Genomic DNA, 72,089 nt, shown 5'->3' on the forward strand with positions numbered 1-72,089 from the left:
ATCCTCCTCAAACTTCAATGGGACCTATTGCTATTAAATTTTACACCAACTTCTCCCTTACTTACAGCCTCGAGAAGATGTTAATGTAATACAAACTACTTAGGTTTAGCATTGAACATTGGAGGTAAGAAATTTTCCATATAGATGTCTTAAAAATTACCATGAACCCAAAATCATCTCATAAGCTGTTCAGAAAGCATACGAACGAGAAACATTAAAGAACTACATAAAAGTCAAAGCATCCAAAGAAACAATGTTAGTAGGAATCTCAAACTTTAAACATAATGTAAATCTGCATGTTCTTGGGCTTCATAGGACAATCAAAACAAGTTATGTTAGCCATAATTGCTTTCTTTTTGCATGAAAGGGAGAAAAAAATGTAGAGGAAATTCTCCTCAACCAGCTAAAACTTTAGGTCAAGGAGATTCATCTTTGAGAAACTCACCTCATGTTCACATATTTCTCAAAACTTTAAACAACGGTTTAGCATTGTATCTAACAAGACTACAATTGTAGCTTGAAGTTTATCGGTTTTTCCAGCTAAATCTTCTAGCTCATACTCCCTCCGTATTTTAATATGAGTCACATATGGCCGGACACGGGTATTAAGGAACAATAGTTGAATGAAATAAAATAATAAAGCAAGTGGGGTTGAGGTAAATATTTTAATCAAGAAAAACAAGTGGGGACCAATAAATTTCGGAGGGGTGGGGGGGAGGGAATTCTGAAATTAATTGTTTAATGTGGTGGTGGGCCATAGGGTAAGATATATTATTTAATAAGATGGTGGGGTTGAAAAGTTACTAAAAATGTAAGTATGACTCCTAATAAATACGACCGGAAATATTAATTATGACCCCTAATAAAATATGGAGGGAGTATACATCTAGAGACATTTACGGTAGAAGTTTCAAGCTTGCAATTTTCAGCATGTTAAATTTGAATATATTGTTTTATAAATCAAAAATGGGAAAAAAAAAAAAAAAAAAAAAAAAAAAAGGAGTTGGTTTAGGATGCTTAGCCCTGGGCATAGAACACCCAATACTCCAATAGAACAACCACTAAAACAGGCTTAATGATTACCAAGTTTGACTGATAAAAGATGTAACACCAACACTGTCAATAGGATCTATACTTCTTCAGTAGGAAACAATCGCAACCTCTTTCCACTACAACAATGTGGAGACAGTCGAATCTACACGAATCGCAAATAAAGAATGATGACGAAAAATACATTTTGAATGTAGATAACCGTATCATAGTAGATAAATTATCCAAAATGTTTGAAAAGTTATTGTGCAAGACAATTGAGCCTACTTGACTTTGCCATACAATACGATTCATACTTTTGCTACCAATCATACTTTTCTATTTCCTATGTTCTCTTGGGCCAAGTAAATAACCTGATACATATAGTGATAAAGGTGTAGCACCAACCTGATCAGCTCATTAATCAGCAATGGCCCGAAAATTGCTAGGAAAATTGTTACTGCAATGAATTATATCTAACACACACTCGAGGCATGTATTCAAGCTTACTGATTTTGCTTATTCTGCTAAACCAGAGCTTTTATCAATTATGCACCAACAATGTAGTGAAGTGGAAAACAAATATCAACCAAGAAGCAGATATTTAATCATTTTACTCGTACATGAATCTATCAAGCACAGGGCCACCGAAAATTAAAGGGCCCATTTTTTTTGAGCCCAATTTAAGTATTAAAAAAAAAAAAAAACTATAGACGTTGTTGCTTCAATCACGTACGGTTCAATTCATCTCCCCTATCAACGCAGTAAACGCAATCAATGTTCAAAGCCTCGTAATCTTCTCCAATTACCAATTACTTTCTTGTTTCCAAAATATGTGGATTTCAATAATCTTCCATCCTTCCATATTCTATTCAAACTTTCCATTAAACAATCTCTTCTTCTCAATCAATTAACATTATTTTCTGTTCAATGTATCAATGGTTGAATTTAATCTGTTTCTACCCAATTAATCCCCTAGTCTTATCTATTTATTCCCTTCTCTACTAATTTATCAAGGAATGCGTTTTCAAATTTCATTTCAAGAAGAAAAAAATCAGATTATAGATCTCCTCAATTCAATATTTGCTGGGAATTGGGAAGGGGTGGGATTTGGGGATTTTTTGAAGATCGAAGAATAAATCAACAAACTTGATGAAATTATAGATGAAATTATGAAGGTAATATACTATAGATGAAATTATAAAGTTTGTTCTTATTTTTTCGTTTTTTATTCAGAATTTATTGATGTAATTTTGTGTTCTTTATTCTGATTTGAGATGAAACTATTGCAATTATAGATGAAACTATTGCAATTTTATTTTGATTTGAGTTTATTTTGCCTAATTAAACTTTTGGTTGCGATTTTAGTCTGATTTAGTGCTCCCTCTGTTTGTTGCGATTTTAGTATTTTAGTCTGAGTTTATTGATGAAATTATAATTTGTTCTTATTTCTACTTATTTTGTTAACTTCAAAGATTGTAGGATGCCATAATTGCCAAGAAAATTTGAGTTTTAATGGTTTATCCCTAATGTATTACACTTAATTAATGTAATTGCGGCAGTGACTTGAAAAGTTTTTGGTTGGATAAAAGCGTAGTACTCGTAAAATTAATCCTAGTAGTATTCCAGTTATCGCATAATTCTTTTTGTATATAGGGCCCATTTTTTAGATTAAGACTCGATTAGAACAGGGCCTCCAAAATATTCAAGACGGCCCTGGAATCTATAGATACCTCATTCAAGTAAGCGGAAAGAGCAGCAGTACTTTGTTAACCCCATGAGATAACTCCTCCTAGTTCCTCAGTGTACCGAAGGGTCCTCCAATCTTTGACATACAATCAAATGTACATTTAGAGTGCCATCTATGCAACAAACAAATCAATCATCAAACAAATTTCGTTGCTAAATAAAACCTCAGTTCCAACTGAAAATTCGAACAAGTTAACTTACGAAAGATGAAAGATAAAATCCTTGCACTTTCTTCTAGACTTTCCATTAGATTATATTTCTGGTTGTCCTCATTAACAGTTGGGTAGGTCTTTCCCATTGATTAAAAGTCTTGAGACAATAATTTTTCCCATGTGATACTAATATATCTCGGCAAGAGATGACAAATACATGTCCACACAATTTTCTTAAATGTCAGTATCCCATATCCCATATCCAAGTTGTATACTTGGATTTGATATTAATCATTATGAAGTAGTTGTTGAGAAAATACCTAGATTATCACATAATTGTATATCTACTACTGAGATTTGAGAATTTGTACTTATGCTAGTTATCTTTGTCATTTTTCTATTTCCGATATATATAGAGTAATAAAAAATAGTTGGTGCCCAGGATGGTCAAGATGGTACCCGTCCTGATTCCTCGAACTTTTTTGTCAAATCCTGTAGGCACGTCATACAAAAAGCACAAAATCACACCCTCTTATAATTCCAGCAAACCCCGTACCCAACGGAAATTAATGTAAAAGTGTTGTCTCACACTTTTGAATGGACACCACATATGGCTTAGGCAAGGAAGCACCTTTATGAAAATGGCTTTTAATGAATCCAACAACTACAATCAACTCTACAGAGATCATTCCAAGTAGAACTGATCAAATGTCTAATATTAGAACTTTCTTCAATACTATTAAAAACTTTAAGATTATCATCATCAACTAACTCAATATCAACATCAATAACATAAATGTCAACTACTGGTTCCTTTGGCTTGTTACTCATACAATAAGTAGTCTAAAACCCCGTCAAAAACAGTTAATGAAAAATGACATACAATAGTTCTTTTATTACACCACTAACATTCAAAGAAAAAACTCAATTATAATAGGAAATTAGTCTAGAATTAAACCTTGCTCCTAGCAGTGTATATATACATCCCACAGTAGGAACCTTCTTCATCATGAGGCACCGACTTCTCCTGTTATAATTCATCTCTATCACTTCCACTACTTTAGGTTGTGTGGTCAACACTTCCCTCTTCGTGGGTGACTTTGGTACCACACTTCCTTTCCCACCACTCCCTGAGCAGCCTGCAACATCAAAAAACAATTTCAATATCTTCCAGCAAAAACATTAATCCAACAGAAACACTATAACAATCAGCCCAAGTCAATTTAAGAGTTAATTATAGACCTTCTTGATCTTGTTATCTCATGCAACACATGCGTTAGCTAGTAATTTGGCCCCAAAACTCCTGTAAACATGAAACAAAATTCAGGGTTAGAAAAAATGCGAAAAATATTGAAAAAATTGCATAAAAATTCAATTAATTTGGGGAAAATCTTGTAGTGGGTCTTTGTGGTTTACAATCGAAAACTCTATATTATCAGAAAAATAAAACAATGTTAAATCAAGCATACTCCAATTAAGGTGTATTAAGAAATTATGTCATGGGCAAATATACAAGACTGCAACTTTAAAGTTTACCACAATTATTAAACCAAGCTGAAGAAATTAAACCCTGACTCAATTCCCAGATCTATTATAAAAAATCCCTAGAAAAACTGATGTAACAATTCAAGCAATTGTTGTAAAAAAAACAGTTCAAGCAAGCTACTAATAATAGTTCAGGAACAATCCAAGAGAAAACCCAAACCCATTCAAAGAAAGAAAACCCAATCTTGCAAAAACAAATCGCTACAAATCACATTAAACAAACACAGAGAAAACTTCCGATCTTTGAGTATTCTCACCATTTCTATTGGAAAGATCGTACTCCGTCACTTCTTGAAATCAAACCAACCCTTTTTTTCCGAGGAACAGCAGGAGCTCCCCCCCCCCCTCCCCCCGCAACAACAACAACTACAACAACAACTACAACAACAAAACCTCAGGTTAGGTCAAAATAAGGGGGAAAGAATCGGAATCCGATAAAATATTGGAAATCGAGCATAAGTTAAGTCTGAAAAATGTGAGGACGATGGTTTTGATTGGGGCGAGACAAACCCTAAAGTGAGTTTCACAATTCACTTTGTCATTCCAGTGACCCTTGCTAAACAGAAAGGAAAAGCAAGGAGATAGAAAGCACCAGGGTAGTAGGAGAATTAGGGGGGAAAAGGGAGGGAGGAAGAGCCGAAGAGGCCGGTAAAGAACTGAAAAAGTGAGGAGAGAGAAAGCAGCAAGGAGAGGAAAGAAGATCGGGAATAAAACAAAAGATAACCGAATGAGGTGGGCAACGAAAGAAGCATGGTAAACAATAAAAGGGTAAATCAGATATTTAACTATTGCTAAGGAAAAGACAAAAGAAAAACATGAAGGAATTGGAGGGCAAATTGGACAATCTACTTGTGGCTTTATATGTGTTATGATTGAAGGCAGCAAAATAGCTGCATTCCAAAGCACATTGTTCTTGACATAATAGTTTATGATTACATCTTTTATCTATCCAAATTATCATGAAGTAATAAATTAAATATCAAACTCATCCCCTCTAATTCCAAGTGGGACAAATATAAAATCTACTACTTCGTGTAACACTCAAGAAATATATTACTAAGAGCAAAATATAGATCATTTCAAGTTAGCTCATGGTATAGAATGCATTGCAAAAAAAAAACTATTGGTATAGGTTGATGCACGACTTTTTTTTAAAACCAAAATGTTAATTTTTGAAAGATAATCATCACTATTACTCGACCCTGACCCCAAAGATGGCGAATTCAGCTCCAAGAAAGATTGAGAAAGATCATTCAAGCTTAGAAAAGGTTCTGATGGTGTTTGGTTTACCCAGTGAGACTCAACAGTGGTATCACGGTTGGCATAACCCTCAATCCCAAAACTATCATCCCAAATCCTACCCAAAACAACATTTGGGTTCTCTAGACTTGGATCCAAATATGATGCAGGATTAGCAGAAGGTGAGTATTCTAAAGCATCATATAAAGATTTCTCAGTGGCTTGGAGAGCCCTGTAATCTTGTACAGTAGAAGGGACTTCATCCAAATTCTCTTCCAACAGAATATCACTTAAAAACTTGAGGCAAGCATCAGAGATATCAGGTACATCAGAGGTTATGCAACTCTCACTAAAGTCAATCATGGTTTTCAAATATTTCACCTTCAAACTATATTGATAAATTCAATCAAAACTCAAATTTATTCGGAAACACCCTTAACAGACAGCATGGACATACCTTGCTACTGTCGACTTAGCCACCCTCGTCATTATTCCTAATCAGATCGCCGTCCTCCTATTCATCTTCACCTTTAGCCTACAATTTTTCCAATCAACAAAATTCAGATCGACGGAATATTACATTAAAAAAAACAATTCACTCTCATAGTCTATCTCATAGTCTAATTCACTCAAAAACAAAAATTAAAACAAGAAAAAAAGGTTGATAAAAAATAATTAAATAAATCAAAATTCAAATGGATTCAAAACAGTAGGGAGTACCAAAATAAATTCAATTTTGCCACCTTCGAGAAATATTTAATCAAATTTCCATAGTGGTAGAACGTGATCCAACAAACCTGGAGTTTTAATTACCCAAAGCCGCCAATGAAGTTGTTCAAGAGCTGCAGTAATCCGATCTTCTTATCTGAAAATCAAAAATCCATAATAAATAGCAGCATTTCGTTCGAGAAACAGAGAAAACTAATAAGAATTTGAACAAAAAAAATAGAAGTATTGCAGTAAATCGAATCATTAACTTCTCGGTTCCTCCCTAGTTTTTCCAATATAGAGAAAGGGAAAATATAACTATAGAGAAAGCCTAGGAAACAACAATGATCAGAGTCATAAATTGGTAACTGGAAAGCATGATTTTAAAATTGGAAAGCGAGAAGAAAGAATAGAAACGACGCCAAGAAAAGTGAAGGAAGGTAGGCAGTTTGGGCGGGAAAATATTGAAGGAGGAGGTGACACGTGTACAGTTTGGGGGGAAGAATGATATCAGTGACACGTGTACAACAAATTAGGTTTTGGTCGCTCACTCTCAGGCAGTAGATGAAGTCTGAAGACTTCTGTTAAACAATCTTTGGCAACTTCAAGGCCTTCAAGATCAACACCAGGGGCAGGTTCAACTGTCAAAGGATTAAAAAGATTATTTATTAAGATAAGTACATGAAATCAATATCAAGACAAGCTGAAGGGTTTTTGCTATAAAATCAATTCAAGGATAATCCGTTAAACACAAGTCATATATGATGTTTGATAATATTCTTCTGCAGCTGGAACTTTTCTATTAAGCTTGTTCATGACCCAACTCACAAAAAGTAAGAAGATTAAAAAGAAATATGTATGAACATAATGTATGACTATGTAGGAAAGAAACGTATCACCAACTCCTATGAAGCATAGTTGTTTAAGGAAGAGAAAAAGATATTATGACAAGCTATTAAGCCAATAAGTAAACAAAAACATTAAATTTGTTTCAGCCAGAAAGTACATATGAAGAGAGCTACTCCCCCCCCCCCCCCCCCCTTACAAAGTAAGATAGTATGTCTATGAGCAAACTCTGTAAAGATAAGGCTGAACAACAAACAAAATTCAATATCTATGCTCCCAAATCACCACCAAATTCACGAGAATCCCTCGCGTGCATTGCATCAAATACTAAGACCGAGAGGGATAACACTATATATCCTTCCAAGTATCAATAATTTTACATTCCTACTTCCTAGTACAAGTATTCAGCTTGCAATAACTGAGTAATGGTCAAACAATAAAGCCCATAGTTTGTCCCCTTTGAATGATGCAACTTAGGTAGAAAGAGAGAAAATGAAAAAAAAGAATAATCAACATGCCATTCTCTTACAAGTTATAACTGCCTCCCTAATTTATAATTCCTAATTCCAACCAACTTGCTCTCACATTCACTGAATTTCACCAACTTCTTGCCCAAGGCAGTCTCTAACTGACATTTTGCCCACTCATGTATGCTGCATTTCCCAAATTGTCTTTCCTTGTACGTCTGACAAACTTCATCCTAACATGGCGGATAGGTGGGGAAGCTAATGCACTACAATCACCCCAACTATGTTAAGCACATAACCCCCCCTCCCCCCTCAAATGACCAGCTTAATTCAGATCATGAAGGAATATACAAAGTAAGCTATTAACACAATAGATTAACAAAAACAAGATCGAATCAATTTCCAGGTAGAATACCTCACAATGATATTCATTGATTGGACCATTGACAGAAGGCTCTCCTTAGATGCGCCTTAGAGCCACATTCTCTACTACCATGACGATAGGATATCTGATCACCAGATACACCACCATGCCAATTGAACCAGATATTAAGACTTCTGAAACACCTGTTCATCAAAGAAGATGAACTTCTGTTACTCCAAATGTCTGGTATTCATTTTTTCTTATTCTTTGTTTTTGAAAGTTATATTTGGGAAATATTAAGATTTTTTGGGTTTTTTTTTTGTTTTCCCTTGTTTTCTTACTTTTCTTCGTTATGAAAATAACAATTCAGAATTGAAGACAAATCTTATTTGCTTTTTGATCTTGTAAAAGTAGATTTTAAGTTTCTAGAGGAATGAACAACATAGTAAACCTTTTAGTAAATCATGGTTACATCATAAAAAGCAAACAAACAAGACTTAGCTAACATCATTCTTTCACCACAAGTGTTACTCCAGTTCACAAAATCAACTAACTTTCAAGCTCTAAAAATTGAGCTAAAACAGCAAAATCAACAACAAAACCACTGAAATGAACCAATTGTGTTGAATTAGCATGATAAAATTAGATAAAATAACGATAAAAATATCAAAAAAAAAAGTGTAAAATTTTCACCTTGCGATACTCAGACTCCTCAAAATCCTCGAATGTGCCCTTCGATCGTCATAAACCGATGGAATCCTTATTTGCTTTGTATTTGCAGACTTGATTTGTTATTTCTCCCGACCGATGCAGACTTGTTTACATCAAAATAGGAAAACCCAGATTTCTAAAATCAACAAGGTTGCATAAAGAATTTTGAATTTAAGAAATGAAGACAAAATTACAATTAAAAAATAAACCTGATTGTTGATGCATTGAATGGGTGTGAATTATGAGGAGATGGAACAACAACCACCGTAGATACTTCAAATCCGGCATCCTTTCGTCGCCATTTGATGTGCTTCACCAAAGTCGATGAATTTTGTTGCGAGGGGGCGGAGGAGAGAGAGGAAAGAAGCTAGGGTTAAAAACTGAAATGGGGAAAACATTCCCAGTAAACGGATCATGAGAGAGCAAAATCAGAAGAGAGAAAGACACAGGTGCAAAATGGGATGAGATCATGTATAAGTACGTGGCAGTATCTGGAGGAAGGGCACACTCCGTAAAATCGAAGGATAACAAAGGGCAAAATGGGCAACTCACTGTTACATGAATAGTAATGAGAGTTCAAGCCTTTATATGTGTTAGGATATATATATATATATATATATATATATATATATATATATATATATATATTTCGAATAAATTTAATTAAATTCGAAAAGAAAAAAAACGTACTTAATTCACATAAACGAAAAGTTTCAAATAAATAAGTTAATTTAGAACTTAAATAAGAAATATTAATATGCTTTCAAACAAAATAAAATGAATTTGGTTCCCCAAAAAAAAGTACGCATTTTTTTAATGATATTATAAGTAGGAGTTCAATTCTAGGAAATTCGTTTTAGGAAAATAGCTAGTTTAGGCGCCTAAAAATTATTTAAATAAAATCATAAGCTTCTAGATACCACTTTGTAACACCCCGACCATTCTTCTCTTTCTAAAATAACCCTTTTTATAAATATAACTATAGAGAATTATCAAAGTATTATCGCCCGTGTGAAAACGTAACGGCTTATTCAGAATTTCGCAGCGGAAAACATAAAACTAACTTTTAGGTTTATAAATAATCGATTACAGATTTAATCCAAAAACCAATTAACGAAAATAAGGAGATGTAAATAGTACGACAAGTTTAAAGTTCAAATTAACAAACCCAAGTCACTTAGCAAAACAAAATAAATACAAGCTCTCTAATTCCGATCCCAATGATGCATCATCTTCAAACCTGTAGATGGACAACGCTTATTGATCTTTAGAGACTGCTCACCAAAATGGGTCATCACAAGATCAATAAGGCGTAGCCATGATCAACACACACAAACAAGGCACGTAATCAGCAAAGATGAGTACTACATACTAAAACAATAATAATCATAACATGATTCTATTAAACGAACAATCCTAACATGATGCTAATAAAACATAAGTAAGGGCAAACAAAACATATTAATTCGAAGACCACACTTGACTAGACTGGGCTAGACTGGACTATACTTTTATAACAATAACATTATTTTAATTGAAATAGTCAATGGACCGAGTTGCTACTAGAAGCCTTCACTAAAGAAGACGAGGTACGGGTGCGACTCCGTAACCCCAATGACCTACGATATCGAGGAACTTTTGACTGAAATAGAACCGGTGATTAATCCGTCCCCGGGAAAAAGCCATAGGCGACCTATGACCCCAACTCCTGATTGTCCGTCACTTCAGACGTGCACAGTCTAGAGCTATTGCTACTCAGTTTTACTTTACATGATTTACAGATTAATACTTTGTTATGACTCAACAATCACATAAGTCATACAATCAACCATTAATCACAACTGTTTTTATCTTGTAATTAAGTAAGTGATCACAAAGGTATCAATCAAGACTTATTCCAATTAATTCAACCTTTCCTTTAATACTAATCAACCCCTCTATATGGGTATAAGATTTCAACTTACTAAACAAGGTCCTCGGCCCTCATAAAGTAGTGAAAAGCTAAAAGGGAACAACGATCAATCAACCCGAATCAATATATGTATAAAATAATCTAGTATTCCCAACCAACATGTTTGCATCAATCATCCATACTAACATGTTATAATTCTCATAACGAAATATATGTTCAACATGTCCATCCAACAATATTAAACATGTAATTTCAACATAACCAAGCTCATCAACAATTTCAACATGGTTTCAACAAATATCACACATTTCCAAGCACACGGGTATGTACCTACCTTGTGTAAACAAATTTATAGGCTACTATAACAATCTCAAGGGACTACAAAGAATTCTCCACCTAAAAACAACCAGTAAGGATTCCCAATCAACTTCTAATCATTCACAATAATAACAGAGCATTCTAAATACATCCTAAACATATTTAGAACCTTGCCCAATATCAAAAATCGAGTATTTGATTTCCTAGCATAATAATTATTGAATCAATGATTGAAATTCGTGGAAAACTCTTCGCAAACATCATACTTTAAATTTTCAGCAATATAAATTCGTTTAAAACTTTTCCAAGGACAATTTAACATGCCTAGAACGTTGAAACAATAATTTTAATAATCCACAACCATCCTACCATGATTTAAAATCATTAAAACCTTAAAATTCATACTTTAAATAATTCAAACTCTTATTTCAATCAAATTATGTAATCTGAAAATCAATAATTTAATTATGCAAAACATATAAATATGAAATTCATAATTAAATCATAATACTATAAATTTAATTCAAGAAAACATGAATTAAATTAATAAACATAATTAAAGCCCTAACTTAATTAAACATGATTAACAAATCTGAAAAGAAATTAGTTTATAATATCAACATATAACTTGAATAAATATAAATTATCAAAACTACTAATTTAAATCATGAAAACTTTAATTAACTTATTAAAACATAAATACTAATTTAAATAAATTGAAGGGGAAGAAATAACCAAAATTAAGGAGGAGAGAAGTAGCTAGGCTGGGCGGCGGTGCACGGCGCGGCAGCGACATACGGTTGGGCTGGCGAAGGTGGTGCTATGCGGGTGGCGAGGAGACTCGTGAAGGCTGTGCAAAACAGAAATAGGAGTGAGGGAAGCAAGCACGAAACAAAAGATAGGAGAGGACGAAAGAGAGAAAGAACCACGGGGAGGGGAGAGTGTGTTACAGGCGGAGGAGACAGGTGTCGGGTGGTGGTTTGGTCACCAGCAGGAAACAATTGTGGCAACTGTGAGAACCGAAACAGGTGAGGAGGAGAATGACAAGAAATTCGAAACAAGAAAGAAGAAGGAACAAATAGAGGGGAGAGGGGAGTTACCGTCGACGGCGGTGAGAGCAAGGCGGCGCGGCAAGGGAACGACGCGGCAACCGCGAGTAGGTGGTGGTGGTGCGCTGCTGGTGGTGGCTGAGCAAAGAGAGGAGCAATATTTAGGTTTCCTGGTTCACGTGAGGGAGAAGGAGTAAGGAGAGAAGAGGGTTTTGTGTTTTTATTTTTTTGCTTTTTACGTGCAATTGAAAGAGGGAGTAAAGAGTTTTGGGTTTATAATATTGGGCATTACCCAATTGGGCTAGAATTAGGATTTAGTTTTCGGATTTCAACCCAAAATTGATTAGGATCGTTTTCTAAATTCAATCGGTTTTCGTAATTCGAATTCTTTTCAACGTGAGATTCTAAAATTATTTTGATTTCGTAAATCGTTAAAAATATTCAAAATGTAATTAACTAAAATAAATATACGTTAATTATATATTTACTATTAAAATTCGTAAATTCTATTAAAATATAAATAACTATACGTTAAAATATATTAATAAAATTTATAAATTTACGGGGGATTTCACCTACGCTTAGGTATTCAAGGTACGTACAAGTCTAGGGTGACCACACTTATTTGTCAAGGGACATTACATGATTGTTATTGATGTGAATTATATTTATGTGGACTTGGTGGATTCATATTTGTTTTGGTCAACGATCATGTGGATTATTATATTGGAAGTATTGATTTATTGGTTGAGCAAGCATGTTGGGATTATTATGAGTATGGATTTCATTGTCAATCAGGTTGTTCAATGTCTATGCATGTATGGTTTGTTTCACATGCAAGGGATGAATTATTTATTTTTATGCTATTGCACGGGATGTCTAGCATACTTTTGAGCCAATTATTCGTACCACGTTGTACTATTTATTTTACCACATGTGAAGGGTTAGCTCACGTAAGCCACCGCACATGTAGGGTTCAGTTGGGAATATTTTATATGAAATGAATTAGGATTTGTCGTGCAAGGGCACAACCCTCATGTTAATAGGCATGATGTGGAATCTCACCTTTTGTGAGAAGGAACTTGGTAGTAATTTCACTACGTCTTGATTGATTGATCACAAGTCTTAAAGGATTAAAATGAGATTGGTTTGGTTGTCGTTTATTAATGTATGTATGTATGTATGTAAGTTCGTTGAGTCTCGAGTTCGCCTTTAATAAAATATTAATAAATGTAAAGTGCAACCAGAACAAGCTTCAAAACTCTTGGAACGTATATACCTTGAGTATGAACAATGGGGGGAGACTTGCCGGAAAGCTTGAATCTCCTACTAATGATACAAGACATTGTTTCATTCAATTTATGCGCTGGAATTCCGTCAGTATGGCCGACACTCGGTATGGTCCGTTATTTATTATTTACTATGGTGTTTGGTGGGCTCCCAACACCATTCCTTTATGGAACATCCTTTTGGCCCGTTCGAAGCTTATTCTAATTAAATTGTGAGTCAAGAGTCGAGTCTTGTATTCAAGATTTACGTGTTGATTATTAAATGGCTTTTGCATGTTGATTAGTACTTAGTGAGTGATGCATGTTTATAGTTTTATTTCACTCTAGCCTTGTAAGTACTCAGCTTTTGCTGACTACGTGCTTTGTGTCTTTTTGTCATGGCCTTTGCCTTAATGACCCTATGATGATCCATCATTTGCACTTGCATTGTTGGGGAGTAGAATAATATAGCAGGTTGGTAGATCGAAGTACGATCGAAATCATGTGGCTTGGGATGATTGAGAGAGTTGCATTCTTTCGTACTTTAAAACTATTTTAAATACTTTCATCATGTTTTGGGTTGTTGAATTTTAATACTTTGGTTTTAGGGCCGTTATGGTTCCAACTTGTAGGAGGCCTCAATAACTATTATTTATGTTGTTTGAAAGTTAGTTGACATTAATTTCCGCTGCGTAATTCTGCTACTAGCCTTAACAGTTATTACGGTGGCGGTAATACTTTAGTAATTCCTTTATTTTAAGTTGGAAAATGGTTTTATAAAAGCAAGGAATTATTAGGGTGTTACAAAGTGGTATATTAGAGCTTAGTTTCATTCCTTCTTTGTAGTAAGCAATACTACAAAGTGGTAATCGGAGACTAATGCTTCTTTGTAGTAATTCATACTACAAAGTGGTAGTTGCGGAACTTTAGGATTTTTTAAAATATTATTTTCCTAAAGTCAAAACGTATTATTTTGAGTACTCAATATTTTAAAGGTCAAATATCAATTATTTTGGGTCGTTTGAAATAAGTTGAAAAGTTTGGATTATTATTTAAATTAATTAATTTTTTCCGAAATTTTTAATTATTTGAAATTTTCGAAATAAATTCGAATTTATTTCTTTTAATTTTTCGGATTTTCTTTTAAATGTCCGAATTTATTTATTTATTCTAATTTATTTTCGAACTTAAAAAAACAAAAAAAAAATCAGATTTTCTTTTAGTTAATATCCGAATTTAATTCATTTAAATTAATAATTCTTTTTAATTTTCGATTTTAATTTTAATAATTTCAACTAAGGTAGGAGTTATTTCTTAATTAATTTCGAAATTTAATATTACTTTCAAGTGAGGAATGGGTAGATTAAGAAGGGCATATTAGTTTAAGTATGCATTTTATGTGATTATGTGATTTAATAATTGCCATGCATGTATGTGTTTAGACCATGTTTTATTTTGCCTTGTATGATTTTTTGCATCATAATTCATGTTGAGCATATACTTGTGCATTGAAATTGTATGGCTCCACGAACTAATTATTGTATCCTTTTTGGGTTGGAATTTCTTTGGGAACGCGTTAGTAATACTTTTTAGTTGTGAATTTTCAGGGTTTAAGATGCTACCTTCTAAGTTCTCAAGTCTAGGATACGTAGAGAAGCTGGATAACGAGACTCCTCATATGTATGTTCAAAAGATCGTGTTTCCTTGCTACTAATTTGCTTCAACCAAGGATATGCCACATCTTAGGCAAAATGATATGATGGCTAGTATGGTTATTCATTGTTTGCCCCATAAGAACCCTTACATAGACCTTAAGAACAAGTTCAGTGACATGCACTATAATGATGGTACCCCTAATTGGTACAAATATGGGACTGGAGATGGTAGGTGGAAGTATGATACTGAGGTTCTCACTACTATCTTAGAGGTTGCGGAGAATAGCTATGAGGATGGGAAATACTCTGCGGGTCTAGGTATGGGCTATGGAGGAGAAGAAAGTGATGGTGAAGATGGTGCGATGCATGATGAGCAAGCTAATGATATTGAGGAGGATGATGATGATGTAGTTAAGATTGAGAATCCTAATCCTGTAGTTCCTGAACCAACAATTGAGATATCTAGTGGATCTGAGGATGAGCTTAAAGAGAACAATGTGGTTGATAGTGAGCCACAACAGGATGATGAGGCTATGGATGAAGACTTTGATCCGGAAGAAGACTCAGATGATCCTAATGATCAAGACTTTACTCCAGAGCAATACAAAGAAAGGAATGATCGTCGTGATAACATTAGTCTTTAGAGAAATGTAATCCTTATTTATTTCGTTGAATAATAAAGTGGCAAAGCTACTACTTATGATTATTAGTTCAATTACAGTTTGGAGAAATAAAAGTTATATCAATAATGGATGTAAGACTTATCATTGAAGTATTAATAAAAGCATTGAATTTCCTTTTCGGTATCTCTTAAGTTCAAATTTCAATTCTAGGTTTCGTGGGTATCGCAAAGGGATTAATTGTTATTTCTTCAATGAAATTTTATGTGCAAGATGGTCAATTTAGCAACCATCTAAAATTACATGCATTGAATAGGTGGGAGAGAAGGCCCAAAGTTGGCGCCAACTTCCCCTAGGACGCGTGTCATTTGTGTTCTTGTTGTGAGTGGGTTCGTTGTCGAACTAGTGCCTTAGTAATGTCGTGTCCAACAAATATTAAAGTTAGTCTTTGAAGGAAATAAGTCCTTCACCCAAGGTGCATTAAGTCTAATACCAAGGTTCAGATTAATTGCGAACAATTAATTCAGTGAGATCAAGTGATCGGAACAGCTAGCTGGAGCAATGCTTCCGATCATTGAGTTCTAATGAATATTAAGCTCACAGCTTACTCTTGACTGAACCTACAAGGTCACACCAATGACACGTAACAGATCACCGGATTAAATGAATCGGAAATTCATTTAATAGCTTTTCGGGAATTAGTTGGAAAACGTATTATACGACACGACCTTGCATCGGAATCGTATATCGTATCGCGAATATTCGTAAGCTAGGCGAAACGAATAAATCGTATCGTACGATGGTGATTCGTCGTATACGAAACGATAAATAATATATCGGAAATATATTAAATCGCGAATACGAAGAGCGGCCCACGAGCCGAGTGCACGAAGCACTCAAGGCCCATGGGCGCACTGGGCATGCAAGCAAGGCCGCAACAACACGGTAGCGATGGCCCATGGTCGAGCGAGCTGCGCGTGTGTGCGCGCGGGCCGAAGCAGCGACACAGCAACAGCAAGCGCGGCCCACGGCCCAGCGTGCTGTGCTCGTGTGCTCTTGCGCGGGCTTGCTGGCCGGCCTTGCCCTTGTGGCTCGGTCGGTTAGTAAGGTTATGTTAATAACCTTCTAACCCTTTTTCCAACACATACAATTCAGTCACACAAAAACCCTAGAGTCACAGAGAACCCTAATTCTCTATGTGCCTCCAAAGTGTGTTCATCCCAAAAGGCAAAAACTCTTGATCGATTGTCTAAGCTACGATAATCAAGACGGATCTGATGGTGTCGGTGAACCAAGTAGAGGACCGACAAGTGGAGTTCTAAGTTCGTGTTCGTTGACAATTTGTGGAAAACACGCTTCAAACGTAAGTCTGCTTAATATGTGCTTTACAAGTGTCTTACTAAGGTGCTGTGTGGAAGGCTTAGACAGATTCTACCAGATCTTATCTTAGAAAACCAAGGGGGCTTTGTGCATGGTAGGTTCATTGTTCATAATATAATGGTTGTTCAGGATTTGGTGAGACAGTATGGAAGGAAGGGTGTGAAGCCTAGTTGTCTCATGAAGATAGATTTACAAAAAGCTTATGATACTGTGGATTGGCAATTTCTTCAGGAAATGTTAGAGCAGTTAGAGTTTCCACAGCATTTTGTAAACTTGGTGATGCAATGTGTTTCCACTCCCATGTTCTCTCTGATGTTCAATGGTTCCATGCATGGGTTTTTTAAATCCAAGAGGGGTTTGAGGCAGGATGATCCCATTTCACCACTCTTATTTGTCATATGCATGGAGTATCTGTCAAGACTCTTACATAAGATGAGTGATATGCCTTTGTTTGATTTCCATCCAAGGTGTAGAGAGATCAAGCTCACCCATCTGTGCTTTGCTGATGATTTGATCTTATGTTGTAAGGGTGAGTATCCTTCTATTCTTTTGCTGCTCAAGACTTTTAAACTTTTCTCTGTTTCTTCTGGCCTCAAAGCTAATCAACAGAAGTCATCTATTTACTGTCATGGCATGTCAGATACTGAAGTTCAGAGGGTGGTAGATGTTTCTGGTTTTACCAGAAGCAATCTTCCTTTCAAATATTTGGGGGTCCCAATTTGCTCTAAAAAGATCTCTGTAGCTCAATGTAGTCATTTGGTGGATAAAATTGTTGCTAGAATCAAAATTTGGAGCTCCAAAAATCTGTCTTATTCTGCAAGAGTGCAGTTGATCAATTCTGTTTTGATGAGTCTGCATATCTAATAGGCTCAAATTTATGTGTTGCCAAAGAGTGTGTTGCATGACATTGGGAGGATCTGTAGGGCCTTTTTGTGGAGTGGACAAGCATACAGTCAGAAACCTAGAAATGTTGCTTGGGATAATACTTGTTGTGGCAAGCAATTTGGTGGTTTGGGTTTTAGGGATATAATTCTGTGGAACACAGCAGCAATGGGCAAATATGTTTGGGCTCTGACTATTAAGCAGGATAATGTGTGGATCAAGTGGATCTCTTCAGTGTATCTCAAAGATGGGGATTGGTGGGAGTATAAACCTCCAGTTGCTGCAAGTTGGTATTGGAAGCAAATCTGTAAAACAAAAGAACACCTGAAGCAGTTCTTCACTCAGTCTAACTTCAGAGGTATGACAACTTATTCTGTGAAGCAGGTTTATGAAACCATAATTGGCAATAAACCTAGAGTACATTGGGACAAAGTAGTTTGGAATAGATTGAATAACCCCAAACATAGATTTATTGGCTGGCTAGCTATGCAGCCAGAATTGGAGTTAGTCAGTCAGCTATGTGTTTGATCTGTGGGCAAGGAGATGAAACTCATCAGCATCTGTTTTTTCAGTGTGTTTATAGTTGTGATTGCATCAGAGCTGTTAAATCCTGGTTGGGTATGTCCACTAATAGTAACAACCTCACCAGGTTGATTAATCAAATTGGTCATAGCAGGTGGTCTAAATTTAAGAAGCAGGTATATTATGCAGTTTTGATGGCTGCAGTGTATCTGATTTGGAATTGTAGGAATACTAGTTTCTGGGATAACTATGTTCCTACTGTGAATCATACTGTGAACAAGGTAAAGCAAGTGGTGAGAGGTAGAATTCATGCTGTCATGCCTAAGAGTGTTAGCAAAAGAGACAGTGAGTGGTTCATGAGTTTGTAATGTTGTAGCTTGTTGTTTTTGCAGCTTTGTATAGCTGGTTGTTGCTGACTCCTTGTGATTAGGGTCCAACCTAGTTGGTTCGTAATGCTTGGAGTTATCTTAGGTTGTATTTTTGTTTGACATTAATATATCTCTCACTTGCTTAGCAAAAAAAAAATCTGTGCTTTATACATGCTTCCTGGCTTTGGGGATTGTTTCCGCACATGTTATTATGTTTAACTGTATTCCCATAGATTGGTATCATGAGCCTTATGTATTCAAAGCATATTTTAGCATGATTTATTTGTTTTTGCATCTGTCGAAAATTTGGGATTTTTTGTTGAATTTTCGGAATTATTATGAATTATTGGATGAATTGCGATAAGCTGTTCCGAAATCAAAAAGATTCTTTTTTCGATTTTTAAAACCCTAATCTGATGGAAAACGATTTTCTAAGATCAACTCATGGGAACGGATTTGCAAAAACAGGCCTCGAAGCGTCGTTTTTTGGGCGTTTGTGTTAATATTTTAATAAAAATTAAAAGTGTCGGACAGTAATTCAATTAAAAGGTCGACCTAAACTACTAGGAATTGCTTGAAATTTTGAGACAATGTTTCTGGGTATATTCTCGATCTATGGTAATAATTTCAGATTTTTCCGATAAGTATAAACCCTAATTTTTCCTTTCCCCAATTCGTAAAATTTAGAACCCTAATTATTTTTTAAATAATTTAGGTTTAATAATTCGGTTAATTAGGAAAGGGAATATAATTTCATGGGTCAGTGGCTAATTTTAAAAATTATTGGATTAAAATTTTGAATGATTTCGTTAATTTTAATCGCACTTAAACCTAATATTAAAATCTGAAATTTAAATGTTAAAAAACGATTTAAAGTTTTGGATTTTATTATTTAAAAGTTCAAAATTTTCAAGTTGATTCGTTCGTTCTTAAAAATTTGAATAATGTTAGCCGTGATTTAATAATTAAACGAAATTGGATTGTCGTTAAAGTTTATTAAATCGTTAAAAATCGTTGTTTTTCGAAAATAAAAATTGGAACCTTTTTTTGAAAAATAATATTAATGCAAGTTCGTGAAATTAAATTTATTTTGAATTGAGTTGGTCCGTAGGCACGAACCAAAGGCACGAACACGATGTGTGGTGGACGTATGGCTCGACGAGCCATGCGGGCTGCTGTACGAGTGCCGAGCCGCAGCGACACGGGCAGCAGCAAGCGAGTTGCGTGCCTCGTGCGCGCTGGGCGAGGAAAGGGCAAGCAAGGTTGTGCCTTGGCTTGCGAGTGCTGCGACGAAGCAAGGCGCAAGGCCTGCGACGTGCAGCACAACGATGGGCACAACGACGAGCGCGCAGGGGCAGCTAGCGCTGTGGGCACGCATGCTCGGCTGCGGGGTGTCGAGCGTTGCTCGTATGCCTCGTAGGCCACACACAAGGGGCAATGGGCTGGGCGCAAGTCTAGCCCAACAATGCACTTGGACTTTTTCGTTGAAAATTGTTTATTTCGTTGGGTTTCGCATATTTGCATTAATTTGGGCTAACGGGGTATTTAATTTAATATTTTATTTGCTTGGGCCGGGCCGCGAGTTTTAATTTAATATTTCATAATTAATTATCCGGAATAATTATTGGTTTGAGTGGGAGCCACTAAATTAAATTAAAATGAAATAATTAATTTTAATTATTTTCGTAGGTCGCATTATTTTAATCAAATTCGATTTTAATTAGAATAAAGTCTAAGGATTAATAATTTGGAAATTGATTAGTCTTTTAGGACGCGTTTATGTGAACGTGAATTTTAATTAATTCACGTAAATACTTGCATATTTATATGGGCCATTCGTTTTAGCATACGAATGGATGAATGCATAAAATATATATATTTATGTAATGCAGGTACTCCAAGTGACTAGTATGGCCATTTAGGATAGTGAAATACGGTATGCGTACCGTTCTATCTTTGAATGTAAAGTTTTAAATATGGTCTGCGTACCATGGAAATTTTGATGTAATTTATGATTTTCAAGTATTTCTAAGTTTGGAACTTTAAGTTAGCAATTGAACGAAGATTCAAGACGATGCCAAGCTAACAAGGAGGTGATGTAGATTGGATGCTTCAAAACAAGATGTTTTGGGTCATACTAGATCACCATTTATTTATGCAATTTGATATATATATATATATATATATATATATATATATATATATATATATATATATATATATATATATATATATATATGTATATATATATATGTATATATATATATATATATATATACATATATATATATATATATATATATATATATATATATATATTATGCGTGAATGTATGAATGTATGTATGCTTTGCATGAATAGGTTGTTTCATATGACTCGATTAGATTAAGTTCACTAAATAATCGAACCAACATAGAAAAAACTAGGTCCAAAGTAATATTGAGTTTAAAATTGCCTTCCAAATCAAGCACTTACAAAAATCTAAGGATCTAAGGTAGTAGGTTTACGCTAAAGCGAGGTGCTATTTTAGTTGACTTAGGTGGTAAGGCGTCCTAAAGGAGCACGTTGATTGTGGTTTCAACTCAAACAACTATGGCATTATGTTGTGGCAATGGGATAAATTATGGTATTACTTTATTAACCAAGAGTAATTTGGAGATTACTAGCAATAGGTTTTGCTTACCTAAAATCTTAAACTAGCAGTAGGTTTTGCTTACCTAAAATCAAACAAACTCAAGAATAGATATATGTTTCTTTATGAGCGACTCATAGAAACAAAAGGTATTGATTCTACCACAAATCTGAGAACATATGGTTGTTTCTTAAGATAATGTCTTTTAGGAAACCATCATATTTCCAAAAAGGCAAGTGGGAGAAAAATGACCTCGAATGAACTTCGAGTCAAGCAACAAAAAAATGTAGGATACTTAGGAGTCTTTGGAAAAGCTCCGTACTTAGAAGTCTTTGGAAGAGCTTCAGGAAGACTTTAGAAGTGCTTCAAGAGAATCCTAATACTCAAAGGACTTGAGTAATGTCTTTATAGACACTAACGTTTGATGTTCAATACCTAGGTAAATCGTATAAGGAATAGAATTTAACCAAGATAGATACGTAGTTATCTTGAGGAATGAAAACTATGAAGACTTTGGAAAGTGCTTCAAAAACATACGACTTACAGGTTAGCTACGACGAATTAAAAATTCTCAAGTATGGTTTGAGGCCATCAGAAACATAAGTATGGTTCGAGGCCATACAAAATGGTTTGAGGCCATTTCATCCAAAGTACATTCATCTTAAAGAATCAAATCTATGATTGGTTGATTTGCATAAAGGGTTCACTCCCATTAGTTGCAAACATGTTTTCTAAACATACAACGTTGATTTGCATTAAGGGTTTACTCCCATTGGTTGCAAACATGTTTTCAAAACATACAGAGATGATATTGTATACACATACAAAAGAGAAGCTAGATTGGTGGTTAAATATTGTAAACAACTTCACGGAGTTGATAATGTTGAAATCCTTTTCACCAAGTCGGAATGCTTGAACTATTTTGGATAAATCTAGCAATCATTGCATATGGCAATATGGCAATTGGAAAACGAAACACCTTACTCAATTGGACTTGTAGAAAGGAATTGTGTACATCACACAATGTAAAAGTTTTGGATGCTAGATAAAAGAGCAAGGTTAAGAAATCTATTCGTAGATTAAAGCATGCAAGTGGGAATTGGACCATATTTGTCTAAAAGGCCATTGAGCAATCATAGCTTTATGAAAATATGGATCATCTCATAGATGAGGAGTTTAGTGGAAGCTAAGTCAGGTTTATTGGTTCTATATATGAGATACAAATCTCTCTATTGAAAATGACATTCAAATTCTAAATGGTTAGATTTGAAAGTATTTGTCGATATTAGAACCATGGCGAAACTTAGAACATACTGGGTCAAAGATCTATTGGATAGGATCCAAAGCGTTGTTTGGATTCTGTAAAAGTAATTACTAAATCAAACACAATGGAGAGACTCAAAAAAGACTCTCAACCCATATGAGTAAGTCTAAGTTATGAATGCTTTAACTAAGTATAAAGCTAGGCTGTTATCACTAGAATTAAGCATGAAGAACCTTGAAGAGGTGTCTTCACCTTATATCACATGGCAATGCCAAGATTTTAGCAAGATTCAGTGTCTCTTGAAACAGGATGAAGCTAAAAGTTACATGGATGGATTTTGAAATGCGAATGGTTTTTGCATTACAATCAATCATGTGTGATGTGATATATAGATTGCCAAGAAAACTCGTGAACATTGGATAGTGACGAGTTTATACCAATCTCTATTGATCTGGATCAAAGATCATTAGGAACAGTATCAAGAACATCCAACACATTTGGATATGTAGGATGAGCACTTGATAAGAGGAAGTGAAGATAACTAAAGTTTTGATGCTACATGCATTTTCCTAAGCAAAAGTTGAATCTTGTTGTTAGGCAAACCACAAACAAACACGGGCAATTAGGCATCGTGATTAAAAGGTGGTTACATAGGTTCTAAACCATATGTGATGCATGGGGAACTGAATCAATGATTAGTTTCTAAGTTCTCAGTTAAAAGATGTATCTCCCACATCTATGTGAACTGGTTGGAGCATTCTAAAAGGGAAGCATCATTTGAAATTCTACATAATCGAAATGAATTCATTGTTGCCTAATAAGCAATAAAAGGGAATTGTTTTTAGTGGGAGTTCTTCAATGAACTCAGGTTGATCACAAGTCTGCTACCTGGATGGTTTTCTATTTTAGATATGATTATCATTCTAAACAGCGACGAAAGACTAGATCATTCTAGAAACATATTTAAAGATCTTTTCATCTTACATCAAAAGGCTTTCGATAGAAAAGATGCTAAGGATAGCAAAGTATGATAAACTAAACCTCTGCATTGAATGATACACAACATTCATATACAGATATGGAATCAAGTTTTAGTTTCATGAATGTTTTAAGTCTTGGGTGAAAGGCCTATATCTGTAAAACATTGAATGCTTGATTTTGGGGTTAGAGGCCCACAAATTGGTAAGCATTTGGTTTAAACATTTATTATTTTTGAAATTATATTTCATAGTTCATTAAATCTTGGTTTAGTATTAAATGATAAGTCCATGTGATTCAAATCGTTCAAATGGGATGTCAAGATGGATTCTTCGACAAAGAAACACCCATAAGTGAACTTGAATATTGAAGTCACAAAGGATCCCTAATCCAGGTCATTGAAAGGTGGACGACCAATGACTAATGTAGATTAGATTGCAAGTAGATTACTTAGTTCTGTTTCTTGAACTAGAGTGACTGGATGTCAGAATCTTTTGCATAGATACTTATTGGATCTTGTATCGGATTGACCATGAGAACACTTTAAGAGATTAAAGTCATGTCATAGGTAGTTCTCATTAATGGTGATTAGAAACCGTTCCTCAGAACATGAGCGATTATGTCTGCTCGTTTGAGAATTAGTTCTCTTTGATACTAGCTAAACATCGCACCGTAAAAGGAGGCTATAAAAGAAGTTATTGGGCGTACTATGAATCAAAGTGAGTGTTCATAGATTGCAAGAATGGATTGTCCTCCTATCTTTGATAGGATATGGTGTTGTTGTGTAACAAGGCCTCTCGGAGAGTTAGATACTGTGAAAATGCATGGCCGTGCTCAGAATGGTTAAGGCTTAACCTTCTGCAAAAGTTTAACAGTTGAGCTCTGTAATCCGAGAAACACTTCTGGACCTAATAAGGATGGCTTGGATCTTACCTTATGTTCAGCAAGTAACACTAAGCGACAAAGGAATGTGAATGCACACTTGTCTGAATGACAAGTGGGAGACTGAAGGAAATATGTCCTTCACCCAAGGTGCATTAAGTCTAATACCAAGGTTCAGAGTAATTGCGAACAATTAATTCAGTGAGATCAAGTGATCGGAACAGCTAGCTGGAGCAATGCTTCCGATCATTGAGTTCTAATGACTATTAAGCTCACAGCTTACTCTTGACTGAACCTACAAGGTCACACCAATGACACATAACAGATCACCGGATTAAATGAATCGGAAATTCATTTAATAGCTTTTCGGGAATTAGTTGGAAAACGTATTATACGACGCGACCTTGCATCGGAATCGTATATCGTATCGCGAATATTCGTAAGCTAGGCGAAACGAATAAATCGTATCGTACGATGGTGATTCATCGTATGCGAAACGATAAATAATATATCGGAAATATATTAAATTGCGAATACGAAGAGCGGCCCACGAGCTGAGTGCACGAAGCACTCAAGGCCCATGGGCGTGCTGGGCATGCAAGCAAGGCCGCAACAACATGGCAGCGCTGGTCCATGGCCGAGCGAGCTGCGCGTGTGTGCGCGCGGGCCGAAGCAGCGACACAACAACAACAAGCGCGGCCCACGGCCCAGCGCGCTGTGCTCGTGTGCTCTTACGCGGGCTTGCTGGCCGGCCTTGCCCTTTTGGCTTGGTCGGTTAGTAAGGTTATGTTAATAACCTTCTAACCCTTTTTCCAACACATACAATTCAGTCACACAAAAACCCTAGAGTCACAGAGAACCCTAATTCTCTCTGTGCCTCCAAAGTGTGTTCATCCTAAAAGGCAAAAACTCTTGATCGATTGTCTAAGCTACGATAATCAAGACGGATCTGATTGTGTCGGTGAACTAAGTAGAGGAACGACAAGTGGAGTTGTAAGTTCGTGTTCGTTGAAAATTTGTGGAAAACACGCTTCAAACGTAAGTCTGCTTAATCTGTGCTTTACATGCTTCCTGGCTTTGGGGATTGTTTCCGCACATGTTATTATGTTTAACTGTATTCCCCTACAGTCTTTTATTCTATTTAGGAGAAGGGATATGGCTAACCAAGAGATTTCTGACGTGGTTAGACAACTAGCTGAGGTAGTTCGAGACCTAGCTCAAACTAGAGCCAACCCAGTGCATGATCCGGCTGGGGAAATGTTTAAGAAAATAGCTCAAAGCAAGCCTCCACTGTATAGCGGAGAGATTGAACCAAGTGTGCTTGAAAACTGGTTGAGAGAATTTGATTAGCTTATCCTAGCGGTGAATTGCCCCGAAAATCTTAGGGTAAACAGTGCTGTGTATAACCTTAGAGGTGAAGCTGATTTATGGTGGCAACGATGTCAGAATACCCTTAGAGCCACACCTAACTTTGGGTGGGAAGCATTTAAAACCGCATTGAGAAACAAGTTTTACCCACCTTACCTGAAGAAGCAAAAGGCGCAGGAGTTCATCGAACTCAAAATAGAGGGTTTGTCTGTAACGGAGTACTATTCTAAGTTTATAGAGCTGTCTAGGTTTGCACGTGAAGTGGTGGCAACGGAAGAGCTTAGAGCTCAAAGGTTTGAGAATGGATTGACCATGGACTTACAGTTGTTGCTGTCTGGAGAGACCTTTACCTCATTAGACACCCTATACGGAAAAGCTGCTCACCTGTATGGGTTACAACAAAGGAAGAATGGAAGTGCTGAGAAACGAAAGGATGTTGGGAACTCAAATCAGAGGAGTAACCAACATAATCAAGGGAATTATAAGAAGCACAAGGGGAATGGGAATTTCCAGTTTAGAGCTAACAATGGTGGAAATCGCAACCACCAAGGTGGTGGAAATCAGTCTGGAAGGAATGGAGTAAGGACCTACGACTGTAGGCGCTGTAACATGAATCACCCTGGAAAGGATTGTGACGGAAACTTAGTGACCTGTAGATTCTATCAGAAGTTAGGCCATGGGGAGTACGAATGCTATTCTAAGAATGGAAAGCCTAACCAAGGTAACCACCAGATCAATAACCGGAATAATCAGAACTGAAATGGAGGTGGAAACCAAAGGAATTACCAAGGTGGTAACAATAGTAATAGCAATGGCAATCACCAGAACCATGGAAAGCCTGGAGGAAACCAACAGTAGAATGGGAACCGAAACAACAATGGGAACACCAATGGAGGTGGCTATAACAAAGGAGTTGCCCAAGGGAAGCTGAATGTGATATCTAGGCAAGAAGCGGAGACTTCCTCTGACGTCATAGCGGGTACTTTCTCTATTAACTCCGTTTTAGTTAAAGTACTATTTGATTCTGGTGCAACATATTCTTTTATCTCAATAGACGTTTTGGGAAAATTAGGTTTGAAAGAGCCTGAAATAATTGAAGTACCTATAGTCATACCTACTGGTAGCATAGTGAAGTGTACCAAAATCCATAGAGATGTGCCTTTGACCATAGCCAAGACCGTATTCTTATCTAACCTAATCGAGTTTGAATTAGGAGAGCTAGATGTGATTCTAGGTATGGATTGGTTGGCCATGTTCAAAGCCAAAATAGATTGTGAGAAGCAGAAGGTTCACTTGAGGTCTAGCTTAGGCAAAGTAGTGTCGTATCATCGTTTTGGTAAACCTAAGAACATAGGGATTATCACGGCAATGGAACTCGTGAAGCTAGTCAGTAAAGGGAACCCAGTCTTCTTATGCAATGAGAGAAACCTAGAGCATATGACCAAAAATCAACCCGAGGACATTGCGGTAGTAAATGAGTTCCTCGATGTGTTTCCGGAAGAGATCCCGGGAATGCCTCCCAATCAACCTATTGACTTTACCATAGACTTAGTGCCTGGAACCGCGCCTATCTCGAAAGCACCATATCGAATGGCTCCAGCAGAAATGAATGAGTTGAAAGGCCAATTGGAGGATCTGTTAGAGAAAGGTTACATTAGGCCAAGTGCATCGCCTTGGGGAGCACCAGCCTTGTTCGTGAAGAAGAAGGATGGAAGTATGAGGCTTTGTATAGACTACAGGGAGTTCAATAAGGTCACGATCAAGAATAAGTATCCTTTACCTAGGATAGAGGACCTATTTGACCAACTGAAAGGAGCAGGAATCTTTTCAAAGATCGATTTCAGGTTATCATCAATTGAGAATCGCTAATCACGATATACCAAAGACCGCATTCAGGATTAGATACGGACATTATGAGTTCACCATTATGCCTTTTGGGTTAACCAATGCACCTGCAATATTTATGGACTTAATGAACCGTGTGTTCCATGCCTATTTGGACAAGTTTGTTGTGGTTTTCATAGATGACATCCTGGTGTATTCGAAGAGTGAAGAGGATCACGCTGAACACTTGAGATCTGTGTTGAGTACACTGAGAGATAACCAGTTGTATGCCAAGTTCTCGAAGTGTGAATTTTGGTTGGAAAGGGTTGCATTTTTGGGACATTTTGTGTCTAAAGAAGGAGTGGCAGTAGACCCTGCTAAGATCAAAGTTGTTAGTGAATGGCCTACACCCAAGAGTGTGACTAACATTCGAAGTTTTCTAGGATTAGCTGGCTACTATAGACGCTTTTTGCAAGACTTCTCTAGAATAGTCAAGCCAATGACAACCTTGATGAAGAAGGAAGCAAAGTTTAAATGGAATGACTAGTGTGAGGAGGCGTTCCAAGAATTGAAGACGCGATTGAAAACCGCGCCGGTGTTAACCTTGCCAGATGAGAGTGGTACCTATGATGCCTCTAAGAATGGTTTAGGGTGTGTATTGATGCAGAACGGAAAGGTTATTGCGTATGCATCGAGGCAGTTGAAGCCATATGAATCCAATTACCCTACCCATGATTTAGAGCTAGCCGCCATAGTGTTCGCATTGAAGATATGGAGACACTGTCTGTATGGTGTGAAATGTAGGATATTCACGGATCATAAGAGTTTAAAGTAAATTTTCACACAGAAGGACTTGAATATGCGCCAACGAAGGTGGTTGGAGTTAATCAAGGACTATGATTTGGATATTCAGTACCATGAAGGAAAATCCAACATAGTTGCGGATGTCTTGAGTAGGAAATCAAGTCATAGTGTTAATGCGTTAATAGTTGCTAACGAGCTGTGTAAGGACATGCAGAGTTTGAACCTTGAAATAGTGAGTTGTGAAAGTCTTGAGGGAATTATGAATGCCTTAACTATCCAGCCATTAATATTTGATGAGATTAAGGAGAATCAGGCTGGTGATGTAAACTTGGAGCGAATCAAGGAAAAGATTTCGCAAGGAAAGGAATTAGATTTCAAGATCCATTATGATGGAAGTTTGAGGTACAAAGGCAGGTGGTGTGTGTCTCAAAAGTGTGGTAAATTGAAGGAGAAATTGATGAGAGAAGGGCACAATACGCCATATTCTGTGCACCCAGGTGGTGACAAGTTGTATAAGGATTTGAAAAAGATCTATTGGTGGCCAAGAATGAAGAACGAAGTGGCTGAATTTGTGGCTAGATGCCTGACTTGTCAGAAAGTTAAGATAGAACATAGGAGACCTCAAGGAAAGGTCCAACCTTTAGAGATTCCAAGCTGGAAATGGGACTGTATTTCAATGGACTTTGTCACTTGTTTGCCTAAGTCGAAAATCGGAAATGATACAATTTGGGTCGTGGTAGATAGGTTGACCAAGTCGGCAGTGTTCATACCAACGAAGGAAACCTGGAAAATGGAACAACTTGCTAAAGCTTACATTAAGAATGTTGTGAGGTTACATGGAGTTCCTAAGGATATCGTATCAGATAGAGATTCAAGGTTTCTTTCGAATTTCTGGAAAAGTGTGCAGAAGAGCTTTGGTACGACATTGAAAATGAGTACAGCCTTCCACCCAGCCACAGATGGATAAACTGAGAGAACCATCCAAACCCTTGAGGACATGCTTCGAGCATGCGTCATCGATTTCCAAGGAAGTTAGGAAGATAGCCTGGATTTGATTGAGTTTTCCTACAACAATAGCTATCATGCTAGTATAGGAATGGCACCATTTGAGGCCCTGTATGGACGGAAGTGTAGAAGTCCACTTTGTTGGAATGACATTAGTGAAACCGTAGTGTTGGGACCTCAAATGATAGAGGACACCATGAACCAAATCCGAACCATCGAATCAAAAATTCAAGCGGCGCAGGATCGCCAAAAGAGTTATGCAGACTTGAAACGTAGGGATGAAGAGTTCAACATAGGTGATAAGGTGTTTCTCAAAGTGTCACCAATGATAGGTGTCATGATATTTGGGAAGAAAGGGAAGTTAAGCCCTAAGTACATAGGCCCATATGAAATCTTAGAACGAATTGGAAAGGTAGCCTATAGACTAGCCTTGCCTATGGACTTTCATATAGTGCATAATGTGTTCCACATATCTCAGTTGAGGAAGTATGTTCCGGATAAGTCGCATGTGTTGCAACTGGAGACCATAGAATTACACCAAAGTTTAACTTTCGAGGAAAGACCTGTCAAAATCCTGGATAGTAAAGTGCGTAGTACACGTACTAAGGATGTGAAAATTGTCAAAGTATTGTGGGTCTAACCAAGAATCTGAGGAAGCAACTTGGGAAGCGGAGGACGAAATGAGAAAGAAATATCCCGAGCTTTTTTCAGAGGTTAGTTGAGTTACGGGGTCGTAACTCGTGTCTTCTAAGGGGGGTAGAGTGCGGTAGAATTTCGCGCTTTTTACCTTGTTTTACCCTATATTATGCTCAATTTAGTGCTTTCTATTGAATTTGCACTTATTATTGTCCTGTTTAATCATGTAAAGAGTACATCAACTGAAAATTTTTGCAAGTGAACGCATTAAAGTCTCACAAAGTCTCAAGTTTTGAGTTTGAATTTTATTTTCCGAACCCAAGTTTCGGGACGAAACTTCTTTTAAGTAGGGTAGACTGTAATACCTCGTATTTTTATAATAATTATAAATATATTTTATTATATTTATAAAGCATTTTACGATTTTTAGAATTTATTTCGCATTTAAATATTATTTAAATGTTTTAATTAATTAGAATATTTATTATTTTAATTAATTACGAAACGAATTTAATTTTCTAGTCGGGAATTTTAATAGGTCGCAAGTAATTTTAAAGGTTTGGGTTTTAAATGAAAAGTCCAACTCGTTTTATTAATCGAGCCCAATCAAAAGAATTTAATTCTAAGCTTAAGGCTAGCCCAATCATTTAAATGCTAAGCCCAATGTCAAACTTCCAAGCCTAGCCCACTAGGGATATGAGAGCCTATAAATAGGACTCTCCTCATTTAATGAACCCTTTTTTTTCATTAAGTCTTTCCTCTCTTGTTTACCCCTCACTCTTCCTCTCTCCTCTCTTGCTCGGCTCACCCGCACGCACAAGCACGAGCACTCGTGCCCTCGTGTGCTGCCATGCCCTCGTCCCTAGCCTTCATGTGCCGTTGTGCTCAGCGCACACCCCTTGCTCGCCCTCGCCCTCGCGTCAACGCCCAGCACTCCCTCACTCGCCCTCGCGCCCAGCGCCCAGCACTCCCTCACCCTCACACCCTCTCTCGCGCCCAGCGCCCTCGCCCATTCATCTCGCGCGCCCAGCGCGCTGCTGTGCCTGCTCCTCGTCCCGCTCGCGCGCGCACACGCACAAGGTGTGTGTGTGTGTGTGTTGCTTTGTTCCGTTCGTTCAATTCTTTCGCCCAATCACAATTTTTGTGGTTGTTCCGTGCTATAGGCCGGATTGGTATAATTCTCTTCTTCTTTACCTATTCTATTTCAATTCCGTAGTTTAAATTATATAATTATTATTGTTTTGAATAATTAAAATGATGGGAATCGGTTGTGAACACCGTATTTTGAGGATTTATATGTTTTGATTCATGAGGCGTATTTTAATTATTAAAGTATGAATTTTCAGATTTGTTTAGTGAATAAAGAATTGATTTTTGTGATGAATTGGTTTTATTGGGAAATTCAAGTTAGGGTTTTAACCTAGACCTAATGTGTCAATTGATTAGCATAATTAGGTGATTAATTTTATTATGATAATCGATTATGTTTTCAGATTTATAAAAAGGTCTAAAGTGTTGATTTTTATTGATTTTAAGGGTGGAAAAAGTATGTTTTCATACTAGTGATTAGTTTTACGAATTGAGACGATTATTTTATTAAAGAACGATTGAATTCTAATTATTTAACAAGGTTTTATATTTTATAAAGTTGCTGGAAATTTAATGAACATGGAAATAATTAAAGTTTCATTATTTTGATGATAGGAGGTGATTTCTAAGTAAGTGATCGTTTTGCAAAGTGGCCCCTACGCTTAGGTATTCAAGGTACGTACAAGTCTAGGGCGACCACACTTATTTGTCAAGGGACATTACATGATTGTTATTGATGTGAATTATATTTATGTGGACTTGGTGGATTCATATTTGTTTTGGTGAACGATCATGTGGATTATTATATTGGAAGTATTGATTTATTGGTTGAACAAGCATGTTGGGATTATTATGAGTATGGATTCCATTGTCAATCATGTTGTTCAATATCTATGCATGTATGGTTTGTTTCACATGCAAGGGATGAATTATTTATTGTTATGCTATTGTACGGGATGTCTAGCATACTTTTGAGCCAATTATTCGTACCACGTTGTACTATTTATTTTACCACATGTGAAGGGTTAGCTCACGTAAGCCACCGCACATGTAGGGTTCAGTTGGGAATATTTTATATGAAATGAATTAGGATTTGTCGTGCAAGGGCACAACCCTCATTTTAATAGGCATGATGTCGAATCTCACCTTTTGTGAGAAAGAACTTGGTAGTAATTTCACTACGTCTTGATTGATTGATCACAAGTCCTAAAGGATTAAAATGAGATTGTTTTGGTTGTCGTTTATTAATGTATGTATGTATGTATGTAAGTTCGTTGAGTCTCGAGTTCGCCTTTAATAAAATATTAATAAACGTAAAGTGCAACCAGAACAAGCTTCAAAACTCTTGGAACGTATATACCTTGAGTATGAACAATGGGGGGAGACTTGCCGGAAAGCTTGAATCTCCTACTAATGATACAAGGCGTTGTTTCATTCAATTTATGCGCTGGAATTCCGTCGGTGTGGCCGACACTCGGTATGGTCCGTTATTTATTATTTACTATGGTGTTTGGTGGGCTCCCAACACCCTTCCTTTATGGAACATCCTTTTGTCATGTTCGAAGCTTATTCTAATTAAATTGTGAGTCAAGAGTCGAGTCAAGAGTCGAGTCTTGTATTCATGATTTACGTGTTGATTAAAATGGCTTTTGCATGTTGATTAGTACTTAGTGAGTGATGCATGTTTATAGTTTTATTTCACTCTAGCCTTGTAAGTACTCAGCTTTTGCTGACTACGTGCTTTGTGTCTTTTGGTCATGGCCTTTGCCTTAATGACCCTATGATGATCCATCATTTGCACTTGCATTGTTAGGGAGTAGAATAATATAGCAGGTTTGTAGATCGAAGTACGATCGAAATCATGTGGCTTGGGATGATTGAGAGAGTTGCATTCTTTCGTACTTTAAAACTATTTTAAATACATTAATCATGTTTTGGGTTGTTGAATTTTAATACTTTGGTTTTTGGGCCGTTATGGTTCCAACTTGTAGGAGGCCTCAATAACTATTATTTATGTTGTTTGAAAGTTAGTTGACATTAATTTCCGCTGCGTAATTCTGGTACTAGCCTTAACCGTTATCACGGTGGCGGTAATACTTTAGTAATTCCTTTATTTTAAGTTGGAAAATGGTTTTATAAAAGCAAGGAATTATTAGGGTGTTACATTCTAAGCTAACGAAATCAAGGTAGATCTGAACATGTCGGTAGACAATTATAGAGGAACTACACATGGAGTTCTTGTTCGTGTTCGTGAGGCAAGTGGGCGTACGCGTATCGAATGTATGTTTTCATTTAGTTCGTGCTTTATTATAATTATAAAACTCATTTCCAGAAACCCTAAATTAATGATTTTTACGATCGAAAATAAATTAGATTAATTGGTTACATCTAAAAATTTGCTTAGGCGAGTAGGAGAATATGATTTCATGGTTATATGGCTCATTTAAAAATTCAAGGATTAAAATTTTGATTGAATTCGTTAATTTTAATCGCTCACCTAAACAAAATTTGATAATAAAAATATTAAATTCAATTTTTTGGAATATTTTATATTGTCGGATTGGTTTATCTAATGTATTCAAAAAAATATTGATTGGAATCGCTCGTTACTTTTGAAAAAAAGTTAGCCTAGATTTATAATTTTCATAAATTGGATTGTTGAAAAATTTAATTAATCACCCACTTTAATTATATTTCGTAATTTAAACAATTGGATTTGTTAATTTTATGAAATTTGAATCGTGCAAATAACGCCTAGGAAAAAAAATTGGATTGTTGTTTGGATTCGACTAGCAACCAATCGCATTTGTGTGAGGGATGTTGTCAACATGCGTGTGCGCCGTTCACGGCATGGCCTTGCCCCATGGCTTTGTGTGCGCACGTGCGAGGAGACGAGGCACGCATACAAGGCAGCGTGGCATGTGCCCTGCCACCTTCCTTGTGTTGCGAGTGCAAGTGTTGTGCGAGGCCTTCGGGAAAGCACGCCTTGATGCATCGCAGAAGGCCCCATCGACGCGACAGGCCAGCGAGGGAGCTAACGAGCCAATGTCTGTTGGGCAATGGCGCGGCGTAGCAGCAACGAGCAATAGCTCACGTATAAGCCGCGTGGCATCGCCCATCCATTGTTGTGCAAGGTGGGGCCTGGCGGCCTACGTCTTGTGCGGCAGGGGTGTAGCACATCCCGACGATGGGTTGGGCGCAAGCCAAGCCCACGTTGCATCATTTTGTGTGTTTATTCTTAGTTTTTAATTCAAGGCCTTATTTTTGCACGTAGCGGCTAACTTTGGAATTTTAAATATTTTATTTTATTTTGCTTGGGTCGGCCCATGAGTTTTAATATTAAAAATTAAAAGTTCAAACGATATTGGTTTAAGCGGGGGCCTTTTAATGAAATTATTGAAATTAATTACCCCCTCCGTCCTGAAATACGTGCTACGCTTTCCTTATAAAGCTGTCCGGATTATTTGTACTGTTTCTATAAATGGTAAAATTTTATTAATATTATATCAACTACCCCCATCGCATGTCACTTTGTGGTCTCATGCACCCTCCCCCTACCTCCTTACCCCCTTTAAAAAGTTGACACGTATCCCTATCCATATTAAAAAAAACCCCACTATCAACTACCATCTAATTAAATAATAAGTCAATTACTTTGTATTAATCTATGTGCCGGTCCAAATAATATTGAGTTTAAAATTTCCTTCAAAATCAAGCTCATGAAGAAATCTTCGAACCTAAGATAATAGGTTTCCGCCAAAGCGATGTGCTATTTTAATATTATTAGATAGTAAGGCATCCCAAAGGAGCACGTTGATTGTGGTTGCAACTCAAGCAATATTGGTACATATTGTGGCAAAGGAATAAGTTATGGCATTAACTTGTTAACCAAGAGTAGTTTGGAATTACTATAAATTGGGTTTGGCTTACCTACAATATTCAAAGGATTAAGACAAGTCAAAGCATGCTTAGGACTTAGAGAATTTTAGGGTCTTGGATTCATTTTCATTAATTTTGGACTATGTATTTTTTGCATGAATAAAATATTTTTAAAGCATTAGTGACTGCATGTATGCTTTTATTTCAAGTTATCAAAGTATGATAAATGTTTATTCTTTTCCATTTCATTTTTTAGAATTATTCATTTTGCTTTTATTGCGTTTCGGATAATAGAACAACAATATTTCCTCGATCAATTGGTAGAAAGTTTTGAGAGAAATTCTCAAAACAAAGGAGAATGGGAGTGTATCTTAGATGCAACATTTTCTTATATCTTCATGGTTGTTTTCAACTAAAAGGTTGAACGGTAGACCGATTGGACCTTGTATATTCAAAGTACTGGGTAGTTTTGGTATAATGAAGTATTGAGTTAAAGGCTCACGTATTACAAGTGGTTAACAACCCATTTCCTTTTGATATAATGAATTAGATTCATTGAATGTGATCATTCAAAATGAATAAAAGGAAAGATACTTTGTAAGTATAAAAAAGTAAGAAGATCAAAGAAAGAGTAAGATCTTTTGGACTATAAGAAAAGGTGCTGGAAGGGATAGGAAATAGAAACAAAAGAAATTTATTTAAAGGTCTATTTCTACCTAGAAGTTTCTGTTAAAGAGAAACGACTTATCAAATAAATCTCCTATGGTATTGGATTACCGTTTGAGGTCTTAACTCTTGTTAAGAACTCAAATTTGGAATCTAAGTCCGGTTATTGACCTACAAGTGGGAAATGAAGTAAAAGTGTGCTACATTAGCTGTAGGGTCATCTTGTTTGTTTTAAAGTCCTTGAAAAGGCTGAAACTTAATGGCATTATGTTCAATTAATCATCATAAACAATTTTCTTTTTTGACTCAGAAGACATTCAAAATAAACAAAAACAATCGTTGAATGTTTTTTTGAACGAAATCATCATTTATGAGTTGAGTCATATGATTGATTAATAAACAAGCAAATCTCTTAACATTGAATCAAGTCTTGAACATGTGACCTCTAATTTGTAAACCAAACAATTAACCACTAATCTAAATCAAGTTATATGCCATCTTTTCATAACAAAATATATTAAAAGGCGTTGATAAGCAAGCCCATGTAGCCCATGTGTCACATGGCACTCACACTAATCTCATTTCAATATTCCATGTCATACACAATTATTTAAAAAGGTTATATATGTGTGGTAGAAGTCTTGAACCCGTGACCTCTAATTTGTAAACCAAACCACAAATCTAAATCAAATTATATGTCATCTTTTCATAACAAAATATAATAAATGACAATTTAATAATTACGTAGTACTGAATTTATTTAAAAATTTTATCCGTGTAATAACCCGGGGCATCGCCCAGACCCAAATACTAGTAATATTCAAATGTGCCGCTTTACGTAGAAGTGGCACATTAGTAAGCTTTTTTTTAAAAAAAACAAATCAATAGTTAAATGTGTCACTTTTAAAGAAAGCGACACATTAAAGAGACGCATGTGAAGTTTTTTCTATCAGTAATTGGTGGAGAACAAAGAGATGAATCGATGAATGTAAAACTGCTTTGGACGGTAAAGATAAAAACGAAGTCGAAAATCACTTTTGAATGGCATAAGAGAAGGTGGGTCGTCAACAGGTATAGAAGGCGCTTGCCTCAGGGGTGACTACAACTTGTACATTTTCTTACCCTCATTAATGTTTGTTTAGCACATGTCAAAAAAGAAAAGAAAAAAAAGGAACATCTGTTTCATTCAAATAGCATTACAACAGGAGAATTTACCGAAAAATAATATTAATTTTATACCATTAATAGACTAAAGTATCTACGCATCCCTCCTAGAGCCACTGACAGTCAACAGAGTACGTCAATATCATATTTTGCCTCTATTCCCTGAGTGTCTTCAATTGTAAAATATTTTCAAGACACACCAAGTATGAGGCAGTGAAAGCTCAATGATCAGTAAAAGGTAATCAACTTTTGTCAGCGAGCAAACATGTAACGTTTGTAGCTTCAGTACGTCGTATGTATGACCTCCTATCAACAATCTCTGAATCAAGAAGATTCATAAATTAGGAAAAGGACTCTAAGACTGCTTCTTTGCTGCCAGGTATATACCAGAAACTATAGCAGCCCCTGCAACTGCTACTCCAAAAGCTGCCAGGACCTTCACAGCTGACAGGACAGGCCGACTTGTTGGAATTTCCAAAAGTTCATTAACCTACAACTCAGAAGACAAAACCAGTTAAAACTTAAAATTCAATTTATGAACAACCAATCACTCAAGTGATGCTTTTACATATATATGAATTTCACAAAATATAAATTGCAACTATGTGGTGTGTACAGTTAAAGAGAAACCCGAGGGTCTTTTCACGAGTTTTGTTTACTTCTGACTTATTGGGGATAAGGTCACATGTTTAGGCGTTTAGCATCATTATAAAGCATGTATCATAGTGTTTTTCATGAAGCTAAGACCGACTATTGTGACTTTTGTTTTCTTCTTCTTTTTCCTTTTATTTTGGACTCTTAGGCCCACTTTCTATTGATAAGGATTAATAGGATGTGGTCCAAAAGACAATAATAACATAAAAAAAAGAAGCTTCCAACGTAAAATAAAAAAAGAGAGAATTTCAAAGAAGCACAAAAAAGCACGCTTCGTGCGCTTCTTCCAAAACGCTTTGCCTAGGCCTAATTAAGCGTTTTGCTCTAGCGCTTGAGCGCGCTTTTTTAAACACTGCATACATCAAAAGACCTCCAATCCAATCTTATTTCTGCGGTATCTAGGTATTAGCCAAATCCATGACATAGGGCCTCTCATGTACACAGTCACCTTCTCTTGCCAAGCAGTCTGCAACGCCATTTAACCGAAGCCTGATAGTGCACTTGACTAGAATTTTTCCTAATATCCCCTTTAGTGAGAATAAGAAAAAACTCCATGGTCCACCTTTTGGCAGATCACAACATTCATTGAACAGCGTACAATTGGACTACTGGAGTCTGTTTTTAAAAATTAGGAATTCCAACCATATCATTGGTATGCGGCAAAAGAAAATGTGTTTTATGCTTTTATTATGGATGGATTGTTGCGTTAGTTTCTAAATGGTCGCTACTATCTTTTACTCGTATTTACGAAATTTTGAGTAGTTTGCTAATCATAAACCCAATCGAAGAAAATTTTACTCAAGTATGCATTTGTATTAGATTATGCGTATACTATCATGTATGCATTTTTTAAATCTTACACTCATCAACCGTAACCGGACAATTTAAGTTATGGTCAAGAGGTTGTTGATCCAAACCAAAAACGACCCACCCTGGAGAATGAACCGAACCTGAAATCACTTGACGTGAAACCGACCAGACAGACTTTACTCCAGGTGTAATAAATACTAATTATCGTTAAAGATGCAAACAATCAAATAAGAAGGGACACTAGTAATTGTGATTATTGTATAATAACTACACCAAACAGCAACAAGGTGTCCCACGAATGGAAAGGTTTAAAAGGCCAAAATGAGATTAAGCAATCAGCTCGACCCCACATATGTTAAGACTTTTGAAAACAGATATTGAAATGGAAAAATGTTAAACAGGGAGCATTATTTGGTGGCAAAAGTACTACTCCGTACCTAAAAGAAACTTTAAAAAATGATGCTATCGTGGAAAAGAATAAATCAACATGAACTAAACAGGAAAACCAGCTTATCAAGATTTCTTCAACATCCTTAATTGATTAAATGACAATATGCACATGACCAACTGCATGTTTGGTCAGGTCAATGACTTCATCAATCATTATGTATAGACCTCAAGTTCTCTCACACCAGAACTTTAATTATAATCCATAAAAATAGTCAAGGGCGTCAAGTCACATGAAGGACAATTAACTTTCAGCATCATTTAAACCAAGTTGATAAAAATCTGATAGTCACTGACCTCAACAGGCTGCTCCCAGTTCATTTTTATACCCTTTAGATGACCCTTCCCAACAACTGCAACCACTGAAGTATGCTCCCTCGCAACTCGCAATAACGTAGATGACATATACCTAGGCCATGCAGAATTCCAGTGGATTATAAGCAGCTTGACAAAGAAATTAGATATAAAGATCATAATGCCTACGATCTACCAAAAGTTTTGCATTCGCTAAATGGAAGTGGAGAAACCATGTGAATCTTTTTCACAAGTTTCTCTAAGCTTTACCAGAGAAGTGATGTGAATTAAGCAAATTCTCAAAGGAAAACCCGGACACTTCTTTCATAAACACTCACCTCAAAATGTCACATGAATATCTAGCTACTCCTAGCCTCCTAGGGCAAAAGTCCAAAACAAATAAACAGGGAACATGAGAGTAACTTTAAACTTTAATCTAATTTCTATGATACAAAATTGCAGAGTATCATTCATTAATGTGCACAATGTACATATGAATTAATAAACCGACAAGATCACCAGACTGGGAAGAGAAAGCATGACGGTAATTACTTCTAGCTTTTACAGGTAAGAAAACTATTTAAAGAACAAAAATACAAAGTACAATACAGAAATAAGAGAAAACTAACCTATCTCGCTCATTCACAAGTGTCTCCATCATTGTGGGGAACTCCTTGCTCATCTCTTGAATCACCAAAGTCAACATATCGACATCATCCATTTCCTTTAACTGGACAAATGTACAACATATCAAACCTCAAAGCAATATTAAAAATACATTTTAAAAAATGAAATTTTGACAGGAAGCCATTTGATTATAAAGAAACCTTACCATTCTATTTAAGTCATCTGGGCCTGGAAGAAATACTGCTTGGAAGAGGAAAGAGTAAAGCAATTTTATTTTATGCCAAAGCGGCATTTTACCCCACGTCCGTCGTATTGTAACCTAGATCCAACATGCAACAACATTAATCATTCAGCCAACTTACAGAGCATTAAATTTTGTGACAGTGTTGAAAGAAAAACCTGAATATAGCACTTCTTGTTTAAAAATAAAAAAACAAAAGAAAATAAAAAAACAAACAAACATGGTACATAATCAGGGGCAATCGGAAAAATGGCTCCCAATATAGCAGAAATACACACCCATCAAGATCTGCAGCATATGTCGCCATGGTCATGGCCTAAACCTATTGACAATATTTGAATCAACTGTAATACAAACTCGGTGCCAGTACCCAAGGTTTCTTCAGATACTGAACAAAGTTCAGAAGTCCAAGACTCCAAGCACATTGACTCAACACCTTCTATAGCTTGTTAGCTTCTTTCAAAACACATCCCTGTAGCTCAGGCCAAAATCAGGTTTGTTCAGTTTGAGGACCTTACTATCTAACTTCCTAACCCCAAAATCAGGTTGGGTCAGCCAGTTTGGTACACTCAGCACACAGCACAGAGTGGAATCATTACAACACCTACACCATAAAAGAATTTTAGGCTTCTGCTTCTGACACTCATTTATATTTAAAATGGAATGGCACTACCACTGATTTACCTATTTTATATAGAGTTTTTAATCCCGTCCCTCATTGATTAATTCCGCTCGTCTGAGCAATTTTTTAAACGAATGTGCTCCTTGTAGTGTGTTTGTAACTTCACGTTTATTATTGTAGGAATTAGCCTATTTGAATGCATTTCCTACTCATTTGGACTACTACAAGGGATGATGGACTTTTGAGAGCAAGAACATTGAGTTGGAAAAGTATTTAAAAGCAAATAGTGAAAGAAGTAGAAAAATGACTCTTGTCCACTCTTTCGATCATAACTAAGTTTTACAAATCCAAATGCAATCCTTCCAATCGGGTTAGATTCTATACTTCAAGAACTTTCCAACGACTGTTCACTTCCCGAGGTTTCGACGAGAAACGAAGTAGTTATGATGTTTCAAGGATAGTTTTTCAGTTGTGCTGCAGTTCCGGCCAGATCGCACGGTCCATGACGCAGAACTCGAGTTTTCGCTCTTTCTTTTATTTCTTTTAGTTGTTGCCTATACATACAAGTTGGAAAGCACACAAAAAAAACCATCTTTTGTTTTATCTTAGTTATGACCTAGTTTATTCAAACAGATTTATTCTAATTTTAATATAATTATGCATTGATTTCATATCATTGTGTTTTATTAATTACGTGTGAGTAGTTTAATTCTAGGTTTTAGGTGATCTATGAATGCATGAAAGGGGTTAGATTTAGATGGATTAATTGTTTATTGGTATTACTATTGCCCTATTATTTGCTTTTTATTGATTTCCAATTGATACTCGCGAGGTTAGGTTGATTAGTTTTCGTGAACTTTTGGTTATGCGCCGAGAGGTAGAATTGTAGAAACCATAGTTAGACTTACGATAATAGGTGGAACTAAACTAGTAAATTGCGAGAGCTGCTAGATTGGTTTTCTAAGGGCGACATACATTCGAGAGAACATGTTTACCCTAAATAGTATTTCCACGTTATTTGTTATTTGATTCTGGTTTTGGTTTTGACCCCGATCTGCATTCGTAGTGACCCTTTTCCCTAGACCTTTTTATTATTGATTTATTCATTTATTATTCTCGTTATTAATTTGTACTTGTAACCCACAAAATTGGTTACCTTTGATTTAGTTTCTCTTGATTGATAGTTGTAAGAAAGTTGTTTCTCTGTGGATACGAACTCTACTTCCATACCTATATTTTAGTCGGTGAACATTAGGTTTATCTTTGTTAGGAGTACGAATGCTATTGATTTGATTTTGAATCTGACATCTACAAGAAGATTAAAGATTAAAAAAAACTTTGTACACACAAGATTCAAGACGGTTAACAATACTCCCAAACCAAGGCTCACTGATTACTCACATCCAAACTTGGGTGCACTGCCAAAGATATTCATGCCCACCAACTGAGAACTTCAAGATTGCATCAGCTTTAACAAGTATGACTGAACGCAATCAATTTGGTGGGGATAAGGACGAAGACCAAATCTTCACCTTCAGTATTACATGCAGTATTGTTCTACAATCAAACAGAAGGAGACTATGGAGATGCTTTTTCCTTTTTCCTCGAGGGATAAAGCAAAATTGTGGGTCAACAGTTTAGATAGATAGAGAATTCATGGCACCTTTCCTTCGCATGCTTCCTTGCATGGACGGAAATTACAAACCGGAAACCTTTAGCCCTGGCTTTCTGTCAAGAATATTTCCACTTGAAAAGACCGCAAGACTTCGTAGTCAAATCATTGACATCACCCAACATGTTGATGAAATACTATATGAGGTGTAGCCGTGTGGGTTATGCAATTGTGGTTCTTGGTTCAACAACTCAAAAATGGTCTAGGTAATGAGTCTCGCCTTATATTAGATTTTGCTGCTAGTGGGAGATTTATGGAGCTCGAATCATCAAAGGCGTACAAGGTGATCGAGGAGATGGTCATTCACGATGCACAATATGGGAATCCTACAAGCCTTGCCAATAGGGTGGAAGACATGATATTTCTCTGTTGACTTTACATCATAGGTTGGACAACATGCATGTCTTCATCCCATCACAAACTCAACCAATGAGTGTTGTTGTTAGACCTGGAAATGTCTGACCCGACCCGATAACGCGACTTGAACCCATCCTGAAGTTATTGAGAGAAACTCGAACCCGACCGTAACTGAACGACCTGAATTGGACCTGACTCATTTTTCAAGTTATGTATTAATAAGTTTTACATTATTTCTGATATTTTTATACACCCCGAAATTGAACCAAAACTAAACTCGAACCCGACTCACTGACCCAAACCTAGTTGTTGTCATGACAAGTCAACCACAACAAACCCCAATCCCGAACCCTATGTTCAACCCTATGCTTGTTGAGATGATAAATACAATGCTACAAATGAAGAAACAACTTCAAGCTAAGGATGGACAGATTGATGCTCTTGTTGCCCACAACCAGATGATCTATACTCAGGTGGCTCAAATGGCTACTTATCTTGCAAACAGGGCATTTTGTTCTTCATAACAAGTCAAGAGAGAGACGGCCAATGCAATTGTTCTTCATAGTGGTTAACAATATGATGGACCACCAATGCCTACACATGAAAACCTGGGGTATTCAAGAGTAATGAGCATGAGAAAGAGGTTGAAGGGGTAGTCCCTGAAAAGCACGCACCGGTTTAAAAGGAGAAGAAAGTTGAGATACAAATTCCACCCATCCAACTTCCCTTCCCTAACCGTCAACTCAAGAACAAGCTAGACAAACAGTATGGTAAGTTCTTGGAAGTGGTCAAGAATCTAATTTAATTACTAAGGACTTGCCTATGCTAAATTCGCGAAAGACGAGCATTTAGTGAGGTGGAGACCGTTGCATTTACCAAAGAGTGTAATGCCTTATTACAACAATCTACCCTAGTTGAACTGAGAGTTTCTCTAGGTGCTAGTATTAATTTCATTCCCTTATTTGTTGGTACAAAATAACATGGGTGATTTAAAAGTTACCAACATCATTCTGCAAATGGCGGCCAATCTGTGAAATATCCTGTAAATTTTTTATTCCCGTAGACTTTGTTGTGCTAGACATGGAGGAAAAGCGGATTTCTATTATCCTAGGTAGACCTTTTCTTCATACCCCAGGGTGGTCATCAGGGACGAATACATAATGTTTTTAACTTTTATCTACTCGTAATATTATATCGAGTAGTAACGCTCCGTTTTTTAAACATATAAAAAAATGTGTATTTTCTATGTATATTATAGTTGAAGGTAAAGAAATTTTTTGTTAAACAAACTACGAAGTAATAGAAAATATTTAAAGACCAAAAATGAAATGTAACTAAACAAAAAAAAATTCAAAAATATATGAATTGAAAGTGGAGTATAAAAGGAAAAAAATAAAGAGAAAAGAAAGAGGCTTAATAAAGAGACGGGAATCAAACCCAAGATCTTTCCCTCCTTCCCATACATAGACCGCTTTATCAAAACTGATATGACCGCTATGCCAGCTATACATTTCATTTATTTAGTTGTTAGATATACTTCTTATGACAATGCTCTTTCGGTTTTTGATCGGGGAAGGGGAGTGACCATAGACGTTAAGAACGAGAAACTCACCTCAAATGAAGGGAAGACAGGGTTACATTCAACTTAACCCACGTTGTTAAAGGTGGTGAAGGGAAGACAGGGTTACATTCAACTTAACCCACGTTGTTAAAGGTTCTATGACTTAGGAGTAATGTTGTTGGATAGATGTGATTGATGTTTTTGTCGGTGATAATTTTCCTCTATACCCACCTCTATAGATCCTTTGGAGGATGTGCTTGTTTTGAAAGATTTTGCAGGTGGCGGTGACCATAGCATTGACTCGTTGGTGGAGAATTTTAGTAGAGAAAAACTTGGCAATTTTGCAAGCGAAGAGGCGGAAACGTCCGTTGATAGTGGGTGACACGTTCATGACTGTGGTCGTGGTTTTCCCCTTCTTGTTTTCTCCTCAAAAAGTATTTATTGTTTTTATTTTGAATTTATAACTTAGAGAGGAGAGAAAGCGTGTATCTTACAACTATTTGAGCTAACAAAGTGTATATATATGCTAGCTACAAGGTGGTCAAGATGAGCAAAAATTTGAATTTCGATGAAATTGAGTCCTCACCAAAGCCATCGGGCGCGCTGGCACTTGTAAATTGGTACTTAGAAAAACTTTTGAGAGAAAAAGAAGTTCCTCAACCTATGGGTTAGGCGGAATTTTGGTTGAAAATGAACCGGGCGGACGAGTGGAGAAACTCTCCCGATCAGGCAAGTAAAAACGCCCCGCCTGATGGGTTGGCAAAGCGGCCCGATCGGGCATGCAGCAACAGGAAAAAAAATTAAATAAATATATATATTATTTTCTTTCTCGGTCGTTGTTGCATGCTCAATAGTTTATGGACTCGAACCAAAGCCTCATTCATTGCCTACTCTTACCGCTTGTGCCAATGAGGATATTGTCCGATTTAACTTGGGGGGAAAGATTTGAACATTCGATAAGTTTCTCACCCTTCCCATAGTTTTTATTTTAAATTTTTATGTGTTTAGTAGTACAGCTTTTTGTCTTATTGCTTTCAAGTGTAGTTATTTTTTCAAAAAAAATAAAAAATACGGTGTTGGTTGATGAGATTGAGACAATTACTTCATTAGGCCTTATTAGTTCCAAGAATTTGATAATTTGAGGTGATATGACAGGCTTGCATTGTTAATAGACCGACCCTAACATGATTTTAGTTGCATTGACCCCTTGTAGAGGTCAAATCCGTCCCACTTTGTATGTGCATAGGACTTGAACTGTGTTAGCCATGAGATTTTGAGCCTAATGATTCTTTCTTGTGTGTTGAATACCTGATGTTCAATTGATCTTGATTTTGGCTTGAGACTATGATTAGTTTAACACACGTGTATTTTGCGCATGATGAAAGGTCATTCTTTATGTAGCCTTTCGAATTAGATACATTTATTCCTACTTTTTCATACCCATACTTTTTCATGATCAACTCCACAAAAGTGTCCCTTATTAACTTCATTGGTTACTTGTGGGAGCTATCTGGTGTTCGTTATGATTCATTTTGGTTGGATGATTGGCACACTAAAGCAATGGTTATGTTCAAGGTTATATGTTGGGTTGATAATTTAGAAAACATGTAATTATTTGTTGGCACCAAAGCTTGTAATACTTAGTAACTTTTGTTATTTATTTCACATCAAAAAAAAAAAGAATTAATAAAAAATATTGAAAAAGAAAAAAGAAAATCACAAAAATAGGTTGTTTATTGCATTTGTAGTATAAAAAACAAGAAAAGTGGTTGAAGAAACATTGTCGAAGTTATTAGTTATTACTAGGTTCTTCCCTTTGGTTATGGTTTGATATTGTTCGAGTTTTATGATTTGATGGAGATGATTGTTGGCATCACTATGTTTTTACTTATGGTTCGTTGTTGCTCCCCTAGTTGGACCTTACTCGAGACATCGTGAGTTATTCAATCATCATCTCATATTCTCATGTGCATACCTTGTGACCTTTGCTTAATAGCTATACACGTTGAATTGTAACTAGGAGGTCTTGATGAGTTGTTTTTTATGCATACTCGCTTGAATTTGGACCCTGGGTTATAAACTGTTTTCTTATGATCTTGGGGTGAAGTGATTGTTCATTGTCTCACTGATGTTGTTTGCTTAGAGACAAGTAAAGATTTATTACGATAATTGGTTTTTAATTTATTACAGTCACTTTGTGAACAATAAAGGCCACGATGTATGTAAAAGAGTTCTAAAAAGATATTGTTGTTTTAGGTCTACACTAATATCACTGTGGACTGGTCCACGCAAGAATAACCATAATTTTAGAAACATATATACATTTTGTTAATGGATATTAGCGGGCACAAATGAGTTAGACCCTATTTTTATGAGTTGAATTTTACTCAATTGAACTGAATTGACTATTATTGAACTGAAATAAATAATAAATAACATATGACAAATACTAAATAATTAATAAAATAATAAGTAACCAATAATCAGTAATAACTAACACTCCGTAAGAAACAACGGCGGAGCTAGTGGGGGGTGGAGGCAGCTGCCCCTACAAGACAAAAAAAATGGTTATATACAATTAGCAAAATAAGTTTGGCAGCAAGTACGGCTGTAGTGGTGATGTGTTTGTCCCTCTATCTATGCTTGATGTTCATCAGGTCCAAGGTCCGACCCTTCAAGGCTGCAGCTTAGTTGTGTTTTTTCCCCTTTTCAATATTCTTTACCTACTAATTTCCTATGTGTTCTCATTTTTCTCTTACTTTTGTCAGAATTCTTTGGAAATTCCATATTATTAACACGTCTTTTTATCTAGTAACTATTTAGCCAACCCCCCCGCCCCCCCCCCCCCCCCCCCCCCCCCCCCCCCCCCTCAACCCAACCCAAACCCCACCCACCAATATAATTTTCTGCCTCCGCCAAATAGATGGTGAGGTATTATTTTTTTGAAAAGTAGATAGTGGAGTATTTACTTTAATGCAATGTAAGAGAGTGGGACACTCACTTTATGGTAGTTTAAAAGGGATGTATTAAAATAATTGTGGAGCCTTTCCCAAATTAGAAGTGTAAAAGCTAATCTTGGACAAATGAAAATAAAAAGTGTAAAACTAATATGGGACGGAAGGAGTAATAAAAGGAGTAATAATAATAATAATAATAATAATAATAATAATAGTAATAATAGTAATAATAGAAGAAATAAATACGAGTATTCAAATAATAATAAGTTTGAATTAAATTTAACTGAACTGGATTTTACTTTACTTCATTGAACTAAACTGGAAAATAAGGCCCGGAAATGAAAATAAACCAAAAAGAACAAGGCCTTAGTTGGCTATTCCACTTTCTAGGTATGAGCTAAGTTGGTATTTGAGGAGGAAGAGGGTCTTACACGGGGACAAGTTGCTAGTGCTTCTGGAGTACATGAAGAAAGATTTAACTTTAGATCAAGAGAAAGTAGGCTTGGAGGAGGTGATGGCAATACAAGTGGGGTTACTACACAAAGGCAGACCATAAGACAAGAAAAGGAAGAAGAAGAAGAAGAAGAATACGACGATGAAGGCTATCAATCACTGGATGGAGATGATTTGGAGGGTGATGTTGTTTTTATAGTTGAAGATGATGATATAATATGATTAAATCAAGCCATATCCTTTTGATATTATCAATGAAGCTAGCTTTGTTTACTTTGTAGCATCTTTATTTCCTAATGCATGATAAAAGACGATGTTTTATGTTGTTTATAGTAGAATGCATGAAATGCAGATCTTCTGTAGAACAATTATGTGTTTTTTTATAGTCTATTTTAGTGAGATGTGTATGAATATGAGTGAAGAAACGTTTATTTCATAAAAAATGCGCCTCACTTCAATGAGGCACGCGCCTTATGCCTGCGCCTTGCGCCTAGGCACCGGGACCCCTATCGCCTTATTGCGCCTTGCGCCTTTTTATACACTGGCTTCAACAAGAGAGGAATAAAGTTCCCTTACTCAGAAGCAATGGAACTAATGAAAACTGCTAAAGACTGCATAATAAAATTCACATTTATAAACAATCATACATTCTGGAACAAAATTGACCGGCACTAATCTTACTTGAACAGGTCGATCGCCAAGTACCACCTTGCAGCCATGCTTCATTGCTTCTTCAAATGCTACTCGGAACTCAGAGCCAGGGAGAACTTCAAGTTTATCAGCAATCTAAAACAAGAAGTGAAAAAGCCAATGTATGAAGCCAATGCTAAATCAAATTGAAGCTAAAGACATGTAGGAAATGACACGTGTCTTTCTCGGTGTTTCTTTTGGTATATAGTTTTATTAATAAAATGTACGATGGAAGTAGAAGATGTGAGTAATACACAAAGTCAAATTGGAACAAGTGAAAGAAAATACGAAGGGAGTATTAAACAAAGACAGATAGGCCTAAGAAAAGTACAAGTGTAAAAGCTCTATGAAAAAGTGCAAAATACTCCGGCATAAATAGAAAAAACATAGCATTTGGCTCGCTGAAAATTTGTTAGGGAAGAAAAAGCACAGGTGTGAGAAAAGCATATTCCAATATTTAGAACCTTAAAACTCTTAAACGACAAGGCACTACGACTTACCTAAAAAATAAAGACATTAGTTTATCCAAGTAGATTTGTAGCATTTTCCATTATCCTCAGTGTATAAAAAAGCGCAAGGCGCACTAAAGCGATAAGATCCTGGAGCCTAAGCGCAAACCCAAGGTGCGCGCGCATCGAAGTGAAGCGCATTTTTTTAAATTAAAGGTTTTTTACTATTATGCATATATATCTGACTAAAACAGAGTATTTAAACAACAAAAATATATGAACATCATACTTGCTTCCTTATTATTCTTTGTTTTAACAAAAATAAAGCATATAACATAGTGTTTATCATGCACTATCTACTAGGAAACAAATATACTATAAACATTGCCCGTTGTTGTCTTCTTCTTTCCTTCTTTTTCCTTCTCTTTTGGACTCTTGACCCACTTTCTATTGCTATAAATTAATAGGGTGTGGTCTAGAACTAGTAACAACCTAAGAAAAGAAGATTCCGACATAAAATAAAAACAAAAAGAAGAATTTCGATGAAGAGGAGAAAAGCACACTTCAGGTGCTTCCAAAACACTTCGCTTAGGACTGATTAAGCGCTTTGCCCTAGCACTTTACGGCTTCAGCGCTTAAGCACACTTTTTTATACACTTATTATCCCTAAATGCACACCACTAAGCATATCCAAACACCACAACAAGCTAAACGATGACTATGGTTGCATACTAACATACAATCTAATTTTCCAAGAACTAAAACAAAAAACTTTCCAGACAAAAATTGCATTGATAGTTCGGTCCCCTGTACCAAAACATCAAGAAATCCCTAGGTACCTATATCAAGTAAAGAAACTTTACAAGATCTAAACTCCACAAATCAAGCACATCTAGGACTTTGCTAAAGAAATATGTATTGCATCTGTTTCTAAATAGTTACATTATTTTGACTTTTGACACTATACACTCATCTCACTTATCTTACTTTAATCATAATTTCTACTCAAAAATAAAAAGAAATATTACTCCCTCCGTCCCAGATTAGTTGTTACACTTTCCTTTTTCGTCCATCCCAGATTAGTTGTTACACTTCTAAATTAGGAATGACCCCACAATTATTATATTGTCTCTCTCTTCCCACTAAATCTTTTTTTGTCCCCACACCCTCTCTCATTCAATTAAAAAAATACCCCACTAACTCCTATCACATCCACTTTTTCAATAAAATAATAATTGATAACCACACTACTACTTATCGCATTAAACTGTGTGCCCAGGAGAGTGTAACAACTATTCTGGGATAGAGGGAGTATTATGTAAAATGTTATTGGTTTTTGTCTCAATATATATTTTAAATATATCAACTTTTTATAATTTTTACTCATACAAAATTATTAATGTTCTTGGTCATAGTTAAAATGAGAGTCAGAACAACACAACTATTTTGAAACGGATGAAGTATTTTGCAGACAACAAATTGGATAATCTGAATTGTGGTAAGTAGTTAAAATTACAAGGTTTCTATTGAAACCAACTATTCCCACTAAAGGCTAACTCTAGCAGAGTTCCTTGTACGTTATTTAGGGCCATGGATTGAATTTAGATATGTATATCGTATAAGAATAAAGTTGAAATTGAGATAATGGCAAATATGTACATAGCTGAAGTATGCGGTCTCTGCAAGGAGGAAAAGAAAAATGCAAAACTTAAGCATGTTTTTAGAATGTAGTCCTTTGTTTTCTGAAGAACTGAAATTGCAAAACAAACTGGGTAATTTGACAAGGAAAAAACACAAGTTTTACATCGTTACAGAATAAACAACACACAATATACTGCAAATGCTATGAGTCAAATCCCTTTCAGAAAATGCATACCTTTGCTAGAAACCAACTGTAGATTATTCCAAAAACATTCTGCTTTTTCTTCCATGAGTCTATCATTTCAGTCATGGTTGGTACCTGTGAGTAAATGAGAGATTTATGCTGTCATTAGCACACAGTGTCACAACAAATTCCAGCATCCGCAGCTTTTAATTTTCTTTTTGGAGAGGGGAGGGGGGGACAATATAATGAAGAAAATGTTACGGCTCCAGTACTCCACATGCATGATCTCAGCCCTGACCCATTTGAACACCTCTTGCAAGGTCGTTACTGCTCACTTATTCTAAGAACCTCAGAGTGTGTTTGACACGGTTGTCAAGAACTATCCTCCACAGTCCATCACTCTATCCTTCAGGATCTAATTTCGTATACTCCACAATATAATGAAGAAAATGTTACGGCTCCAGTACTCCACATGCATGATCTCAGCCCTGACCCATTTGAACACCTCTTGCAAGGTCGTTACTGCTCACTTATTCTAAGAACCTCAGAGTGTGTTTGACACGGTTGTCAAGAACTATCCTCCACAGTCGATCACTCTATCCTTCAGGATCTAATTTCGTATAGATGTGGCCCATAATTAGTCCACTGACCCATCAACACCTTGAATTGCTTCTATTCTATGGTTTGGACAAATGAATAATCTACCAAATATGCGATGCGTGAACTTAAACATCTATTCATTAGTAGATCATCACTTATGGCTCTTTATGGTTCATTTATCATGATCACTTACTTGGAGTAACACCTCTATGGCTTTATCCCTCATCTTACGGATATAAAGGTACGAGGTTGGGACACAAGTACGAGTAAAAGTGAAAGAGCATGTGAACAAATAGCAGTTTAAAGTGATAAGAAAAGCATACGTGATCCTCTGCCGGTGAATTGCATTTTTTGGGTGTCTATGTGGCTCGGACCAAGGCAACTAGACATTGACATGGATATGGATATCAGAGGCATTGATCCAGATGACAAGATACTGATTAGAGCTAGCAAAAGTTGACCCAAGTATCCAACCCAATAATAAAGGGTTGGGTCAAGATTTTCAACCCGTTTAATTAAATGGGTCAACCCAACTCAACCCATTGTTGAAATTTTAACCCGGAAAACTCAACCCGTTTATAAATGGGTTGACCTGATTCTGACCTAACCCAACCCGTTGCCAGCTCTCTAATACTACTAATACTACCGACATTGAAAAGAACTTAAATTAACAATCCAGGAAAATGGTAGATTAGGTTACAAACTCCAAACATGTAACCAGGGACAAAAACAATAAACACCTTCGACTTGTCAATGTCTAGTGAATGGAAAAGAATATTCGCAAGATCATTTGGTTTACTCGTTCAACTTCTTTGGAACTCTTATCTTGTTATTTTTGTGAAAATCAAACCATTTTTCCAATTGAAACATTTTGGAAGAAGTTAGTATTAATGGCATGGTACACAAACATACATAGATTCATCCATGAAAAAAGCACCTACACACATACATAGAATCTTCCACAAAAATTATGGAAGAAGGTGGATCTAGGACTTAATTGATGTACCTTTGTGAACAGAAATTAAGTTTTTCTAGTTGTGCAATTTGTTTTCATTGAGGTCGATTGTCTTTAACATACTTTGCGCACTTAAATCAATCGACCAGATAAGATCCAATCTTTATTTCAAGATTACCAGATACGCACAAAGTCCGATTAACATACAATTCAATAATTGTATTATTAACCGTGGTTCTAGAGACTAGCCAACAATTACCTGTGATCCTAGTGACTTATAGTGGTCCAAAGTCCAGACTCCTGACTCTGGATGAGGTTGTAGCTGGCTTAACCTTCCTGAGGGCACCCGGTTAGTCCAAATGCTAAGGGAATTGAGGAAACATCAGGCTGTTACCCAAGTAGCGCAAAAATAAAGTCGTGCTGCAGCCACCCACAGTTTCTCATTAAAGCAATATGAGCACAGTTGCTCATAAAAGCAATACAGTCAGAACTCAGAAGAGTTCAAATGGCGCCCCCTCTCTCTTAGCAGCTTGAAGATTTGACTAATACATAGCTATGTATGTGCCTTTCAAGTGTCATATGACTTATACCAGCCACAATCTATCCGTAGTGTGGACCATTTATTTTCCTCATGCTTAACCTTGAGTTAGGAAGCTAGGTATTACTAAAGATGCGCTACCTGTGCCTCTAAACAAGAAAGAAAAAAAAAGATATCACTACAAAGAAACTGCCAAAACAAGATAACTCACCATCTAGGATGCTCGGGCTCGGGTACGCTTGTCCAACTCGGGTACGGGTCCAAAGGTCGGACCTGAATGTTTTTTAAATCAAGGACTCAGGGACACGTTTTAGAAGTGTCCAAAATTTAGAAACGGACTCGGGGACACGGCAACAACAACAACAACAACAACAAAGACTTAGTCCCAAAATGATTTGGGGTCGGCTAACATGAATCGTCGTAGGAGATCGTCATTGTCACCAATCAAACCAGAAAGGAGGAGGTAAAAAGAAAAAAGCAAGGAAGAGAAGGTGGAATTAATAAAAGTAACATAAGAGAAAATTGTATATATATTATAGAAGAAATATTGTAAGAGAATTTAAATATTTATATTAATTCGTATAAATATAATATGAAAGTATTATTTTTGTGATTATAGAATAAAATTTAAAAGTAAATGTTTTGAAAGTTGAAACTACGGAGTAGTAAATTAAAAAAAAAAATCACGTGATCTCTTTTCCCAAAATAAAATTGGTTTAGAAGTCAAAAAGAACGAATATCAAAACTTATTAAAAAAATAAAAATTTACCTAAAATTATACTAGGACCACCTGTTTACTTATACAGTTATCCCACGTTATTATTTTAAAAAGAGATGAGTAGTAGACAGTTGTTCCTTACTTGTCCCACACCTACTCTTACTTATTTTTTTTTTTTAAAAAGAAAATCTAAGTTTTTTTTAATTTTAACAACGAACTTATCGACTTCCATGGAGGTCGCTTCCATGGAGTCTGTCTGCAGCATCCAAGAGTATCAAACCCTGCCGGAGAATATTCCTGGTGAGCTCGCAATTCTCAGGTGACCAAAATCCCTAAGTTCTCGGTCTCCGTATCCCTGATTTAAGGCCTCTATTTTAGATCTGGGTTTCCAAAACCCTAAAAAGACGAGTCCATTTTCCCCATGGTGAGTCCGGTCCGGATTCCGTGTCCGCACCCGCGTCGTGTCGTGTCGACACCGGTACGGCGGGGTGGTAGGATGAGTCCGAGCATCCTAGCTCACCATTACTGACTAGCCCTGCTAACTGTTGCTGATTACCTAATCTTGTCAACTAGCCTAGCCTAGCCTAGCAATATAATTTGGACAATTGTCTACAAAAAGCTTCAATTTACATGTCATGAAACAACAAATATAAAAGTAAGTACACTAAGAGCGTGAGCAATGGTGAGTTTGTGGTTACTCACAACCTTGTCTCCCCTCTTTGTGAGTAAGCTTACCCATGGGATGGAAATGTAGTGACTGTCAGGTAACCGACATCCTCGGCCCACGAGCCATGTTCCAATAGGAAGCAAGCAGAAAGTGACACTTGTCACCTAGTTTGGGCTTTTCTGCCACTTGCTCTCTCAGAATATTATTATTGTAACGTTACAACACCAATAGAGATTGGTGGCAACCACACCATTGTAGAAAAATAAAAGAGATAACTCATAATAGTGACTCAAGATATTGAACAATGATGTGGAAGATGATGCGGAAGAGAGATAATTTTATGCACGGTTGTGGACTTGTGGGCAAACTCACCATTGCACATGCTCTAAGCAGATTATCTATCAAAGGCTCTGGGAAAATTGCAAAGTTCCAGAGACCAGTGTGACCTTTGTTATAAAGTAAGTATATAACACATTACAAAGACCAAAGTCCCCCTTGCAAGTTGCAAACAAAGGGGATATAAAATAAAAGCCTAACATCAGTCATGCAGAACTTTAAAAGGCTGCTATTAAGTCTTGGAAGCAATGCAGAATATGGTGTTGCCAGCCAGAAACCCCCAAACATGACAAAAGGTACCAACAAGCATAAAGGTAGAAAAGATTAAGGGCACTGACCTTTAAATCTTTAAGGGTAAGTATAGACACTCGACTTGAACAAAGCTCCAAAAAAACAACCTAAAACCATCCAAAGCACAGCAAAAATAAGACTTAAAAGCATTCATAAAATCAACCGAATACATAATGATAACTGAAGCAGGCGTCTGAATTGCTAAACAACAAACTAAAGTTATAATACAGTGATAGAGAAGCACCTCCGGTTTCAAGAAACTGATTACAGCTTGAACCTCTCTGCACGAATCCTGCAACAACAAATTAAAACATGCTTCAACCCTGCCTCTAAATTGAAAAAGAAGAAATTAATGTATTTTTTGTAATATATCACCTAGAATAAAAATTGACGACTGCATGAAAAGCATACTCCGAGATAGGAAAGTGGCTGTCCTATTTCAACACACCTACTTAAGCATAAAATTTCCCCTATGGGCCCTCACTGGTAAATTGGACTCTCAAGATCCAAAGTCAAGCCATTTTTATCAACAACGTGAGAAAAAACAACTCAAACAATAACCCACCCAATGCTTTTATCTTATATTTTCAAATAGTTATATTATTATTGGTAAATAAGAGCAAACAACCATAAAATTTACCTCAAAGCTGATTCTATTGAAACAAATTGGAGCTTCTTTAATTGTAGATGAGTATGATATCCCTCATCCAAACTTAGAATTCATGCAACTGATATTTGTAAAGTGAAAAGAACAAGGATTTAACTGAGAAATTTGCCGTTTTTGATGCACGGGTGACTGGGTGGGACTCAAGGTCAAAACCAACTCATAATACAACACCAAAAATGCGCAATGTAATTCACTCCGCCGTGTCAAACACATTTATTTTCCAAGTAAAAAAAAAGGAGAAAAGAAAAAATCAAAACTTATTTGTTTTCCAAATAATTGATATAAACAGATACACCACCCACTAGACATTATGATAAAGCATTGGTGATTCGTAATTGGGGCAGAATCATTACCCTCGTTGGTAATTGAGGCTCTCGAAATCTAATCCCAAGACATTGTTTCAACATTTCATATTTCATATTTCATCCTTAAATGATGATATTGTTGGTAAGAACAACAAACCATCATGTATAATCATATTTTCTGACTGATCCAGCAATTCAATCAAAAAAAATAGCAGTGAAGTGTTAAAATTAAATCATCACACCTTAAAATGTCAAATAAAATTCCCAACAACTAAAACAATGTTCGAATCATCACAATCAATTAATTAATTCCACGGAAAACAATAATCCAACTCAACACTAATTCAAGCCAATTAATTAACAACAAACATATTCAAGAACCCGGAAAAACAGTAATACAAGCCAATTAATTAACTACCTCAGACACATGAGCAGTTCCGACGACATAAACGTCGCAAATTTCACCGTCGCCATTGTTGCACGACAAAACAACAACATTTCTTGAAAGCTCTTCAGGAAGAGATCTATTTTCCGATTCTTCGCCGCCGCCAACGCCACCTTCACTCTCACTTTCCCTTCCACTAATTCTCTCTCCTCCATCAGCAGACCTATCATCACTATCAATTGCGATCAAATTAGGGTCGTTGCCGTGAATCGGCGATAGTGGTTCCTCATTCGGCGGATTCTGAACGTTGACGAAATCATCGATTACACTGCCGGAGAGATTCGCCGGAGAATCAGAGTCCATTCTTCTCCGGTGGACGGCAGAGAGAGAGAGTTCCCGGCGTTGGATGCGAAGGCGTACGGCGGAGGCGCCGGTGGAGGTTGGTGAACTGCGAAGCTGAGATTTGATGGTAACGTTGAGAGGAAGGCGGGTTCTTGAGGTGATGGAGTCGTGCGGGTTGAACAGGTTAGCCGGACGAGTCAAACGATTCATAAAAACTGACGAAAGAGGCGAAGTGATTTCACCAAAGTGCTATCGATTTCCTTCAATAATGTTTGAAGATTCGTAAATTATCAAACTTCGTTACTTTTTCACTTTAACGTTTACGTCAAGTATGTAAGCCGGTCTAAATTATTTTTATAAAATCAATAATAAACCGTTATCTGAAATAATGGTTTAAAGGGGTAAATCGCTATCTGAAATAGCGGCTTATGTATTTAATGAACCGTCATTTCAGGTAACGGTTAACATAACACAACAAAATCAAATCAGAAGAAGTTAGAGAGCTCTTACAAAACCGCGCGGTTTTATTTTAAAGCAAACAGTTCGCGGTTTATACCATTGAACCGCCAATTCAAATGGCGGTTTGTTTTAAAACAAAACCGTCATTTCGATTGGCGGTTGTAAGCTGAACCGGGAAAAAAAATACTTTTCTTTCTTCCATGCTGACGTCGACGGTATGGAGGGAAATAAGTTAGAAATGAAGGAAATAATGTCCTTAGTCCAAATATGCATTCAATGCTAAATCTAATAAATGCGGTTCATTATTAATTAAACAAGTTAATAAATTCAGTGAGATCAAGTGAGCTGAATGCCTATCTAGAGGCCGCTTCAGTTCAAGTGGAATTAATAATATTAATCCACAACTTACTCTTGACTGAACACGTAGGGTCACACAAATAGTACGTGAACGGATCAAGTATTTAAGTGAATATTTTATTCATTAAATACTCCATTTACGAACATTCGGAAACGACGGATCTCGGTTCCAGTGGGAGCTGAAATCGTCAAAAAGAAAAAATATAGAATGCTTCGGAAATGATGATATTACCGGAAACGGAAATATGGATCATGACGAAAATATAAATATTATCCAAGTCGTAGATGTTGCAGGAAACGAAAACATGGTTCGTATCGGAAAATATTATCGGAATCGGAAATATTGCCGGAATCGGAAATATTGCCGGAAACGGAAATATTACTGGAATCGAAAATATTGTCGGAATGGGAATCAATTCTAGAAACGGAAATATTAACGGAAACGTAAATATTTGTTCGAATCGGAAATAAATTCTGGAATCGGAAAACGAATCGGAAGCGCGACGTGCGAATGCTCGACGAACGAACTTGCGAGACGCAAGGCCCAGCGCCGAGCAAGCCCGCGCGGAGCAGCCACACTTGGGCCGAGCAAGGTAGCAGCGCCCAGCGCATGGGCCGCGTGCTGTTGCTGGACACCAAGCGCGCTTGGGCCGAAGCAAGGCAGCAGCGCCCAGCGTGGGCCGCGTGCTGTTGCGAGACGCCAAGCTCAGCGCAGCAACGTGGACTTAGGCCACACGCTGCAAGGGCTTGGTCGGCCGGTTGCTTGCGAGCTAAGAAATCTTGTGTTTTCCTAAATCTACTAACTGTAGACACCTACTTTTGTCCCCATTCCCGAAAGGGAAGGTTCGATGATGAGAACACAAATCTCCACTTGGCAACGCATCTCCTATAAAATAACGAATCTCAATCACCCTTTTCATTTCTGCCAAAACTGCTATTTATGGAAACCTGCTAAAGATAGTAACTGCCGTAAAAGGTAGTTGTTAAAAGTGGCAAAGTCATAAAAGATAGAAACCTGTCAGAATTAGGTGTTGCACTTTAACATAAATCCTAAAAGAGATAGAATTTGCATTCCTAGTATAATTCAAAAATAAGAGTTACGTATTAATTAAATTCCTAACGAACCTAGAGTTCGTAACGGGCCCAGACGCATTCCGTCATAAGTTAATACGCACTAAAAGACTCGGATAAAGTCTCGAAAGCTCCGTGTTCTTAGAGTCCAAATCTGACAAAGAACTCGGCCCAGATCCCATTTTCAACGCCTGGTTCTGCGCGCCGAAATCTTCGGCGCCCAGCCCTGGGCGCTGAAAATGCTTGGGGTCGTTTTATCTCCGGATTCTTTTTGGATTCGTATCCTAAAATCTATCTTTCCACACACTCTTTTCCTATAAATACAGCCTAAAACAGACGTGAAAAAGAACACACAATTCCGTAACCTGAGTATTGACTCTAGCCTTAAGCCTAGCCTCACGCTGCGAAATCGGTCCGGCGTTCTGTCGCAATCGACCCAAAAGTCGAACATAACGCATCCTGCCCCTTGTAGCTGATGAATTAAGCCTAAATACTGGAATATTGCTTGGAAACCCGAGATTCGTTAAATAAAAGGAGAAATAGCAAAGCCAAGTGGTTAGTTTTCTGAGAACCGTAACGCACCTATCAAAGGTGCGTTGTAATGTGTCCCTCATATGATTTAATCGCTTTCATCACCCTTTTATAAAATTGTCAAACTATTAACTTGATTGATCTATCACGCCTAATAAGATAATACCTTGGACAATTGAATTATCATGCTAGGTACCTTAAATCAATCTAAATAAGATAATCACGATCGATTTAGTATTATGTGTTGCATATTGCTAAAATCAATTCAGAATAGTTTAATAGTTTAACGCATGTCCCTTCAATTATTTATGCTGAGCTAATAAGGATAACCTGCCTCTGGAGTTATCGATGAGCACTCCTCTCGGTAGTTACAGTCCCCCGAACTCTCAATCTCTGCCCTGCGGGTGTACGTTGAGCGATCCCCACACCAGGGATCACAAGGGAACCTATGGCCGTCGTGGTCGAACATAATTGCACTCCCTTTATGTCACGATAACCGGGTTTTGTCAGTTTTTCTCATTGTCGTTAAAAACTGAATGGCGACTCCTATATTACTAGTCGATTGGGTGTAAACTCACAGGAAATCCAATTACACTTGATCTGACAACGTCACGCCCACGAGGGACGAGGTCACGCATTAGCCTCGTGCTTTTTCGACCCCCTCACAGTGGCGACTCCACTGGGGAACGTTAATGAAATACTCATGCTCGTAGGTAATCAAAATAGCCGAAGGGTGAAACGATCCTACTCTGCGTTTATTTCCTTATCAAGTTGGGACGACCTGAAAATCAGCATATTAATGTGAACGGACAGAACCGCATAACGAATCTTGGCTCCCTTGGTGTGTTTCATCTCGGGAGTTGGGACTAAGGATACCCATCGCCACTCGGGGGGTGCATACGCTTCAAATGTTGTCCACTCGGCACTTTCGCTAGTAGTACACCTGTCCCAAACCCAATCGCTCGCCCACTAGGTCCCTCTCATTGGTGCATGCCTCCTTGGCTTACATCGTGATTGGCCTCTTGGGACGAAATTCGTCTGTTGAATGCACTACCTCGACCGGGGCATGTGTTGGATCTACGATAGAAGCGGTACCAAGCCGGCGCAAATATTACCCATAGAAGCCTATCATAAACTACGTGACATATTATTTTCTACTTCATGTTGTAATGCTAGTTATGTGTAGCGAATTATGTGATTGTGTTGTAATTGTGTGTGACAAATAATACCGGAAAATCAACGACCCTAAAAACTGCCCAAACATTCATAAACACCGATTGGCCAAAGAGTTATGCCAAAATACGTGTTCCGCAGCCCCGGGCGATCGCCACAAAAATAAGCGACGCCTAGGTTGACCTGTAACGGATCCCACAATGCTGCACAACGCGTAAAGGACGCTATTAGGCAAGCACGCAAAATTAAGTCGTACGAAAAAAGGATAGATGAACAGAATACGAGTACCAGTCATGGACGCATTTTCAACGCCCTTGGCTGGGCGCCAATTATTTTCTACGCCCCTGCTAGGCGCTGAAGTTGCTGCCTGGCCTTTTGGTCAGGCACAACAGCCTCGGTGCCCGCGCATAAAATATACGTAGCAATAAAAAAAATTCGCAACAAATTTGCTACGAGGACGTATGAAAAAAGGCACTCGATTCTAAGAACGACTTATAAAATGAAAAACTCCTTGTGTCGTTGTTAGGCTTCCTATAACGACAATGTTCGGCACCAAAACCGAGCATGCTAATTAAAATAACCTTGAATGTCACACGGGCAAATGTTTCAAAAATCCAAAGAATGACCAATAGAAGAGCCAAAAGTGTACCAACAAAAGCGAGAATAGAAAACCAATAGAAAGAGTCAGAAGTCTAGACTAAGTAATGCTTAACTTCGGGCCTAAACTTTAGCTTGTCTTATGCATAGGGCTGGTTCTGCCACTTGGCGTCGATCTGAAAAGCAAAGGTTAGTGCGTCTCGAAGCTACATCACCAACACAAGGTTTAGTAACTCCAAGCTCCATCCGTCATTCCCCCTTTCAAGGATCTCCTCTTCTCCAACCTCGATTCGCACCCTCAAACACGTCCATGGAAGAATTACGAGACCAAATGGTCCAAATGACCCAACTTATGAACCAATTGAGAATGGAAAACGAATCCTTAGCAGCTGCGCAAGCCAAAAATGACCTCGATAACGAGAAGAAGATCGAAAAAATGGTTCTGCAGCAAACCATGGGGAGCAAGTATTTCTCCCTCGATCCTAAACCTTTTCCCGGCAAACTACCGGAAAAGTTCAGTTCATCTGACTTACCAAAGTTCAAAGCCACAGATAATCCCCGTGATCATATCTTGAGCTTTGTGAATGCCATGAACTTGAAAGGTGTGGACAAGTCCATGTATCTGCCTGCCTTTCCTTTGTCATTGGAACCTGTGCCACTCAAATGGTACTACCACCAGGACCCTAAGCTCTTCCCCACTTGGGAGGACTTTGTCAATGTCTTCGTCAAGCAATACTCGTCGAACATGGATTTTCAAGTCACCATGCGCGAGCTGGAAGTCCTCTTCCAAAAGAAAAATGAAGGTTTCACGACCTATTTTGCTAGATGGAGAGACCAAGCGGCCCAACTAATCAATAGGCCTCCTGAAACTGAATTGGTCCAAAAATTCATTGACAACCTAGACCCAGCTTATAAACAACACCTTAGGTACTTGGGCCTTGATACCTTCAAAAGGGTTTATGATGTAGGAATAAAGATCGAGGATGACCTTGCAAAAACAGTACAAAGCAAGCCTGCAAACAAAAGTAACACCTACAACAGGGGCCACACGCCTCAAGCCCAAGAGGTCCACGCCTTAGAGGAAACCCCAACCCGAAGAGCCCTGGAAGGTGGACCCGAGATCGAAAGTTTGCCCCACTCGGGTCGACTCTGGTACAAGCCTTCTAAAGACTAACCAATCAAGGAAAGCTAAGGCCCATAGGCCCCACACCTGACCCTTCATTCAAAAGTAAATATTGGGTCGAGGGCACCTATTGCAAATTCCATCAAGGAAATGGGCATGACACTGAGCACTGCTGGAATCTAAAAAACACAATCCAGGATATGATAGAGGATGAAATAATACCTCTCCGTAACGTTGGCAAACCCAACAACAACAAGAGCCCACTCGGTTCTTGTCACATCTCTCTCGACCAACCAGAAAATAAGGACTTTGACCCTACGGTGTATATCACGCCTCAAGGTGCACCACTCACCGTGGTCCCTATGGATCAAATCGAGAGAGAAGTGTGCGGTGTGTGGGATAATGATGCTGAAGATGTCTACCTGTCTCAAGTGTCGGGCCAGGACCTCTTTACTGAAACTTGGCCCGGGCATGCTCCCGTTGACACCACCGCTCAAGAGTCCGAAGTTGACAATCTCACTCGGTCCGGAAGGGTATACCAACAGGATATTCGCCCACCCCCTATGGACGACATCCAGTCAGACAGACTCCTGAAAACGTGCGGCACACCACCGTCGCAGAAGTCATCGAAAATCCTCTCTTGAAGCAACTAAAAAGAACTAAAGCCGAGATTACCATCTCGGATCTCATGTGCACTTCAAAGGAACATCGTGAAAAACTCATTCGCTCACTTGACCTCATCTCAGTCCCTACGGACATCACACCTGACTCGTTGGTTAACCACGTCACAAGAGATGTTGAGGAAAATGCAATAGTTTTTACTGACAAAGACTTACCTAAAGAAGGAGGCGCCCACAACAAGGCCCTCTATCTAGTGGTTAGATGCAAAGGACAAAACATCCCCCTAGCACTCTTAGATAACGGTTCAACGGTAACTGTTTGCCCATTGCGAACCGCCCATTGCTTGGGGCTAGGAAGCGATGACTTCCAAACCTCCACGCAAGGAGTACGAGCTTATGATAACTCTCGAAGGCCTGTGTTGGGAAAAATCAACCTCACAATACAAACCGGGCCCGTGGCACGTACCACGGAGTTTCAAATAATCGACATCAAGCCCACTTTCAACCTCCTCTTAGGACGCCCTTGGCTCCATGACTTAGGAGGTGTGGCTCCTACCCTGCATCAAATGGTTAAGCTTAACCATAACGGGGTAATTCTGGAAATACGCGCCCCTCCTCTCGACGTCAGCTGTACTATGGTTGGAACGGCCGACACTGCGGAAGACCTTTACGGTTTTCAAGTGGATGAAGCCATCCAATTCATTGAGGACTATAATTTAGCATTTCTAGATCCGCGTGCATCCCGGGTCATCCCTAAAATATTGCTAGCTCAGGGCTATTTCCCGGGAACTCCATTGGGCATAAGGAAGAAGAACTACACCCAAAAAATCTACTCCCTTTGGCCTAGGCTATGAACCAACAGAGGAAGATATTGCTGATCACTTGTCTAGGCTACGCCTTAAGCCAGCCAAGACAAAACGAGCCACCCTCCTTTCCCCATATCAAAGAACCCTTAACGGTATGTTTGTCCGGGAAGGAGAAGAACACCCATGCTGTGACTTCCCTGAACCCTTCGTTCAGAATGTCCTGCTAAAGCCCGGATTCGAAATTTTCCATGACTGTCATACTTTGGATGAGGCACCCCACCTCACCAAGACTGAAACCGCTGAAATATTGGACAACCAAGCTCTATGGACATTGTTTAACGAATCGAAGCCTATGGAGGACGAGACTGTGATGACTACCCTAGCTCTACAAGATGAAAGTTTCGATCCAACTCGGTTAATCACTCCTACATCAACACTAGAAGAGGCCGAGAACAGATGGGTGAAGACATGTCAGTGGGTCAACGCAAAGGGATTAGAGTTTAAGATGAGTACAGGCGAAGGACCAAAGTTCTACGAGACTAAACCCAAGGCTTGAGCCGTAGAAAGCACTTTAGCAAAACGCCTATTAGTTCTTTAGATGATAGAAAGAATAAAACCCCAGACATGGTCCTAAGACCCCCCTAGAATATCGATTAATTTATTTCAGTGTGTTTTCCTTACTTTCCAAATTAATAAAGGCGTAAGATTTCTCCTAAAATATTATTATAACACTAAACAAGCACTAATCATATTTGCAAATATAAAATCAAAAAATATAAGGAAGCGGCCCACTTTAGGCCCAATAGCAAGGCCCACTCGGTCTTGAATCGTGACATCAAAACCAATTCTCGAAATCCACAAAATAAACCGTACCATCCCCTTCATATCTCCAAGACATAAAGGTTAACCCGTGCAATCATAAAAGTCAACCCATGCAACCCAAAGAAAACAAAGGAATCAAATCCAAAACAAATGCAAATGTTGCTTAAAAAGAAAATTAATAAAACGTAACCCCACCATACCCTTCATTAACAACACGCACCTCAACCCACCCAAAAAGCCTACGCAAAGATCTTCATATCTTCCGCACCCTAACTCCATTTTCAAAGCCGTTTCGAGTCACGAATAGAAAAAATTAATCCGGACGAAAATGCGTCTAACGCTAACAGTCCAAAAAGCTTCCAAAATAGCGTCAAAATTGATTCCTGACGAACAAAGAGTAAAACAAAACAAAGAAAAAGAAATAAATGCAAGAACATGTCAAGGAAAAGAAGCAACGCGCCAAGAAACTTGCCCCAGAATCATTTTCAGCGCCCAGGGCTGGGCGCCGAAATCTTTAACGCCCCAGCCTGGGCGCTGAATCTCTCTGCTTGCCGACTTTTGCCCAGAAGTGCTCATCATTTTATCCGCACATACACGGAAAAATAACGAACACTTGGGGGGTACAGCACGTATACGTACCACAAAAAAAAACACATGAAAAAATGATGTGCAAAATACGTGTACTCAAAAATAAAATGTACTCAAAAAATAAAAACAATGTTTTGTTTTTCGGCAAAGCAACAGATTAAAATAAATAATAAACTTCACTTATTCTACCGTTTCAAATAATATGTTTCCATCTCAGAATATACTTATCGAATTCGGCATCCTAGAATCTATTCTAGCTAGAACTACGCTCGACCTGATTCTAAGTTAAAGTTATTTAACAAGGATACGTAGGCAATCCTATTTATGGATTCGGTCCAATCAAATAAAAAAATATAATGCGCATAAGTGTTGGAAATGAAAAAAGAGAGAAACAAAACGAAAACAAGAAAAACAAAATCACGCCTTTATTAATATTTGAAAATCATAAGAAGGAAAACAAAGTGCTAAGGAATGAAAAACAAACACAACTGAAAAAAAACAAAGGGCACCTACACCCTAACAAGAACTACACTACTTGAGTTCTTTCGGATCATCAAATAAAGTTTTGTAGAGGGCAATGTTCGCAAGGTCCACTTCCACAGGCTTCTGCGCTGCCCCTATATCAATCTCCATAAGAACAGGCTCCTTGACACTAACTTCCAAGGACGCCAAGGCCTCAGAAACATTTTCAGTTTGAACAGCTATAGCCCGCTCAGCCTCAAGGGCACAAACAATGGTAGGGGAAGGATTATCAACATCAATTGGATTAGCCACTGGTTTTGCTAGGGGCTGAACTTTCCTAACCCATACATTATTCCGGCGACGATCTCTGCGAGAGCTTGCATTTCTTTTGTGAACAACAGGTCCCTTCATGTTAGGCACCTTTTTAGGCCTAGAACTGGAACGGGGAGGAACTTCCTTTCGCTTTCGACCAGGACGAGCTTTTACAGTATTAATACCATGGTCACGAGGATTAGCAGGATCACGGCTCTCATACTTAGCCCTACCTCGAGGTATCAAAAGCTCAGCCGGCTCTTCATTTCGAGCCTTAATTCTCACAGCTTTATCATCGGAACTCATCCACAACTTGTAGTTTTCAGAAAGACCCACAAAGCCATCGGTGGCCACGGTCCAACGCAGGAGGCCACCATAATACTTAGCCCACGCTTGAACCCGTGCTTCAGAAAAGACCGCTACTTTAGGTGGTACCGTATCGGAAAACGGGATAGTCTGCCTTAAGCCGTAGTGTCGCATGACTCGGTAATGAAAGATGTAAATGGGCCGAGATAACCCCAACAAAGAAACATAAACTAATGCCTCGGAACCCCCCGTCATATTAATCAAACCCCACCACGGTACCACCCACTTAATAGAGCATATGCCATGAGTAAAATAGGAGGCCCACTCGTCCTTCGTTCTGGCCTTGGTGCAAATACTTTCGGTTACCCAAGGCTATAGGGCGATAACGTTTAGGATCGGCGGGAGCTTCTAAAAGCCTGAGTCGTTCCATGAGCCAAATCTGCAAAAAAACGGGTACGATCAGAAAAATAATAATGCCTGGGACGCACTTTCAACGCCCAGGACCAGGCGCCAGAATATACGACGCCCAGCCCTGGGCGCTGAAAATCAGATCCAGGCAGGGGCAAACGAAAAGAATAAAAAATAAATATATGTGCGCAAATAAACGATCGATTACCTGCAGCAATAGGGGGCTCCCCTTAAAAATTTTAGACTTGGCATCCTTCTTTAACTCATCCGCACTCAGCAAGGTCTCGGCAACAACCAACGGCATAATGGAATAACAACTCTCCATCTGGCTGATCAAGGGGAACAACCTTATGTCACCGAACTCGCCATTATTATTCGACAGTAAATAGTGGTTCAACAAGCAGAATACAAATGCTCGAATATTCAATTTCTGTTCGGTCATATTCTTACTAGGTCTAAAATGGTGTTTTACAAGCTTTGCCAAATTAACCTTATCACCCACAACGATCTCAGCAAGCATGTTAGCATCTAGTCCTAGGAAATCCCCTATGGTTGTTTTACCCTCTTCAACAGTGCCAGGGGTAGTAGGAGTAGCATTGGTAGGATAACCAAGGATCGCGGCAAACTCATCTGGCAGAGGGCATACTTCATTGCCCCGAAAAACAAAAACATGGTGATCAGAATCCCAAAAGTCTAGGGCCGCATACAGAAAGTTATAATCAATATTAATTTGTTGTAAGCCTAAGAATGCCTCTAAGTGGTATCCTTTCAAAAAAGCCTTTTCTGTGGGATTAAGGGCTCTTAGCCAACGCCTAACAACTCGTTGGAGGGGGAAAGGAGGAATCGACATGGCAAGAATAGGAAAGAGTAAAAGCTAGGCAATTGCGAGAGAAAGGAAGATGGAGAGTGGTGAAAAAGAAAGACGTACTTGACCCCTATATATACACGAAAGCATCAAGTGACATCCTGATCCCATTCGGAAACGTGTTAAGAAATCCGGAATTAAGAAAAGAAAACTGTTGAAATAGCATTTCCAGCGCCCAAGGCTGGGCGCCGAAATTATTAACGCCTTGCCAGGGGCGCCGGAAATCTAGTCCAAGACCCGGACCCTTCAAAACGCGGAGCAGGAAAGGACTTAAAATCGTACGAGGCCCTGTTGTAATCAAGATCAAGCCCAAGGCACCGTTAGAGCCCGAATAGTGAAAACAAATGTTAAAGCTTGTCGAAACTTAGACTCATCTCAAGGAAAAAATATATGTACATTTTGATAAGGCGATATAGAAAAAATAAACAAAGTCATTCTTCGAAACACAAAAAAAATCAAGTCGTTGGTTTCTTAAATTAAAAAGCGTTTATTTGTCAAAAGATCAAACCGGGCCAAAGTGAGCTCGATGTATTAATTGTTGAAAACTGAAGCACTTTGTCACCTGGAAAATGAAGTCGCACTCCACGACTTCATCAAAGTAGCATACCACTACAAAAATCGCTCGCACTTACGAGCACGATCCCAAACACGATCAAGGACATTACAAAATGCGTATCCCCAAGGAACCTCTTTGACAAGAAACAACCGTCAAGCACGAATGCTTGGGGGCTCGAAAGAAAATATATATTTCAAAAGAGAGCATGCAAAGATAAAACAATATTCCCAGACTATGCTGTACGAAGTCCCGTGTTTGGATAATCTCAAAAGATAAAACCGGATTACGACCTCAAGACAAAGGTCGCCGTCAATACTTATACATAGTCCCCTAATCAAGGACCCAGGTAGTGGCAAAATTGGGCCGTAAAGACCAGCTCAAAACCATGAAAGATGATGACCACGAGACAATGGTCCGTCTAAGCACGCTATCAACCCACATTCAGGTTGCAACTAAATCCGAGCATCCCTTGAAAGAATTCGCTCTTACAAGAATGAATAAAAAGAAAATTTCAAAAGAAATCCCAAGAACAAATGAAATAGGGACTTGCCCACCTCAATCGGGCAAGATCGCGCCACGAACCGCGCGGGTCCCAAATCGAAAAGACGAATTCAGGCTCGCCATCTTCAGCCGGCGGGGTCTACGTCACAAACCGCGTAGGTCCTTATTTTCAAAACATCAAAACAGATTCGTCCACTTCTATCGGACGGGGCATCCACCCTTAGCGGACAGGCTCGCCCACCTTCAGCGGGCGGGGTCTGCGTCACTAACCGCGCAGGTCCTCAGTTTTCGAAAATGAAATCTTCAAAAAACACAAAACAGGCTCGCCATCTTCAGCCGGCGGGGTCTACGTCACAAACCGCGTAGGTCCTTATTTTCAAAACATCAAAACAGATTCGTCCACTTCTATCGGACGGGGCGTCCACCCTCAGCGGAGAGGCTCGCCCACCTTCAGCCGGCGGGGTCTGCGTCACTAACTGTGCAGGTCCTTAGTCGCTGCAGCGATAACTTTTTCTGGTTTCCCTTTTTCAAAAATCAAAGGATTGGTTTTCCGTTTTCCCAAAAAAAAGCGATGTGCTGGATTTTCCTTCGTTTTACGTCCTATAAAAACAAGGGGGTTTTCTCGTTTAACTAAACCTTAAAAAATGAGAATATTTTAAAAACGTTTTACCTCGTGATTGGGCTTGGCCAGGCCTAGTTACACTTTATAGCTTTGATTTCAAAAACATCTTTAGATACTTCCAATGACAAAGTGAGGGAGTTTCTATACTATCGGTTAAACAGATTCCAATGACACGTGAGGAATGTGTTAACACTTCAAGTAATGACCCTTAAGTCAAATGTTATCACTCGGGGATCGTGAGACCCTTGCAAAACAGGTCACATACACCATGGCTTGTATGACGCACTCCGTCTAGTACTATGACCATCGTCTCATCTCGAGACTCTGTCAAAGTGGGGGCTAACTGTAGACACCTACTTTTGTCCCCATTCCCGAAAGGGAAGGTTCGATGATGAGAACACAAATCTCCACTTGGCAACGCATCTCCTATATAATAACGAATCTCAATCACCCTTTTCATTTCTGCCAAAACTGCTATTTATGGAAACATGATAAAGATAGTAACTGCCGTAAAAGGTAGTTGTTAAAAGTGGCAAAGTCATAAAAGATAGAAACCTGTCAGAATTAGGTGTTGCACTCCAACATAAATCCTCAAAGAGATAGAATTTGCATTCCTAGTATAATTCAAAAATAAGAGTTACGTATTAATTAAATTCCTAACGAACCTAGAGTTCGTAACGGGTCCAGACGCATTCCGTCATAAGTTAATACGCACTAAAAGACTCGGATAAAGTCTCGAAAGCTCTGTGTTCTAAGAGTCCAAATCTGACAAAGAACTCGGCCCAGATCCCATTTTCAACGCCTGGTTCTGGGCGCTGAAAATGCCTGGGGTCGTTTTATCTCCGGATTCTTTTTGGATTCGTATCCTAAAATCTATCCACGCACTCTTTTCCTATAAATACAGCCTAAAACCGACGTGAAAAAGAACACACAATTCCATAACCTAAGTATTGACTCTAGCCTTAAGCCTAGCCTCACGCTGCGAAATCGATCCGGCGTTCTGTCGCAATCGACCCAAAAGTCGAACAGAGCGTATCTTGCCCCTTGTAGCTGCTGAATTAAGCCTAAATATTGGAATATTGCTTGGAAACCCGAGATTCGTTAAATAAAAGGAGAAATAGCAAAGCCAAGTGGTTAGTTTTCTGAGAACCGTAACGCACCTCTCAAGGTGCGTTGTAATGTGTCCCTCATATGATTTAATCGCTTTCATCACCCTTTTATAAAACTGTCAAACTATTAACTTGATTGATCTATCACGCCTAATAAGATAATACCTTGGACAATTGAATTATCATGCTAGGTACCTTAAATCAATCTAAACAAGATAATCACGATCGATTTAGTGAAATTAATATGGATTTTTAATTTGTCGTTAAATTTAAAATATAAAGTTATTAATTTTTATAAATCGATCACCAATCTTGTAAAGCCTTACATGCTTTACAAATTTTAAACATAAAATTGTATTTCCTAGTCCACCGAAAACTTACAAATTTAATTAAAATTTAAAGCTCATATAAAATATTATTTAAATCCTTTATTTTTATTTTCAGTTGATTAAAATTAATTAATTTATATTTTATCAAGGTTTTAATTTTAGTAAAATAATTAGTATAAATAAATTTATAATAATTAAATTATTCAAAATTAAATTCCGATAAATAATTAAATTATGAATTTAAATTTAATTAAAAACGTTTTCAATCGAAAAATTAAAACGAACCAACAGGCCAAGACAAAGACATAGGCTTGAGCCCATGCCTCGTCGAGGCCTTGTAGTAGCAGCGCCCATAGGCCGCGTGCACGAGTGCAGCGCCCATGGCCTGCCACTGCGATGGTCGTAGCACAAGCATCGAGCAAGCCACGCATAGCACGCAGCAAGCCGAGCAAGCCATACACTACGCGCAGCAAGCATCGCTCGGTGGGACGAGCCAGCGCGCACTAGGCGGACCAATGCTTGCTGGAGCGTACCAGCGCTCATCGCTTGCGCGCGCGGCCTGTGTGCTCGTTGCCTTTATCTCGCCACTCGCTCACATGCACACCGCACATACCGCACAGGAGGGCAGCCCCCCGCGCGCGTGTGCCCGTGCCTTGCTCGCTGCCTAGTACCACATGGGCGACGAGCTCCCTTGCTCGTCGTCGCATGCCCACACTATGCAAAACCCTTTAAGGGTAACACTTAGCTTCCATTGCTTCGTGCTTGCAAGATTCGTGAACGATTTTCATAAAAATTAAAACTTTTATAATTTAAATTTATTGACAAATTAATAGCTCATATTAATTTCATAAATTTAGGCGAAAAATCAAAAATTTATTATACAAATTAATTTCCGATTATATTTATTTTCATGGATTCAAATCTAGGTAATAAAATTTTAAAATTTTTCAATTTCAACAAATTTTATGGTGGTTTTTAATCACAGGATCCTAATTAAATTGCTAATTGATTATGAAAATTAAATCAAATTCTAAATTATTCAAATTTCAACAAATTAATTACAATTACAAATTAGGTTGTATAATTAACAAGATTAGGCTTTAAAATTGTTAAACATATACAGTAGGTCAATCATAGATTCAAGATTTACATACAAGATGCGCAAATATTTAATTTAACATCATAAAAATTATAAATTTTGCGTTCGAAAAACTAAAACCTCCGAAAAGTCATAGTTAGGCTCCGAATTCGGGAACTCTGGGTTCGGCGACAAATCTAAGTTTTTTGTCAAAATTTTAAAACGTCGTTTACATGCGAAATTCACTAAAAAATTATACGGTTCCTACCATTATTGACAAAACTGCCGAAAAATCCTGCGAACATATAATCAAATAATCGCACGAATTTGTAATTAATTACATACAACGAAATTAATCACCCCTTTAATTCATTGCAAATTTATAAAATTTAACCATGTTAACTATAATTGATTATGGAATAAATTAGAGGCTCGTGATACCACTGTTAGGTTATGACAAATATAAAACATATTCATGCGGAAAAACCATAAAGCCAGGAATCCAAATTAATTGCCACATATTCAATTAGCATAATTTAGGATACATATATGTGATGCGTGCCTTCCCTAGCTGCTCCAGAACCGAACAAGAACAAGTTTAGGACTCCAAATGTCGCCCCTCCATAGATAGTCCACAGCACGTTCGGATTCGCCTTAGATTCAATTAACTAGAATATTATCTAAGGTTTTATGTTTATTCGAAAGCTTAATTATTAGTTTTAGGCAAATTATTAAATTCGTTCTTAAACTTAAACTATATGAATACTTATTGATTGTTGTGTATAAATTATGATTATGCACCACGTATTTATAGGGAGGAAACATCGGACTTAGATTTCCACTAGGATTCAAATAACTAATTCTATCAGAATTGTAGTTAAATTAATCCATTAGAATTTAATGTTTAATTAAACACAAAAACATTTAATTCTTGTGGAATTAGGAAAACGATTAAT

General features: G+C 37.6%; 2 protein-coding genes and 1 long non-coding RNA gene across 7 annotated transcripts; 1 reads left to right on the forward strand and 2 right to left on the reverse strand.

Annotated features, from left to right (window-relative positions):
* Window positions 1-3,693: 3,693 nt before the first annotated feature.
* LOC110796978 (uncharacterized) lies at window positions 3,694-9,253 on the reverse strand. 4 transcript variants are annotated; one of them, XR_008933127.1, is made up of 8 exons: window positions 9,020-9,253; window positions 8,793-8,913; window positions 8,156-8,302; window positions 6,974-7,063; window positions 6,512-6,579; window positions 6,172-6,249; window positions 4,173-4,233; window positions 3,694-4,069 (listed from the first exon to the last, which is right to left on the reverse strand). It is a non-coding gene; the product is annotated as an uncharacterized lncRNA (long non-coding RNA). The 4 variants fall into 4 exon arrangements; XR_002535718.2 differs by having other exon boundaries at window positions 8,151-8,302; XR_008933128.1 differs by lacking the exon at window positions 6,974-7,063.
* Window positions 9,254-17,129: 7,876 nt separating this feature from the next.
* On the forward strand, window positions 17,130-18,846 carry LOC110796973 (uncharacterized). The gene is made up of 5 exons (XM_056842015.1): window positions 17,130-17,771; window positions 17,880-18,397; window positions 18,493-18,543; window positions 18,643-18,761; window positions 18,809-18,846. Exons 1-5 carry the CDS (start codon window positions 17,130-17,132, stop codon window positions 18,844-18,846), a joined length of 1,368 nt encoding a protein of 455 aa, XP_056697993.1.
* Window positions 18,847-36,885: 18,039 nt separating this feature from the next.
* On the reverse strand, window positions 36,886-56,692 carry LOC110796979 (uncharacterized). Of its 2 annotated transcripts, XM_022002075.2 has the most exons (9): window positions 56,130-56,685; window positions 54,984-55,031; window positions 54,787-54,846; window positions 50,686-50,769; window positions 48,352-48,456; window positions 40,013-40,126; window positions 39,810-39,910; window positions 39,184-39,295; window positions 36,886-37,465 (listed from the first exon to the last, which is right to left on the reverse strand). In XM_022002075.2, the coding sequence occupies exons 1-9, from the start codon at window positions 56,646-56,648 to the stop codon at window positions 37,331-37,333; spliced, it is 1,278 nt and encodes a 425-aa protein (XP_021857767.1). In that variant the 5' UTR covers window positions 56,649-56,685; the 3' UTR covers window positions 36,886-37,330. The 2 variants fall into 2 exon arrangements, with proteins under 2 accessions (XP_021857767.1, XP_056699546.1); XM_056843568.1 differs by lacking the exon at window positions 39,184-39,295 and having other exon boundaries at window positions 56,130-56,692.
* Window positions 56,693-72,089: the final 15,397 nt, after the last annotated feature.

This window comes from Spinacia oleracea, chromosome 4 (assembly GCF_020520425.1).
Source record: "Spinacia oleracea cultivar Varoflay chromosome 4, BTI_SOV_V1, whole genome shotgun sequence".
NCBI lineage: Eukaryota > Viridiplantae > Streptophyta > Magnoliopsida > Caryophyllales > Amaranthaceae > Spinacia > Spinacia oleracea.

What these genes read in the sequence shown, in the direction of transcription:
- LOC110796973 (XM_056842015.1), top strand. Translation starts at nt 17,130, where the DNA reads ATGGTTGTTCAGGATTTGGTGAGACAGTATGGAAGGAAGGGTGTGAAG. An exon ending in AATAGTAACAACCTCACCAG is followed by an intron (nt 18,544 to 18,642) that starts GTTGATTAATCA and finishes TTGGAATTGTAG; the next exon opens with GAATACTAGTTTCTGGGATA. An exon ending in GAGTGTTAGCAAAAGAGACA is followed by an intron (nt 18,762 to 18,808) that starts GTGAGTGGTTCA and finishes TTGTTTTTGCAG; the next exon opens with CTTTGTATAGCTGGTTGTTG.
- LOC110796979 (XM_022002075.2), bottom strand. Translation starts at nt 56,648, where the DNA reads ATGAATCGTTTGACTCGTCCGGCTAACCTGTTCAACCCGCACGACTCC. An exon ending in TCAGTTTCTTGAAACCGGAG is followed by an intron (nt 54,847 to 54,983) that starts GTGCTTCTCTAT and finishes GGATGGTTTTAG; the next exon opens with GTTGTTTTTTTGGAGCTTTG. An exon ending in TTACCCTTAAAGATTTAAAG is followed by an intron (nt 50,770 to 54,786) that starts GTCAGTGCCCTT and finishes ATTTACTCACAG; the next exon opens with GTACCAACCATGACTGAAAT.